The following is a 71,203-nucleotide window of genomic DNA, read 5'->3' as shown; positions in this document are numbered from 1 at the left end:
CAAGGTGCTCACAGAAATCACCACACCAAACACCCCATCCTTCGTGCTCCGCATCACTGACCTGTTCCCAGGACGGCCAAAGGTAGACCCCAATTCCCCACACTCCACACACATGTCCTTTCGGGTAGACCATTTAGCCGAGTCAGATTTAGATCCAATCCTTCGTGTGTTAGAAGCTACCTTCCTATCCCTGAACGAATCTAACCCTAACCTAACCGAATCCTGCTGGCTCTGTTACAATGTCGAATCTCCCTTTTACAAAGGAGTCGCTTTAAACACTCCCTTCAGTTACCCCACAGCCGATGCACCCAACCAATGTAGAGGGGACACCCCCCGCAAAGGAATCACCCTGAGTCAAGTCACGGGCCGAGGCAGATGCTTTGGCAATGCAACCCTAGCTAGGCGGAAAGGCAACGTCTGCACCAAAGTTGTCAAACCCAACGGGAAAAACAGTAAGTGGGTAGTCCCATCCACATCTGGGATGTGGGTTTGCCAGCGATCTGGAGTGAGTCCCTGTGTGTTCCTTGCCAAACTCAATGACTCTAACGACTGTTGTGTCCAAGTTCTGATTGTTCCTAGGGCCCTGTGCCGCGCAGATGAAGAAGTGTATTGCCATTTCGAGGAGCCCAGCCGGCTCCACAAAAGAGAAATAGCAACAGGTGTAGCTGTCGCAATGCTGCTGGGCCCAGGAGCAGCAGGAACAGCCACGGGTGTCTCAGCCGTAGCGACAAAGCACCAAGGACTGTCACAGCTGCAGACAACAATTGACGAGGACCCACAGAGGATCGAGAAATCCATCTCCTTTTTAGAGAAGTCAGTCTCCTCACTCTCAGAAGTGGTCTTGCAGAACAGGCGAGGACTAGACCTCCTGTTCATGCAACAAGGGGGCCTGTGTGCCGCCTTGAAGGAGGAGTGCTGCTTCTATGCAGACCACATGGGAGTCGTGAGAGACTCCATGGCAGAACTCCGAAACAGACCGGCTCAGAGACAGAGAGACAGGGAAGCCCAACAGGGTTGGTTCGAGTCCTGGTTCAATTGATCAACATGGCTAACCACCCTACTTTCTACCCTAACAGGTCCATTGGCAATGCTACTTTTAGCTGTCACCTTCGGACCATGCCTGCTGAACAAGCTGATCTCATTCATTCAGACCCGCCTAGAACGGGCCAACATCCTGTTCACAGGCCGGCAATTCACTGCTGTGAATTCGACCAGAGAACACTGCCAGTCACAAGATTTTCTACCCAGGTTCACCGAACCCCTTTCTCTGTCAACAACCCTATGCCTCAGCTCAGTACCTATGTATATGACTACTTCGTTCATTTGTGAAAAAGGGGGGGGAGATGTAGTAGAATAGGGTCAGGTGTTCGGAAAGTCTCGCGATGTTACGGAAAGCAGTAGAGCTCCTCTCCCTCTAACTTCTAGTGATAAGGGATCACCCAAGAATGTAGTCCCCCCTAACATTAGTAACTTTCTACTCCTTACTAACCAATTACAGTAAAGTAAAGCCCCCTGACGTAGGGAAAAAACTTTCCCGGTATAAAACCTGACGAAACGGGACAATAAAGGTCTTGAACCATCCACCATACTGGTGTCTGTGTGTGTTCTTGGCCCGAGTGACCCTGGAGAGTTTGGGTCGCCGTGCCGTTTCCTCAGAACCAGGTCACCTCGCCTTGCATCAGAAGGCGACAGAGCCCCAGTGTTTAGGCAGATGAGAAGTGACCCTCAACATGCCAAGATCAGGTAGACAAGTCAGGCAGTCCATGGGAGGTTAAACCAGCCAGACCTGTTCTGTGTCCCCTTGGTTTTATGATCCCCCATAGTCACAATGGTGCCTTGGATTCATACCCTGCAGTGTCATAATGGTGCACTCAATTACAAGAAGACCTGCATTGTCACACTTGTCCCTAGGTTCGATGGGGTCCCACAATGTCACAATGGCCCCTAGGTTTCATAAAGCCCTTCAGTGTCACAATGGACCATTGATGACTGGAGACCCCTCTGTGTCACCCTGGAGCTTTGGTCCACAATAGTCTCCTTTGGCTCCACAGTGTCACAATGGACCCCTGATGACACAAGGCCCTGCAATGTCACAATGGGCCTTTGGTTCCATGCAGCCCTGCAGTGTCACAAAGGCCTCTTGGTTTCACGAGGCCCCACAGTATCACAATGGTCCTCTTGGTTCTGTGGGGTTCCCCAGGGTCACAATGGTCTGACTTGTTCCATGAGGCCTCACAGTGTCACAATGCTTTACTTATTCTATGGGGCCTCACAGTATCACAATGGTCCCTTAGTGTCACAGGGCCCAACAGTGTCACAATGGTCCCTTGGTTCCATGAGGCCCAGTGTTATGAACAAAAATTCTGCTAAATTTTTGTGAGTAAAGGTTACAAAAATCAGCCAGATCACTGTTGCTGCTGAAGTTCGGCTTGTTTTGTTATTGTAATCACGGGTCGTTGTGGCTAATTGCTCCTTTTGTATTAGCAGAACCTTGCCCGAGGCTAAGCTGTACTTTTCCCCAAAATAGTGAAGAGACCTGGGGGGGGGGGGGGGGGGGGGGGGGCAATGCAAAGTGACTCCAGGACCAGCATGCTGTGGGGGACTGCTGCTCCAAATGTACGGAGAAAACCCCAAAACAATGAGCCAATGCAGAGTTGAGAAGTTAGAGTGATGTCTGGACATGAGGAGTGGAGCGCTGGGCCTGCAGAGACGCTGAAAACCTTCGTTGTTCCTCACCCTGTGTTTGAGAGGCCCTGGGCCGGGTCTTGGAGGGGGCGAGACTGGGACCAATTCAACATCGGAATGGGTCACCACCCCTTAAAGGCTCCCATGAGGACCGAACCTCCAGCTCTGCCCCTAGTGGACAAAGCTGCAAATATCCTCCTCCTCCTAGTCGCCCTGGGAGAGATGACGGGAAGCTGCAGACCCCTCCGAGCTGCCCAATCCTGAGCTGATCACTTTTAATAAAGGCATTAAAAGGAGAAAAAGTCTCCTTGCCCTGTTTATTTCAGCTGGGGTGCTTGTTTGGGATAGCCACGCCAGAAGAGGACACCAGGACTGGCCATCTTGGACCTCCAGGACATCTGGCTATCAGGACCAGAGAGATTGGCTCAGGACCAGTGACGCAGAGGAGCACCGGAGCACCGGACTGGTGAGAAATCTGGTGGCGGGAGTGGGAGACGTGCGCATGTGTGTGTGAGTGAGACGAAGGTCTGTAGCCGGACCTTCGGAGTGAGAGTGGCCCCTCAGTACCACGTTTCCGTACCCCTGCGAAGGGGCCGGCTAGGAAGGGGGGGAAGTGTGTGGAATTAGCGTGAGTGAGTCGTCTCCTAAGGGGGAAAGAGGGCCCCCCCTCCGGGCGTGCGGAGGGAATAGTTGTATGAGTGGCATGCACCCAAAGTAAGTCCTGACAGAGGGAAGTCAGGCAGATTGTAAGTCCCGAGAAAGATTCGGGTAAGATTGTAAATCCCGAGAAGGATTCGGGTAAGCTCACAAGCCCTGCAGGCAAAGTAAGTCCTGACAAAGGGGTCAGGCACAAATCTAAGCAAAGGAGGCTGCGGTTTGTTTTTAACTCCTGATACGAGGAAGCCTAAAATTGGCAGGTTAGGCAAACTAAAAATCAGGCAGTTGTTTTTCCTGACTGAGGGAGTCAGGCACGACCTGGATTCTTAGGCCGAGGTCTTGTGTGTTCAAGTCCTGATAGATGTAAGTTCTGACGTTGGGAAAGTTGGGCAATCAAAAGATCGGGCAGTTGTTTCAGTATAAAGTCCTGAGCATCAGGCAAAAATCTGAAGTTCGGTGGAGGAGGCTAAAGCTCCTCAAACAAGAGGTTTTTTTTGAAATTACCTGTCAGTAGAGGCACCTTTGGGATTTTTTACTGTTGACATCTGAAAAATGGGAGGGTGTAATAGTAAAAAGACCGGCAAGAGACTGAGGAATATACCTCCCAATAGTCCCTTAGGAGAACTGTTAGAGAAATGGGATTCTATAGAGGCCACAGAGCGATTAGATAAAGTGAAAATGATTCACTATTGTGTAGAAGTCTGGCCAGAATTAGAGGTGCAAGGAGGATGGCCTTGGTGTGGGACAAAGGATAAGTGAATGTGCCAACAACAAAATCATTATCTGACAGCTTGAGGAGATACTGATCCTGAGTAATTACTGTATGTATCTTGCTGGTTAAAGAACGCTAGTGGGGATGAAGGGGTGCGAATTTGTAAGGTACAAAAGAAGAAGGAGGGGAATGAAGGAGGGGATGATAGGACTAGTAAAAGATGGGACCCCCTGGATTATTTGCTTCCTTCTGCCCCTCCACCTTATAGTCCTCTTCTTCAAGCACCTCAGATGGCAGGTCCGGTTCTTCCCCCGACTGCCATCTCATTACCACCTGCTCAAATTCCTCCTTCTACCTCTTCAGCTTCCCCTGTGATAAACCCAGTATCTCCTCCAGTAACGACTCCCTCACCACCTTCAGCTCCTCCGGTTCCTTCTGCATCACCACAAGTACCTACTCCACCTGCTGCATTCTCCACCCCTTCTCCAGCTCCACTTAATATCCACTCAGGCTCTTCTCCCCTCCTACTGCTGTCCCTTTACCTCCTCCTAGTTGGGACACAAACATCTCCTTGCCCAGTAAACAGCTATCAGCAAATACACCTGCTGATGTGCAGAAAGTTCAGGGTAACCCAGATATCCCTCAAACTAGTTTGGCATCTGAAGATGGGCTGTACTGTAGCACCAGATCCAAGACCTCCAAGGCAGAGAGACTCTTTCCCCTCAGAGAGGTTCCTATGGGAGGAGTAGCGGGAGGGGTTGGCTTTGTGAATGCTCCCCTAACTGCTTCTGAGGTGAGAGGATTCAAGAAAGAGTTGGGGCATCTAGTTGAGGACCCAATGGGCATAGCCAATCAAGTGGATCAAGTTTTAGGTCCAAATATCTACACTTGAGGGGAGATGATTTCCATCCTGAGTATATTATTTTCCCCAGAAGAGGTCCAGATGATTAGGGCGGCTGGCATAAGAATTTAGGAGGAAGAGAACCATCCAGGACCCCAGGTGCCATCAGGTGAACAGAAATTGCCACTAACGGTTCCCAGCTGGAACCCTAACCAGGAAGAGGGGAGGAAGGCCATGATGGTATACAGGTCTTTGATAACACGGGGGATCAAAGAGTCAGTTCCCAAAGGCACTAACACTCAATTGTCATTTGAGAGTGCGCAAGAGAAGGATGAAGCTCCTGCGGCCTGTCTTAATCGCCTAAAGCAGAACTTCGAGTTGTACTCTAGAATAGACCCAAACACCCCAGAAGGACATGCGCTACTAAAAGTCCAATTTGTTACCCAATCTTGGCCAGATGTACAGAGAAAACTGGAAAAGATTGAAGATTGGCAAGAGAAGGATATCAATGAGTTATTGAGAGAAGCATTGAAGGTGCATTTAAGGAGGGACGAAAAAAAAGCAAAGGTCAAGGCTAAGATCATGGTTGCTGTAGCTAGAGAAAGTGTGGGGTGGGCAGGTCCACCACCAGGAGGAGACAAGGATAGGCCAGTACTGTCAGGTACAAGAGGGGTGGAGAGACCTCAAGTCCCTTTGAGAGAACAACATTGCTATTACTGTGGAGAGGCAGGACACGTCAGGAGGTTTTATAGAAAGCTCAGTCTCAATGCGGCAGTAGCGAGGGAACAAGATAATTTAGGGAAGATCCTTAAAGATGACGATTAGAGGGTCAGGGGCTTTACCCTTTAGGGGACCCGATGCAACATCTAGAAGAGCCCTTGGTAAACTTTGAGGTGGGACCCCTAAATGAAGAATTAGAATTTTTGAGTAGATACAGGAGCAGGTAAGTCCTGTCTCAACAAAGTACTAAAAAGTACAGTATAGTGAAAAAACATCTGAAGTTAGACAAAAACAGCTAGGTAGAAAGGATATCCAATAGCACCAAAACTGGCCAGTAACACTAAATGTGTAATAAGTAATGTGAAAATAAAAGGTACCTTATTGTTGTCTTGTTGTGTGTGTGAGAGTGAGTCACAAAGTCAGCCTCAACTTCCCGGGCAGGTGGGATGGGAGGCAGTAGAAGTGTGTGTGTGACCTGCAAATCAGGCTTGTGTCCCCCGAGCAGGTGGGGGCTGTGGCTGAAGTGTGTGTGTGTGACCTGCAAACCAGACTAGTGCTCCCCAGATGTGTGAGGGGGCCGTAGCTGTAAGAGTGTGAGTGATACGCAGACAGCCTCACAGGTGAATGTGCACCAGAGGCAACCAGAGTCAGGGCCCTTCCAAGAGGCCGAGAGATACTGAAACCTGTGGGCCAATCCCAAGGTGAGGGGGGGCTACAGGGACCCGTGATTTTCTAGCAATAATGATCCAGTTTGTGTCTTGAGGGTGTGAAGGAATGGGTGATAGTGAATGAGAAATAAAAGACAGTGAATATAGACAAATTAGAATAGAGGTAATGTAGATTGTGCATTACAAGTTTTACCACATTTCCTTAGAGGGGAGAGTATTGTGTAGAAGAATGGTGTAAGAAAAAAAAATAAAAAATTTATGTGTAAGGAGTTGAAAGAAAAGTAGTATTTAAGCTGTAAGTGAAAGTAAGAAACAGAAGAAAGAGATAAATAAATAAGATCTTGAAAACAGAACAGAAAACCAGTGAATTAAATACACAGAAAAATAAGAGAATAAAAGCACTCTGGGAGTTAAGTTAGCTAACCAAAATACAACTCCCTGTGTTGTGTTGTGTTATTTAATTTCCCCAGTTACTCCCCCATTTTATGTATTTCCCCCCCTGCATATGTACAAATGGTTCCTCCCTTTCCTGATTTTCCCGCCACTGCCTCTCCTGACAGTTGGTTTCCCTGGTTACCCCCTTCTCCCTCAACTGCCAATCTCCCTTTGTTATATAATTACCCCTCCCCTGCACAACTTATATGTAAGTTTTTCCTCCTCCCTGGGCCCAGTCAATCACCCCCCACTCCTCCCAGCTTTCTGGAAGCTTCGTCTCTCTGGGGGCTGTGGTTGGCTGTGGTCCCGGGGCCCCTCCTTTATGTTGTATTAATTGGTTAGTTCTTTATGTCAGTTATGTGTGTACCTCTCCCTGGTTGGCTAGTTGGGCTTCCCTCCTCTCTCCACCCCCTACCCTTTAAAAACTTGCTTCCCCCCCCTGTTCGAGGCCATTTGCTGGTTGGCACTCTCGTCCCGTGTCTGTGTCATCCGACCCTTCAATAAATCGGAGTTAGCCCCCAGCTAGTGGACGCCTCTTTCCTTCGTCCTTCAGCGCTTTCCATCCACACCGTGCATCCAGCCCAGCCCAAGGCCGAGACGCCGAGGGGGGCTGGCAATACATGTGCCGGGGGTGTCGGCCACCTCCCTCCCGCATTGCTAGCCGGACATTAGGGCCAAATACGCCCCAGCGCATCCCTGCAAAATTCAGAGTGTGCAGAAGTTGATAAGAGAAACATTCAAGTTCTGGAGAAGTTAACCAATAACATTAAACAGAGAAACTGAGTTTTGACAGAATCATAAAATAGCAGACCATTAATGCTTATGTTTGAAAGACTGTTTCAGGTACTCTTCATTACTAATTCGACTGTGCAGACCAAAAGAAAAAGGTTGGACTCACATCACTCTCACCCCCTGGCATTGGAGCAGGATTCAACATCAGTTTTTTTCCCTCTGGCATTCTGGCATTGGACTGGACTCCACCCCATTCTCCTTCTGGCATTGGACCGGACTCCACCCCATTCTCCCTCTGGCCTTGGACCGGACTCCACCCCATTCTCCCTTTGGCATTGGGCCAGACTCCCAATTTTTCCTTCTGGCATTGGGCCAGAGTCCACACCACTCTCACCCCCGGGCACTGGATAAGGATTCATCCACATCACAAGTTAATTCATCTGAATATACTGTGATTTAAAGTTGACTCTAAGAAGGAAGAGTCAAAAAGACTGAACTGTATGGGAAAATAATTGGTATCAGAGCTCTAACATTGCTTAAAATGTTTCAAGATGATTCTGTGTAAACTATGTTGGTAAAAAGTTTAAGACTGTGAATAAGTAATTATGGTTAAGTTCCTCAAGTTAATTCTAAAGACTCCAGGTTAATCCTCTGCAGAGCACTCCCCTAGGAGAAACCAAAATTGGTAGGGAATAGACCAAGAGAGGTTTAACCAGAGAAGCGGGTAGAAGGGACTCTATGAGCCGCCTAAGAGTTGAGAGATTGGAGCGATGTCTGGACGAGAGGAGCGGAGTGCTGGGCCTGCAGAGATGCTGAACACCTTCGGAGTCCCTCTCGCCCTGAGCACGGGAGTCGTCCCTGGCGCCGAGGGCTGGCTAAGACAGCCAGCAAAAGTAACATCGAAAGGGATCACCACGCCCTAAAAGGCTCCCACGAGGACCTGATTCCCCAGCTCTGCCCCTAATGGACAAAGCTGCGCATATCCTCCTCCTTGGAGTCGCCCTGGGAGAGACGACGGGAAGCTGCAGCCCCGTCCGAGCTGCCCAATCCTGAGCTGATCACTTATATAAAGGCATTAAAAAGGAGAAGAAGTCTCCTGGCCCTGTTTATTTCATTTAAGGTGTAAATTCAGTTCACAGCATGACAGCATATGAATTACCAAGTGCCATGGCCAGCCCATACAAGAGCACAGCTAACAGTGTTATAAATAAGAAGCTTGACTAGGCCAATATTCAAGCAGCAATCAATTTATTATTTAATATGGTAAAGTATGAGCAATACAGCACTGGGTACAATGGGGGAAGTTTTCCCTCCAACTGCACACTGATAGTTGAGGCTTACAGGTATTTATAGGGGTACTCATCAGGTTTTTCAGCAGTTTCTATTTCCAATTTTTTTTACTCATCAGCAATTTTTATTCCAAATTATTATATCAAAATTGTGACTTTAATTTCTCAGGATGTATTCTCAAAGGAGTATCCCCAGATGGTGGTGGTCCAGTTTCCAAAAGAAGAAAGACGAATCCCATCTGCTGGGGTCCAGCTCCCCAGATGTGTGTCCACCTTTTAATTGCTGAGACTATAAATTTAATAACAGTGATGTCTTGCTTACCTTTGGTCTAAGCCATAAATTCTTGAGGTGATGTTCATCTTCCTTTCTCAAGCTGTTTTTCTCTGCTTCAATAAGCCGTGAGATAAGCATATTTCCTTTATATGTATTCCAAAGCTATAGTTTCAAGGATACAAGTAATATTCTAAAATTACACTTCAAAAGTTTATTATTGCAAAGCTTTTTATGGATTAAATGCAGGCAAAAAACAACATCCTTAACACCTTAATTCCAATGCTCCTAAATCAACCAGGGTTAATTGAAAACAAAAGATAGGTTCAAAGGCTTTTTCCATGCTCTATTTTCCTCAGTTATTATTAGAATTCACAGCTCTCCCATTGTCGGGGTCCACACATTTTGCATTCGCAAATGCACATATTGCCTGTTTGTACCTGACACGAAATACAGTTTGCGTCTCACAGAGGCCACTTTGGGGTCCCTTAAAACATTTCTGGGGCACATTTGGGGCAGTTTTGGGTCTGGGGAGAGAATTCAGAGAGAACTTGAGGGTCTGGAGGACACTTGGGGGAGCCAGGTGGGAACTTGGAGGGGCACTCAGGGATTCTGAGGGACAGTCGGGGTCCGGGGCAAAATTTGGGGGTCCAGGGGAGCCCTTGGACATCAGGGAGGGGAATTTGGGGCCCTTCAGGGTCCGAGTGGGCCCTTGGGGGACTCGAACGGGGCTCTCTAGGGTGCAGGAGGTGACGGGAGTTTTAGGCGCGGCTATCAAACGGTTTAAAGAGGCTGCGGAGCATCATGGGAATTCTGGGCGCAGCTGCTCTGGCTCTCGGTGGGGCGCAGAGCATGATGGGAACTGTAGTCCCGGAAGTGGCTCGAACACGATGTTTGGGGTCCAGGAAGGCTCTTGGGGGACACTTTTGACTCCGAGCCGTGACTTGAGGTCTTTGGGGAAACTTAAACTGTTTGGGAGCGCTTGCCGGGAGCTCGGGGAGCTCTAACCGGGCTCTTTAGGGTGCGGGACATGGCAGCAGTTTTAGGCGCGGGACTGTGTTCTGAGGGGCCATGGAGCTGCGGGGATGACAGGAAATGAATTCCCAGAAGTGGCTGTACTGGGCATCTGCGGGGTTCGGAGCACACAGGGGGTCCGGGGACACTTTGCGGGGTCCCGAATGGGCGCTGAGGGAGCACGGAGGGATCCTGGAGGGTCTGGGGGAAAATTATGGGAAAGATGTGGGCGGATCCCGGGAATTCTGTGGAGCACGGGGCATGACGGGCGTTGTAGTCCCAGCTCCAATGGGGCTCAATTGGGCTGCGGGGCATGACGGGGAGTTGTAGGCGAAAAAAGGTGGTGCCAATATCACGTCCTATACCAAGCGCTGATTGGCTTTGGGTGGTGATGGGCAGAAGCCTCAGCAAATGGGGTGCAGCAGAGGCGGGAAAAGCCCATTCAACTTATCCAGTCCTTCCCAGTACAGCCCAGTTCATCCCCAGTACAGACCAGTACAACCCCAGTACAGACCAATTGATCCCAAGTAGAACCCAGTACAACCCCAATGCCCCTCCTATCCCTCCCAGTACAGCCCAGTCCCTCCCAATACACCTGACTCCATTCCCAGTCCCTCCCAGTTCATCCCAATGTCATCCACAGGATGCCCCATTGTGCCCAGTCTTCTCCACAATGGCTCCAGTGTCCCCAGACTGCACCTGTATCCCCCAGTATCACTCGGAGCTTGTCGCAGTCCTCCCCAGTGTCATTCCCAGTATGTCCCAGTGTCTCTCACAGCGTTCCCAGTGTTCCCCAGTATGTCCCAGTCCTCCCCAGTGTTTCCAAGGACAGTTTCATTTCTCTCGATGGCCGTGGCAGCCAAACCCAGCAGTGGAGTCAGTGCAGTGCCCATGGCCACAGCCCCTTGCAGGGCCCAGTGCAGCTTGGGCTGATGATCCACCCTCACAGCTGGCCCAGGGCAGCTCTGCAGTGCCTTTGGTGGCACCTGGGGCTGGCACACACCTGAGCAGTGTGTCTGTTTGCACTGGGGAAACTCAGCAGTTTGAGATTGCTGCAAAAAACCCCAAATAGGGAAAACCCCTCTTAGGCTGGGTGCAGCCAGCTCTGCAAGCACAGCAGGGCCCAGGGCAGTGAGAACAGACAGGATGGGGCTGGGCAATGTGAAGCAAAGTTGTCCACACTGGGTCAGAGCTCCAGGCACAGCTTCTGGTTCAAAAGAACCATCTGTCTCCTCAGGCCAGAGCTGCTGAGGAGAGACCCTGGGTCAATATCAATCACAGAATGCTGCAATCACCTCTGCTCTAAAGCGAAATAAAATAAAATACTTCTTTTAAAATAAGAATGTGTATTTTTTTACAAGGTCCTTGAAATCTTTTTCCATAACAGGACTTGGAAAACTTTAATGACTCTCTCAGAGTTTTTGTGTTGTTTACATCAGACTAAGTCCCTGAGAGTGTCTTCAAAAAACTTCTCAACAACTCAAAAATAAATTGAAACTCTGAAGTTTCTTGAAATTTTAATGGCTCCCACTGAGGAACACGACTGGGAAAGTGTCCCCAGGTTCCAGTTAGTGCAGAACACTGGAGGCAGTGGTGACAACTGGGGACAAACAAGGCAAAGGTATCTCTGGTGCTTAGAAAAGCTGGATGTGTTTCAGGAATGCAAAGGGCCAAGGCCTGAGCCCCAGCCCCTGGCCAGGCACATCCTGTCCCTCCCTCCTTGCTCAGGGCTCTTCCCGGGATGGGCGCTGGCATGTGGGGATGTGCAATGGCAAGGGCAGGAGCATGGGGCGGCCCCTGCCAGGCTGCTGAGCAGGGACAAGGAGGCAATGAGGCCCCAGCCCTGCAAGGGTCACTTGTCTCCTGCTCCTGCCTCAGGCCCAGGGCCAGCAGCCATGGCCAAAGTGCTGCCCAAGTTGGCTCTGGCAGGGCTGTCTTGCAGCTGCTGCCCATCCCTGTGCCCTGTGCAGCCCAGGCTGTCCCACGGTGTCCCTGCCCTGCGCCTCTGTCCCTGCAGGCTGTCGGCATCCCCCGGCTGCCCCACCTGGCTGGGCCCTTCCTTTGCTGACAGCTCTGCCTCCTGCCTGCCTCTGCCTGCCCACACAAAACCCGGGGCTGATACCAAAAAGGTTCATTCCATTTTTACCCTGCCTGTGAAGTTTCAGCACAGGAACAAGGCATGCAGGGGCTGCTTTCACAGCAAGGATGATTGGAAGAGAAGAGGACATCTGGCTGAAGTGCGCAGGGATAGAGAAAACAAGGAGTGAATCTGGGAACTTGGGGCAGGTTTTATGGAAATGGGTAAATTGTAATTGACATTTAAGGACTGTATATAAGTAACACACTGCTAGAATTCCATAGAAGTCCACATAAGGCTAGGAGTTATTCCTCACTAGAGCTCAGACCTTAATAAATGACACCCTCTGAATGAGCAAATTAGTGTGGAGGCGCCTTATTCTGATATTTCAGATTTGGTCACCGAGGTTCCTCACAGAACCAAGGAGTCAACTGTGACACTGTGCAAACTCATGGAACAAAGGGTCCATTGAGACACAGCAGAACTCCATTGAACCAAAATCCATTTTGGCACCTGGGGGCCACATTGAACCAATGGTCCATTGTGATAGTGTGGATCCAAGGAGACCATTGTGACCCTGAGAAACCTCTTGGAACCAAGGGGCCATTGTGACACAGCAAGGCCTGATGGAGCCAAGGGTCCCTTGTTAAACTGTGTGGCCTCATGGAACCATGAGCCATAGTGACACAGCGTGGCCACACAGAGCCAAGGGGCCACTGTGACACTGCAGATCCAAGGAGACCATTGGGACTGAGGAGCCTCATGGAACCAAGAGTCCATTGTTCTACTGTGGGGCCCTGTGGAACCAAGGGGAGCACAGTGACATTTTGGGGCCTCGTGGAACAATGGAGACTGTTCTAACACTTTGGGACCCACTGGAACCAAGGGGCCATTAGAGCATGGCAGGGCCAGGTGGAATCAAGGGGACTGCAGTGAACACTATGGGTGTCCATGGGATGAAGGGTCCATGCTGACACTCTGGGACCAAGGATACCATTGTGACGCTCTGGGGCATCATGGAACCGAAGGTCCATTGTGACACAGCAGGGCCTCATGAAACCATGGAGGCCATTTTTACACTTGGAGGCCTTGTGGAACCAAAGGGCCATTGTGGCACTTCAGAGCCTTGGGGAGCCAAGGGGACCACAGTGACACTGTGGGGCTCCATGAAACCAATGGTCTGTTGTGACACTGCAAGGCCTTATGAGATCATGGAGACCATTGTGACACTGCAAGGCCTCAAGGAAGCAAGGAACCATTGTGACACTCTGGAGGCTTAGCAGGCCAAGGGCAGTTGTCACACTGTGTGGCACCATGGAACCAAGGAGGCCATTGTGACACTACAGGGCCCCATGGAACTAAGGATTCATGGAACAGTGCAGGACCCCATGGAACCAAAGGTCCATTGGGACATTGTGGGGCCTCGTGGAATCGTGGAGGCCACGATGATACTTGGAGGCCTCGTTGGATCAAGGGGCTCTGCAGGGCCTCGTGGAACCAAGGAGACCCTTCTGACATTGTGAGTCCCCATGGAACCAAGGCTCCATTGTGACACTGCAGCACCAAGGAGACCCCTGTGACGCTGCCAGGCCTCATGGAAGCAAGGGATCATTGTGACACTGTGGAGCCCCAAGGAAACCAGAGGCCAGTGTGACACATCTGAGCCTCATGGAACCAAGGATCCAATATGATACCACCACTGTGACACTGCAGGACCCCATGAATCCAAAGGAGCAGGGAACAGGTCTGGTTGGCTTGGCCTGACTGCTCCAATTGCCCTTGGCATGTCGAGGGTCTCTTCTCATGTACCCCTGAAACCCTGGGGTCTGAGCTGACTTTCAAATGGAAAAGAACTGCCCTTCTCATTCAAGCATCTACAGCCAAAACAGGATTCCCTCTCCAAAATTCCCAATATCCGGGGATTGCTGCCAGAGAAAAGCTGCCGTTACCAATGAGTCTGGCAGCCCTTGTCCTCCTGAGGGCCAGCTCTCACCTGCCTTCCAACACAAGGGCTCTGTGCATTCCTTTCTGTGGAAAAGAACTTCTCCTCCAGGGAAAAATGACTGAAATTGGGATTCCACATATAAAATTTCAAATATCCAAGAGTTGCTCCCAGATAAACCTGCCAGGAGAGACAGGTCTGCCTGTCATAGGCCTCTGGTGACTGCAGTTGAACAGACCTTGAAATACTGGGGCTCTGTGGTTTCCTTCCTGTGGTGACACTGTAGGGAACCTGTGGAACCATGGAGACCATTGTGACACTGTGGGGCCTGGTGAATTCAAGAGGCTACTGTGACACTGTGGGGTCTCGTGGCACCAAGGCCATCACTGTTGCTCTGTTTGGCCCCATGGTCCCAAGGGCCCAGTGCGAAGCAGCAGAGCTTTGTGGAACCAAGAGGCCATTGCTGCATTTCAGGGCCTCGTGGAAGCAAAGGGCTGTTGTGATCCTGCAGGGCACCATGGATCCATGGAGAGCACTGTGGCATTGCAAGGCCCCATGGAATCAGGGAGACCCTTGTGACACTGTGGGGCCCCATGGAACCAAAGGGCCACTGTGACCCTGCAGGGACTCGTGGAAGCACGGGGCCATTGTGACACTGCAGAAGCAAGGAGAACATTGTGACACTGCAGGGCCTCCTGGAACCAAGGGGAGATGGAACAGGTCTGGCTGGTTTGGCCTCCCAGGGGCCACTGGACAGGTCCAGCTTACCTTGGAATGTTGAGGGCTGCCTCTCATCAGCCCCTGGAGAACTGGGGCTCTGTGCTTTCCTTCCTATGGAAAAGAACCATCCCTCTGTCCAGGTGCCCATGGCAAAAATTGATACTCCTCCTGAAAATACCCAATATGGAAGGGTTCTCCCTGACAAAAGCTGCTAGGACAGAGAGCTCTGGCTGGCCTTGGCCTCTGGTGGTCACCTCTAAACTCAAGGATGCCCTGAGGAAAGTATTTGAACAGGTTTGACCACTGGAACATCAATGATCCTCTCCTCCTCTGAAAACCTCAGATGCTTTTCTAATAATATATGTTTTTTTCCCTCATTGTGTATTATGCATGAAATATTATTTTTAGCTACATAATATTATTCTTATCCCTCTACCAGTGTTATCTAACACAAAACACCTTGTCTAGATATGGATCCAGGTCACCTGCACAAGCAAACACAAGAAAGAATGCAGCAGGAATGATTTGTCTCTGCTCCCATCTGTCCCATCTCCTCTGGAGCTGGAGGTGCAGTCCCAGCACTTGGGAGGGCTCAGGGGTTCACAAGCTCAGCTCCCACCCAGAGAACTTGCAGACCCTGAGCTGCTCTTGTTGGCCCCTGTACGCTCAGCCAGGCTGAGATGGACACTGATGTTTTCTGGGCCAGGCTCTCTGAGCCCAGCCCAGCTCCCTGCAAGCTCTGCCAGCTGCCCTGAGCTCTGGCCAGCACCAAGGGCCTCTCTCCAGCCCAGCCCAGCCGGCTCTGGCCCCACAGCTCTGCTCAGGCCAGGCTGCTCTGGGCACTGCCCCACGGCCTCAGCCCCTGGCAAGGGCACAGCAGCAGCTGCAGCTGCCACAGGACTGAGCCCCAGCCGTGGGGGAAGGTGCTTGGCCAAGGCCAAAGGAGGCTCCCTGGCTGCCCTGCTCCCCTCGGGCTGAGGTGCTGAGAGCTCTGCAGCCCCTGCTGCCATCCGATCTGCCCAGGGCAGCACAAGAGCCCCAGCCTTGGGGCCCTCAAGAGCTGCTCGTGCTCCAGGCCCAGGGCCCATCCCAAAGCTGAGGCAGCCACAAAGCTGTGCCCATTGCTGTTCATTCCTGCTCTGATCAGGATGGATCCTCAGCACTTTGGAGGTTGCTGATGAATTTTACTTTTCCAGAGGTCTATTCTTTCTTGATCTCTTCAGTTCAAGAATTCAGTGAGAAAAGCTCATAAATATTTGTTCAAAACACCCAAACAAGACAAGCCCATGGGAATAATTCAAATCTTCAGTTCTTCTGTGGTTAATTAGAGAGAATTCAGAAGTGTACTCAAACTGAATCTACTACATTGAAAACAATAAAAAGAGAAGTGTTTTGTCCTGTTTAGTTTTCTTTTCCTGTTTATAGATTGCTATCAGCAATCCCCAGTTGATATTGATTCCCAGCCCCTCCTCATGCAGTCTGAACAGATATGAAAATCAAGACCCTTCATGGCTGACAATGAAGCACACTTTGTCCCTACCCCCTCCCCACCATTTCCCTCATCCAAGCCCTGGCACTCAGAGCAGCTGAGGAATGGAGTCACATCCAGGGGTGTCCCCAGGGCTCAGGACTGGGGCCAGGTCAGTGAAATCTCTTTATTGCTGATCTGGACGAGGCCACCGAGGGCACCCTCAGTCAGTTCCCAGGGGAGCCCAAGCTGGGTGGGAGTGTGGCTGTGCTGGAGGGCAAGAAACTCTGCAGATAGATCTGGACAGCCTGGAGCCATGGGCCCAGGACAATGGGATGAGGTTCACCAAGGCCAAGGGTCACGTCCTGCCCTGGGCTCAAAACCACCCCAAATCCCTGGCTGTGCCCTGCCCCTGATCCCCCAGCCTGTCCTGTTTCCTTCATCCCTTCATTGCCAGGGACTTTCTGGGACAAGGGAGCTCTGCTCTGGCTATGGAGGGAGATACAAGTGCCACCACTGGGGTTGGAGCCACAGCTCATCAGGTTTGTGTCCTTTGGGGGTCAGGAACTGGTGGGACTCAGAGACACAGAAAGTTTCTCTTCATGGCCAACAGACCATAGTTGAACAGGACACAATTTAATAACAATCACACTCTTCCCTGAGCTATTTGCAACATCCCAGTAGCACCTGATGTGTCCACCATCCACAAGTGATTTCCATACTAAAAGTAATTTCAGACAAATGTGGTTCTGTGATAGATATAAACACAATTAAGTTCTTGTATCAAGATGATAATTTTGGAGTGGGGCAAAACAGCTTCAACAATTCCTGATTTGCAAAGCTGTCAGTGGTGGATGGAGAAGGGAGGTCAGGCTGCTCTTGGTGTTGACGAAATGCTGAAACCAGCCTGACTCATTTCATCTCCTCCTGTCCTGGCTGATCTCCCCTCTTTCCCCTTCCACCCATTGGCTTTTGTCTCCCACCAGGCCCCCCGGTGAAGAGCCTGGCTCTGTGTTCTCCATCCCCTCCTTGCTGGCACTGCCAGGCTGGCATGAGGAGCCCCTCAGCCTTCCCTGCTCCAGGCTGGACCAGTCCAGCTCCCTCAGCCTCTGCTCACAGCCCAAGGGCTCCAGCCCCACCTTGAAGGCCCTTCCCAGACCCTGCTCCAGCTGCCAGACATCATTCCTGCCACGGGCAACCCAAACCAGGCCACAGTGACCTGGATAATCCATGTCCTTGATGTCCCGGTCACACAGCCCTGGCCTCTTGTCCCCATGTCAGGCTCTGGGGTGGATCCTGTGGAACATCCTTTGGTGGAGGCTGTGGCCCCAGGTGGGTCGGGGGGATCCTGGGGGACAGGGACCCTGCTGGGCATGAACAGCATTGGACTTGTTGGGAGAAACTGTGAGGGGGGAGCTGGGGCAGAGTGACCAACCCCGTGACCTGACACAGCCCTGCTGGGATGTCACAGCCCCTCTGTGATGTCACAGCCTGCTCTATGATGGCACAGCCCATTGTCTAATGTCACACAACTGGTCTCTGATGTTACAGCCAACTCTGTGATGTCATCATCTGCTCTGTGATGTCAGACTGCTGCCCTGTGCTGTCACAGCTTTCTCTGTGATGTCATAAATGCAATCTATGATGCTGTAGCTTCTCCATGACCTCCTATGCTCCACTCTCTGATGTCAGAGCCCACTCTGTGACCTCATGTTTCCAGATGATCAATTATCTACACCAGGTGAACTCACAACTGGAGCTTGTTCTCCAATACCCCAGGCCTATGGAAACCACACAATGCCCATTGTGGGAGAAGAGGAACTGGAAGTTCAGCAACCTCAGTGTCCTGCCAGCTCAGCCAGGCCCACTGGAATATTGGGGTCCACAACCTTCAGGGACCACCAGAGAGACCCCAGGACAGAAGAACACATGGGTAAAGGGGAGGGGAAATATTGCTGAAGGTGAAGGAAGCCAACCCACCTTGTCGTTGATCAGCATTGACTTTGATTTATTGATTAAATCAGCCACTTTATATAACAGTGTTAATTAACTTCATGCATATTGCAAAATCCAAGCTCACAATAGGTTAACAGAGAAAACTCTAACCCCTCCTGTTGTTTTACAATACCTATGATTTGTTTATTGAGAACGGGACAGCGTTCTCACTGTGATATGAAAAGTTCCCAAAACCTTCACAGCTGTTCCCAGAGCAGCCAAGGACTGTTATGAGAAGACTGTCTGAGAATCCTATTGTTTATAAAGTGGTGCTTGAGAGAGCCTTATTATTTATAGAATCAAGCCTGGGAAATGCTTTACAAATACCTTTTACTTTTCCCTCAACTGTATGCCTTCATGGCCTCTTTCTTTAAGCCATGCTTGAACCAGGCTCTCCACAAAATATGTTAATGATTCTGGGGAAATGATTATCATATTTATGTTTAGTCTGGGAAAATCAATGAATATGTGTGCAATATACAGAATGTAAACAGAAAGTTTCCTGCACTCAGCCTTCAGGGCTTTGGGAGGAGCTCTCCCCCGTGCATCCAGCTGAATAAAGAATGCTGTTTCTTAATGCTGCATCGGGGTTAAGGAGTTTTCTGTTTTACTGAATTTTTGGTAACATTCCCACTGCCAAGGAAAGCTCTATCTCCTGCTTTTCACAAACAGAGAAGGGCTGGTGGCAGATGTGGGGCTCAGAGGCTACCTGGAACAGAGTCACCATGAAAAAATCAAGTTTTCAATATTCTGTGAAAGAAGGAAGGGCAGCAACAAAACTTCTACCCTGGAATTAGGAAGGGCAGACTTTGGCCTATTTAGGATGCTGATTTGGGGAGTACCAAATCAGGTACTGATTTTTTGAAGGGAAACAGCCCTTAAAAACCAAGGGGTCCAGGAAGGATGGAGACATTTCAAGAAAGTAATCTTAAGGGGGAAGGAGCAGCCTGTCCCAGTGTGGCAAAAGATGAGCTAAAAAGGAAAATGACTGGCCTGGCTGCCCATGGAGCTTTTGTGGGAAGTCAAGGGAAAAAAGATGGAGCATCACCTTTAGACAGAAGGTCAGGACACTTAGGAAGTGTTTAAGGATGTTATTAGGTCATGCTGAAAGAAAAGCTGAGATGTGAAAGCTGTATTAGAGATTACCCAGGACGCTTCCGTTAAAAATAATAGAAAATATTTCTATAAATAATATAATAGCAAACAATGGGATAAGGAGAACCTCTACTCTTTATTGGATGCACTGGAGAATATAGAAACTAAAGATAAGGAAAAGGCTGAACTACTTAACACCTTATTTGCCTCACTTTTCAATATTAGGACAGGCTGTCCTCAGGACAAGTGTTCCTCTGAGCTGGCAGATGGGCACAGGGAGCAGAACAGCCCCTGGAATCTAGGAGGGAGCAGTTGGTGACCTGCTGAGATACTCAGATGCTCACAGGTGTATGGGATCAGATGGGATCCATCCCAGGGGGATGAGGGAGCTGGTGGATGAGCTCCCCAAGCTGCTCTCCATCATTTACCATCAGTCCTGGCTCAGTGGGGAGGGCCCAGAGGACTGGAGGTGCCAGTGTGAGCGCATTCCAAAGAAGGGCTGGAAGGAGGAGCTGAGGAACTCCAGGCCTGTCAGCCTGACCTGGGTGCCCAGCAAGGTTACGGAATAGATCACCTTGAGTGCCATCCCAGGGCACCCACAGGATGGCCCAGGGATCAGAGCCAGCCAGCATGGATTTAGGGGTGGCAGGTCCTGCTTGACCAACCTGGTCTCCTTTTATGACAAGGTAACCCATCTGTGGATGCAGGAAATGCTGTGGATGTTGTGTGCCTAAAATTCAGCAAAGCCTTTGACACTGTCTCTGACAGCATTCCCTGGAAAAGCTGCAGCCCATGGCTTGGGCAGGTTCCCTCCTCGCTGGGAGATTTAAGAGCTGGCTGGAGGCTGGGCTCAGAGAGTGGTGGGGATGGTGCTGCACCCAGCTGGTGTCCAGGCACTGGTGGTGTCCCCCAGGGATCTGTGTTGGGCCCAGTCCTGTTTAATATCTTCACTGATGATCTGGGTGAGGGGATCGAGTCCAGCATTCACAACTTGCAGATGGCACCAAGCTGGGTGTGAGTGTGGATCTGCAGGAGGGCAGGACAAGAAGACACAGCCTTAAGCTGCACCAGGGGAGGTTCAGGCTGGACAATAAGAAGAAGTTTTTCATAGAAAGGGTGACTGGGCATTGGAATGGGCTGGCCATGGGGGAGGTGGCAGAGTCACTGTCCCTCTCCATTGGCACTTAGTGGCATAGTCTGGGTGACAAGGCAGTATTAGGGCATTGGTTGGATTGAATGATCCCAAAGGTCTTTTCCAGCCTATTTGATTCTGTCATTCTGTGATGATTGGGACACTCTGGGGCCATTGTGACACTGCAGGGCCTTGTGGAACTAAGAGGACCATGGTGACACTGTGCAGCCCCATAGAACCAGGGATCCACTGTTGTGCTCTGGGGCCAAATGGACCCAGGGAGTGTGCCGTGACACTCTGGGTCCTCATGGAACCACAGAGACCATTGTGACACTGCATAGCCTTGTCTAACCAAGTGGTTTCACCATTTTGACACTGGAAAACCAAGGGGATCATTGGGGGACTCCGGGCCCAGTTGAACCAAGGGGCTGTTCTGACACTGCGGGGCCTCATGGAACCAAGGGGACATTGTGACATCGCAGGATCCTGTGTAACCAAGGGCCCACTGTGACACGATGGGGCCTCCAGGAATCTGCAAGAACGTTGTGACACTGTGGGGCCTTGTGGAAACAAGGAGTCCATTGTGACACTGAGGAGACTTGTGGAACCACAGGCACCATGGTGACAGTGTGGGACCTCATGTGACGATGGGGCCATTGTGACACCCTGGGGCCCCATGAAACCAAGGGGCCACTGTGAAACTGCAGCACCAACAAGAACATTGACATTGTGAAGACCCATGGAACCAAGGAATCCATTGTCACATTTGGGGGCCCCATGGAACCAAGGAGACCATTGTGACAGTGCCGGGCCTGGTGTAACCAAGAGGCCATTGTGACAGTGAGGGGCCCCTTGGAACCAAGGACATCTTGGCAGATGACACCAAGCTGGATGTGAGTGTGGATCTGCTGGAGGGTAAGAGGGCCCTGCACAGGGCCCTGGACAGGCTGGATCCAGGGCCCAAATCCAGCAAGGTGAGGTTGAACAAGTCCAAGTGCCTGGTCCTGCCCTTTGGTCAACAACAACCCCTGCAGTGCTACAGGCTGGGGACAGAGTGGCTGGAGAGCACCCAGGCGGAAAGGGACCTGCAGGAACTGATGGACAACAGGCTGGACATGAGCCAGCAGTGTGCCCAGGTGGCCAAGAAGGCCAATGGCTCCTGGCCTGGATCAGGAATGGTGTGGCCAGCAGGAGCAGGGCTGATGTGCCAGCGCTGATCTGCCCCCAGCTCTGCACACAGACATTGCGGCTGCAGCTCCAGAGAAGGCAACAAAAGGGCATCTCTGCAGAAAAAATTGCTGTGGGAGATCCTTTATTTCTTTTAAAGGCACCAAGAGTGCAGCTCCTCATTGACAAAGTCTGTGGCCACAGGGAAGGTGGAAAGAAAAAAAATGAGAAATGGTATAAAGCGTGATAGTCCTTTGTGGACAGTGTGAAAAAACGAATACAAAAGGAAAAAAGAACAAAGCACAACGAAAGAAACCAGAAGTGTGAAAGATGTCTTTTATTATAAGTGAGTTGCAGAAATTGGCCAGCAGTTTAATGGTCCTGAAACTAGCCAGTCATAAGTCTCCACACTGCAGCCTTGAGCTCCTGGTTCCTCAGGCTGTAGATGAGGGGGTTCAGGGCTGGAGGCATCACTGAGTACAGAACTGACAGGGCCAGATCCAGGGATGGGGACGAGATGGATAGGGGCTTCAGGTGAGCAAATGTGGAAGTGCTGAGGAACAGAGAGAGCACGCCTAGGTGAGGGAGGCAGGTGGAAAAGGCTTTGTGCCGTCCCTGCTCAGAGGGGATCCTCAGCACGGCCCTGAAGATCTGCACATAGGAGAAAACAATGAACACGAAACAACATAATGCTAAAGAGATGGAAAACACCATCGACCCGAATTCCCTGAGGTTTGAGTATGAGCAGGAGAGCTTGAGGATCTGGGGGATTTCACAGAAGAACTGGCCCAGGGCATTGCCATGGCACAAGGGCAGGGAAAATGTATTGGCTGTGTGCATGAGAGCATTGAGAAAGCCACTGGCCCAGGCAGCTGCTGCCATGTGGGCACAAGCTCTGCTGCCCAGGAGGGTCCCGTAGTGCAGGGGTTTGCAGATGGACATGTAGCGGTCGTAGCACATGATGGTCAGGAGGGAAAGCTCTGCTGAGATGAAGAACACAAAGAAAAAGAGCTGAGCAGCACATCCAGTGTAGGAGATGTCCCTGGTGTCCCAGAGGGAATTGTGCATGGCTTTGGGGACAGTGGTGCAGATGGAGCCCAGGTCGCTGAGGGCCAGGTTGAGCAGGAAGAAGAACATGGGTGTGTGCAGGTGGTGGCTGCAGGCTATGGCGCTGATGATGAGGCCGTTGCCCAGGAGGGCAGCCAGGGAGATGCCCAGCAAGAGGCAGAAGTGCAGGAGCTGCAGCTGCCGCGTGTCTGCCAATGCCAGTAGGAGGAAGTGCCTGATGGAGCTGCTGTTGGACATTTGCTGGAGCTGCACATGGGGACCTGTTCATGGACTAAGGACAGTGCAGATTTAGAGGAGATATCTGCAACCAAAATCACAGCCATTTCCCATACACCCTCCTCTGTAACACACAGACATTCTTTTGTCTTCATGAGTTCTTTATAAGCTCTCCCAGAACTGTCCTGGTGTTCTTGTTTATAAATCCTCAGCGTTTCTGCTGCCCTCACGGAGAACAGAGCAAGTTCTTTGAGGTAAAGTGATGAGTGGAGAATGAGGGGAGATGGTCTGTCATTTTGAGCTCTTCAGAATTTTTCTGGGTTTTAATCTTTCTCCTGGGGAGGATGATCACCTTCCCATGCTTCCCCTAAAAAAGGCCAATGCACTAGTGAGAGGAGATGTTTCCACAACAGCCTAGTTCCACAATTGTAGCCAAGGACACACAGGGCTCATTTCACCAACCCAGCAGCATTTTCATTCTCAGAACACCTCTGCATTTTCCCATCAATCCTATAACTCAGAGATGCTCTAGGACAGGTTTGCACCCTGGATTGGAGCTCCCAGCCTGGACTGAAATCTCAGGGAGACTTCCAAGTGTCCTTATGTTGGCATTGGATGAAGGGAGATGCAACTTCTTCCCTGGCTGCACTGACAGCATTGCCCAGAGCCGGGCACTGGGGACAGCATCACCCTGAGCCAGCTGTGCCCCCTGCCAGAGCCCCCAGTGCCGGGCAGCTGCTCCCAGCCCTGTGCTCTGCAGAGGGAACTGGGCCCAGGGCTGCAGAGCTGCCCCACGGCTCTGCTGCAGCTCTGCCTGCACAGGAGGGGTTGCACGCCTTGGAGCCCCGGCCCTGAGGGCAGAGGCTGGGCTGGGGGCACAGGAGGGAGGGGGCTTGTTCAGAGGGAGGGGCTGCACTGGAGGGGATCCTGTGGACATCTCTAAACTTTCCCTGCCACAGCATTTCTGGGTTTTGTTTTCTCTCATTGCCTGATCTTCTCTCTGCTTCCTGGAGATTTTCCCTCCCGCAGGTGTTTCCCTGTGCCTGATCTCTCCCTGCTAGCATTCACAGACCCCAAATCTCTGTGCACTCTCCTTGGACTCACAGAACTCTGGCTGTTTGCAGGCACTTTCTGGGGGCAAGTTCTGTTTGCAGCTTGGAGAAAGGACAGCTCAGACTGAGCCTGATGGTTAAGAGCAAAGGTGATGCTGGTGCTGTCCATGGGCAGAGTGCCTGAAAGCACATTAGGGATCTCCTGTGAACCCATGGATCAATAAAAGTAACAGTTCAGATGTCTCAGGCACTTGTCCAAATTCATAACTTATAATACATTCTATCTTTAATATTTAACCCTCCCTTCCTGTTAGTCTCCAATAGTGGGAAACTGAATACAAAGTCTTAGGACATTTCCACATTTTTGTCAAAAAACCCTTCTTGGAAATATTCTATGACTTAGCAGAACCCCTCTGCATGTCAGAGCTTCATGAGCATTTCACCTCCCCTGCACCAGAAATACCCAGAGTTGTACTCACAGGGTCTATAGGCATTGGGATGTTCCAGTTTTTGGAGATCATTCCAGGAGCTGCAGCTGCATTGTCCTGCAGCCAGAGATTCCTTTGCCAAGGGCTGGCAGTGATTCTGCCCCAGGCACTTCTCAGCACCTTCCCAGCCCTGACTGATTGAAGCTCTCTGTGCCTCTGTGTTGTGCCCGGGGTGGCTGCAGGCAGTGCCCCAGCCCTGCTGGGCTGGCAGAAGAGCTGCTCATCAAGAGAAATGTGCTTTTGAAGCTCTTCTTGGTTACCAGGAGCTGCCTCTGGGCCAGGAGCCCGGCCCAGCTCAGCAGCACAGGCACAGCACAAGGACTTTAATGAGTCTCTGGGGCTTTGTGCTCAGACTCTGAACATCAGTCCCTGAGAGGGAGCTGAAGAAACCTCTCCAGAACTCCAAGCCAGAATCCAACTCCAAAGTTTCTTGGACTTTTAATGCATCCCACTGCGGGACAGGACAGAGAAAGTGTCCCCAGGCCCCAGGCAGAGCAGAGAACTGATGGTAGTGATGACAGGTGAGGACAAAGAGAAGCCAGTTCTTGGTGCCCTGGGGCACAGCAGCAGGGTCTGTGCCACCAAGGTCTGGGAGGAGACACCTTGTCCTGAGGCCCTGGGGCCTCCTGGCACAGCCCCAGCCAGGCTGGGCACTGTCAGCCCCTTGTCCTGCCCTCAGCATCCCCCCCTCGCCCACATCCCAGTGGCCTCAAGGATCTGCTGGAAGGAGTCCTGGGGGAGCCTTGCTCAGGAATGGCCCTGGGGCCTCCTCAATGCTCACAGAGTATTTCAAAGGACTTTGGGTTTTGCTTTTGCCTTGGAGTCTCTAGGAGGTTTATTGCAATCATGGCCTCCAGTTATCTGCTGTAATTAGTCCCTGGAGAGTCTTTGTCAGTAACAACAGTCAGTGGGCTCATTAATGCTTTAAGGTACTTCAGTTATTTTAAAGTATTTGGTGTTTCACTTTTCATACAAACTCTATGACAAGTTTGTGCAATCATGGCCCCAATTTTCTGCTTTAATGAGTCCCTTGAGAGCTCTGTACTGACACTCAGTGGGGCTCATCAATGATTTGAGATACCCAAGGTTTTTAAGGTACTTTGAATTTTCCTTTCCACATTGAGTCTCTGAGAGCATTTAGTGCCATCCTGGCCTCCAACTCTGTCCTCCAAGGAGTCCATGAGGAGCCTGTGTTGGGGATGGACCTCAGTGGGACCCATTCATGCTTTGAGACACTTTGGGTGTTTCCTCTGACTTTGACTCCTGGAAAGGTTTGTGCAATCTCTTCTCAGGCCCTGAACTTCCAGGGCTCAGCTACAAATGCACCACGGGGCTCATTAGGATCAAGCAAGTCCTGACAAACCATGGCTCTGCCTTGATTTCCCTCTGCTCTCATGCAGTTCATCAGGAAGTTCTCTGCAGTGGTTTTGGATCACCAATATGAGATTTCTTAGCCAATGCATTAGTGTGGTGGGGTAAGTGTGGGCTAATTACCTGTGCACTCACTAGAATATTCTTACTGATTTTCTGCTGTGAGATCAAATTAGGAGGAAGGCAAAGTGGGCTCAAAACTTTAAAAGGGTATAAAGAAAAGATTATTAATAGTATCTCAAAGAAAGAGAAATAAGAATCAGAACAAAACTCTTAGAATACTTCTCCTCTTCCTTCAAACTTTTCTTTGTTGCTGACAATGTAATGAGACAAAACCTAAAAGTTTAAGTCAGTTTACCACTTCTATAAGAGCCTTTCTTCAGTTCTTCTTGGGAGAGGAGTCTCTCTTTCATTCTATGGAGACTTCTTCATAAGAAAATAATTCTCTCATTGCTCTCAATTTCAGTGAATGGCAGTTGCCCAGCAAATCTGCAGTTGTGAACTCCCTCTCATTTTTTCCACAACTTTTCCCACAGCAGTGTTCATGGGACATGTCTGCTTATGGGGTATTAGTTTAAAAATGAGCTGTTGAAGAGCAAAGGTCCTCTTCATGTATTTCTGAAATTATCTTCATCTCTGAATACAGAGATGATCTCTTCATGAGGGCACAGGGTCTCAACACTCTTCTCTCTTTCTCTGTTCAAACTTCTCATGCGATCACAGCTACTTCAACATGTGCTTACTTTAGCATGGAGGCCTGTCACGTTAAGGGCTCCCAGCTGGGTAATAATAGACATTGACTCAATGATTCACAGAAGGCTGATCAATAATCTTTATTAAGAAACCCATACTTTTATACCCTAGTTTGCTACAAGTTGACCTAATTGATCCTCCAATCCAAATACCATCACAATTGGCTAATTAAGAACCCACCCTTTGGTAAACAAATCTCTGCAACACATTCAACTTGTTTAAATACCAGGTGCAGCAAGTCAAGCTGAGAATTTTTTCTTTTTTCTGATCTTCTCCAAAGGCTTTTCCAAAACAATGCTTGGGAAAGTTTTGTTTCTCTCTGTGGCCAGAGAGCTGCTGCCATAGAAGCTGAACAAGTCATTTCCTCATACTTTTCAATGCCTTTTATAGAAAAAGAGAGTCTGATGTATCAATTACATCCTTCTCCATAGATTTACAAGAGGATTTCAGCCCCAAGATCAGGACATCACCTCATCCCTTCCATCAGGGACTCGACTTCCTCTTCACTGACCTTGGTGTGTTCATGTTGCTCCTCTATGTGTCTGCACTTTGTCCTTTTCTCTCCCTCGAGGGAGGATAGAAGCACTGAAAGAGTTCATATCTCACCCGGGGCCTGCAGATGGTTCCGTGACCCCGGCCGGACTCGGTGCTTGCGGCCGGAGCTGTTTTACGATGGAGGTTTCTGCAGTGGCTGCGCTGGGGCTGTGTCAGGATGGGCCGCGCTGGGGGGAGGGCCAGGATCTCAGGAGCCAGGCCAGAACACAGCAGCAGCACGGCCGGGGGCCGATGGCTTCTCTTCCCTCTGCCCGGGGCTTGCAGGCAAGCCCCAGCGGTGTTTTCATCTTTAAAATGTGTTTCCACAGAGGCATGTACAGTTTCCTTAGTAGCTTAGCAGATTGTCAATTCTCCAAGCTAATTACTGATTGGTTTTTTGTCAGACACGGAGGACATTCCTAGCATCTTCTCTTAGAACATCACTTCTGTGATGCAAAACCGCCACAAGAGCACAGAGCTCCTTTGTCCATATGTAGTGCTTATGTGCCTGAGGCCTCCAAACCCCTCCTTAGGAGGTCTCTGGGCCCTCTCCAAGGTGTTTTTAAATGAAAACATTTAGCTTTTAAGAAAAGAAAATCACCAGAGGACAGGGCTAGCCCGACCTCTCTGTCCTGGCTACTTTTGTCTGGGAGCAATCCTTGGATATACAGAATTTGGGAGGCCAAATTCTAATTTTGGCCATGGTCCCTGGACAAGAAGCCTGGTTCTTTTCCATAGGAATGAAGGAACAGAGCCCCAGTGTTTCAGGGGCAGATGAGAGGTGACCACCAGAGGCCAAGGCCAGCCAGAGCAGGCAGATTTTGTTCTGAGAGATACCGTTGCATATAGGAAATTTTTAGGAAGAGTACCAATTTTGGCAATGCATATCTGAAAAGAGGAATGGTTCTTTTCCATAGCAAGGAAAGCACAGAGCCCCAGTGTTCCAGGAGCTGATGAGAGGCAGCCCTTGACATCCCAACATCAGCCAGACCTGTCAGGCGGCCCCTGGGAGGCCAAGCCAGCCAGACCTGGTCCGTGTTCCCTCGGTTCCATGGGGCCCCACAGTGTCCCAATGGTCCCTTGCTTCCATGAGGCCCTGAGGTGTCATAATGCCCCCTTGGTGACACCAGGCCCTGAAGGGTAACAATGGTCTCCATGGTTCCATCAGGCCCCACAGAGCCAAAATGGTCTCTGGGTTCCATGAAGCTCCCTGTGTCACCATGGCCCCTTGGTTCCATGGGCTCCATTGGTGCCACAATGATCCCCTTGGTCCCATGGGCTCCAGTGGTGCCACAATGATCCCCTCGGTTCCATGAGGTCCCCACAGTGTCCAGTGATCTCCATGGGAAGGAAAGAACCCAGTCCCAGTGTTGCAGGGGCCGCCACCAGAGGCCAAGGCCAGCCAGACTTGACAGTACTGGCAGATTTTGCCTGGGAGCAACCCTTGGATATACAGAATTTTAGAGGTCCAGTTTCAGACATGGACACCGATAGAAGAAGGATCATTCTTTTGATAGGAAGGAAAGCACAGAACACCAGTGTTTGAGGGGCAGATGAAAGGCGGCCATCAGAGGCCTAGGCCAACCAGAGCTCTCTGTCCTGGTAGCTTTTGTCTGAAAACAACCCTTGGATATAGGGAGTTTGGGAGGTGGAATCCCATTTTGGGTCATTTCTGCACAGATAAGGAGGACTGTTCATTGCCATAGGAAGCAAAACACTATGCCCCAGTGTTTGGAAAGCAGGTGAGAGGCAGCTCCCAAGAGGCCAGGGGCAGCCAGACCTTTTTAACTTGGGAGCAATTCTTAGATGTACAGAGTTTTGGAGGTAGAATGGCAGATTTGGCCATGGGCACCTGGTCAAGATGGATGGTTTTTTCCTACAGGAAAGAAAAGTGAAAAGTTCAAGTGTTTTGGAAGAAGATGAGGGCTGGCCAACCTTAGGCCAAGGGCAGCCAGACCTGTCTCTCTTGGCACCTTTCATCTAGGGGCTATCCTTGGACATTGGGCATTTTGGAGGTGGAACATAAATTTTGGCCATGAGCACCTGGAAAGGAAGAAGAGTTCTTTTTATTGGGAAGGAAAGCACAGAGCCCCAGTGTTTCAGAAGCAGATGAGGGCCAGCCCTCAGGAAGCCAAGGCCAGCCAGACTTGTCAGTCCTGGCAGCTTTTGTCTGGGAGCTATCCTTGGATATAGGGAATTCCAGAGGCAGTTTCCCAATTTTGGCCATGGGCATCTGGTCGAGATGGATGTTTTTTTCCCCTAAGCAAGAAAAGCACATGGTCACTGGATTTCAAAGGCAGATGAAAGGTGGCCCCTGGGTGGCCAAGGAAGGCAGACCTGTCTCCTCTGGCAGATTTCATCTGAGAACAATCTGTGCATATAAGGAAATTTAGAGGAGGAATACCAATTTTGGCCATAGTCCCCTGGAGGAGAAGGACAGTCCTCTCCCATAGGAAGGAAAGCCAAGAGCCCGAGTGCTTCAGGGTCTGATGAGAAGCAGCCCTCCACATGCCAAGGTGAGCCAGACCTATCAGGTGATCGCCAGGAGGCCCAGCCAGCCAGACCTGTTCCATGTTCCCTTGGTTTCATGGGACCCCACAGTGTCACAAAGGTCTTAGGGCCTGCAGTGTCACAATGTTCCCCTTGCTTCTGCAGTGTCACAATGGCCCCGTGCTTCCATGGGGCCTTGCAATGTCACAATGGCTTCGCGGTTCCACAAAGCCCTGATGTGTCACCATGGCCCCTCAGCTCCATGCACCCTTGCTGTGTCACACTGGCCCCTTGGTTCCATGGGCCCCAACAATACCACAATGATCCCCTTGGTTCCACAACTTCCCACAGTGTCCCACTGGCCCCTTGGTTCCATGAGGATCTGCACTGTCACACAGGTTTGTGACATTTGTCCTCGCTGCCCCTCACGTCCCACTGCCCCACAAACAGCCCCGAGGCAGCTGTGAGGGACAGGCCCTGCTGTCCCAGGCTGGGCTCAGGGCTTGGCCTTTCTGCTTCCCCCAGCCAGCCCAGGCCTTGCTCAGCATTGCAGTTCCCTGCTCAGAGCCTTTGGCTCCCTGCAATCCTGGCTGCAAGGATCTGCTCTCACCAGGCAGCCTTTGGCACTCCCTGCCCTCAGTGGGGTCCAGTGATGATCCAAGAGAATTGGAGTTTTGCTTCTGACTCCTTGAGCAGCTTTTTCAGCTTTCTCTCAGTGCCTGACTGTCCTGGATTGAGCGCCAAATCCACTGTGGGGATCATCAAAATACAGAAAGCCCTCAGGAGCTCTTTTCCTTCCTTCCTTCCTTCCTTCCTTCCTTCCTTCCTTCCTTCCTTCCTTCCTTCCTTCCTTCCTTCCTTCCTTCCTTCCTTCCTTCCTTCCTTCCTTCCTTCCTTCCTTCCTTCCTTCCTTCCTTCCTTCCTTCCTTCCTGCCTTCCTGCCTTCCTGCCTTCCTGCCTTCCTGCCTTCCTGCCTTCCTTAGGCATTACGGACAGGAGATGGTGAAGATGTTGCTCAATCATCAACAAGTTAAAAAGCTTTTGGAACAATCTCTTTCCCCCCGTGACCTGGAAGATATTCTGACAAGAATTAAGAAGAAAGTAAGTGCAGGAGAAACGTCTCCTTTGTGCAAGTATTGCGACTGCTAATATGAAATCAAACATACCCAATCTGTCTTCAGCTCATTCCTCTTCTGCTGAATCATTTTGCTCCTGGGAATGAGCTGTTAATTCTCAGCCTGTTCATCTGCAGACCACAAAGGAACTGATATTATTAGGGAAAAAGTGGGGTTTTGAATAATTTTAATGTCAATCAAAAAGAGGAAAGGGAAAGAGGAGAAAATGGGTTTACATTTAAGCATAAGCCCCCATCATGCTCTCCCTACTCTGCCCCCTGTAAAGCAAGTAAGTGAGAATTGTGCTTCTGAAGATAACAGAGTCTTTGCAAAGGACACTGGAAGTAGTAGTACCAAGAAAATTCCCAAAATTCCAAAAGATGTCCAAGTGAATTCTAGTTACTACAATTACCGTCTGTCTTTTGGGAATACTGCCCTGCTGTCCAGCCCTGTGGAGCTGGAAGAAGCTTGGTGAATTCAGCAGCACCCAGTGGAAAATCCCTTGTTTGTTTGAGGGGGGGATTTTATTTTTTTTATTGACATTACAGAAAGGGTCTGCCTTTGTGCAGGCACAGGGAGAGTGAGTGTTGAACCAAATCAACTTCCAACACAATGGGCCAACCCCCAAAGAGTCCAGTTTGTTCTGCTGCTTCCTTCACGAACACTTGTTGCCTGCCAGTTTGCATTATTCCCATTTATGCTCAAGACTAAGGAATTTGGGATTTTAGACTGCTGCTCAGTCTGGTAGCACCCACAACCTGCCTTGGGCTATTGAAAACAAAGAGTTGGCATCACTGAATCTCTGGTCTGTTTCCATCTGTAAGTTAAGAAATTTTTCCCTAAGCCTTGGTAGCAGTGATCCTGGTTCTAACTTGGGTTTTCAGCAGGGAATTTCCTGTTTCATACTCTAAAGATTGATGGGGTTTCTCTGTGTCTTTGTAGGGGATGGAAAACCAGAAGGCTCAATGCCCATCTGTCAAGGAGCTGGTGAAGGAGAGGAACGATGGCTCAAAGGAGCCCCAGGCCACATTGTCTGCTGGCAAACAGTACTGAGCACTTTTGTCAGATGTGACAAAGCACATGACAAGCTTTACACGTCTCTTCCTCAGGAAAAAACTTTCTGGCAGAGATGACCAATGCCACAGATTGTTTCCTTTCCCTACAAATGTTCTAGGATAAAAAATGTCTACTTCTGCATTGTGCCGAACACAACTTCTCTGGAGGGGTTTCCACAACAATGGAGAGACAAACAGACACCCATTGGGTGCAGTTCAGATGATCCCAGTGCAGTGGCAAGGGCAGTGTTGTGGAGGCTGGGAGGGGGCCAAGTTTCTGCTGCCTGATTTGGTACAAGTAAATTCAAACAGGGCTTTTCTTTCATCTGAGTGGAGACTTTCAGACGGGTGTTTTGATGAGAAATCTCAGTCTGGAAGCAAGATGCCATTCCACAAAGATGCAGTTCTCATCCATGTGCTTTGGTCTGGCTGAATCATGGTTTTCTTACCCTCAGACAGTATTAAGTTTGAGTAGTAAGAAGCAAGGCAATTCCTGAACATCTTCAGTCAACAGGTGTCTGAATGTGAATTTTTGTCTTGATATTCCTGTCCTTCATGTAATTTGCTTGATGGACAGCATGTTTGGTTTATTTCCCCCTGTGCTGCAATCAGCATTTAAGACAGGAATTGCTTCTTGCTGTCTCTTCATGGCAGTTGCAGAGCTGCTTGTACCTGTTCTCCTCTGATAGCAGAGGGGATTTATTTAGCTCTGTCCTGCTCAGCAGTGGCAGGAAAGTGACCACATGCCTCAGTAGCACAGCTGGCATCTTCCCGTGCTCATGGAAGAGACAGGTTGATCAGGAGAATTGTTCCCAGTGTGGTTGTGAAGCTGTGCATCTAGTCTCCAGGGAAGCAAATGAATTGTGAGCGTAGTTCTGGAATGTCTGGCTTCTGTTTTTATCTCTGTTACTGATTTTCTGAATCCTTCAAATTTGGCCCTGTTTATCTGTTCAGATGCATCTGAGCTGCTTTTCCGGATTGTCATGCCTGGTTGCAGAGACACTTCTCCAGAGCGATGAGTTCCCTTATTCTAAGACACCCACACGTCCCATATGAGGAGGCATTTAAACTTGGCAGTAGTGTCTCTCTTTCTCCACAAAGCAATGTGACCTGTGCGCCTTGGCAGCCATCTGAAGATAGATCAGATGCATCTCATCCTTGGTTTTCTTGAGTGAGCAATGGTGAGAATGTCACTTGCAGATTGTCTCCTGTAATGATTGTCATGAGGTGCACGTTGTTCTTCAGAGCCTCATGACTTTCCAGCTTGAAATCACATAATTAGGAAAGCTGCTCAAGATGTTTTGCTCACAATTATTTGAAGGTATTGTCTGTGGCTACAGCTCTCTCCATAGAGAGCAGCTGGCACAACTTTCCCAGGCATTGTCCTGGAGAAGGCTGTGAGAAGATCAGAGAAAAGAATGAGAAACAATTCTTATCTTCACTTGCTACACCTGTTGTTGTGAACATGTGGAATGTGTTATGGAGATTTGTTTACCAAAGGGTGATTTCTTAACTGGGCACTAGTGATGGTCTTTTGGATTCAATTGGCCAATCTGGTCTGTCTGTATCAGACTGTCTGTAAGGACGATGAGTTTCAGTATAGTATAGTATAGCATAGCATAGCATAGCATAGCATAGCATAGTATAGTATAGTATAATAAAGTGATTGATCAGCCTTCTGGAATCATGGAGTCAATGCTAATTATTTCCACTATGGGGATGCCATGCTATGATAATTATCACCACCAGGTCCTCATTTGGTTTTATTTTCCAGGGTGAAATCTCCCTCTGATGGACACCTCCTACTCCATGCACAAGCCCAGGTCACGTCACCTCCAGCTGTGGAAGAAACAGAGCTGCTCCAGAAGCTTTACCATCTCCTGGAAGCCAAGGGGTTTCAGACAAGGATGGAAGGAGTGGAACTCCTCCAAGACCTGTGCAGAACCAGCCCCCAGCTCATCTCCACTAACATTGCCCAAGTATGTAGGGTATCTTCACTGCTCCTTTCCTTTAGCTCCTTTCCTAAGCCTGTAGCAGCAAAGTTAATTCAGTGTGTCTTGGCACTCCATCCTGGCTGTTTGGGATGCTCTGGTCCCTCTTACCCAGACAAATGTAATTCAGGTCCAGGCTTCAGGACAAGTTGTTTCAGTCCAGCTGTATTTGTCTGGCAGGTGCCTATTGATGCTGTTCATCAGATGATGGCAGAATTTTCTGCTGGTGTAACTGCTGCTCTCTCCTACTCCCAGTTGGGTGAAGTGAAGGGAATCCAGCCCCTGAAAGCATGGCTATTGTTTTGTAGACCAAAAATGGGTTTGCATAGGGAAGAGAAGTATCAGGCTGGGTTGATTTACATGCAGTTGTTTTTTTTAAAGAATACTTCTATATACTCCATCTTGTCTTACACAGGCTCAGCTCTGGCTACTCATTTCCATCCTTGTTCCTATTCCTCTTGGTAAAGACAGTGCTCACCCTTCTTGGGGGGTCTTTTTTTCTCTTTGGAAAAATAGGAAAACAGCTAAGGACCCATCTCTGCCTTCTCTTCCCAGTAGCTGCTTTTTCCCTTTTTCCAGCAAAAGGGGCCTGATAATGAGGCTGTCAAGGGACTGAACCTGCTCTAATGAGAGCTGTACAGCACATTACATTTCAGAAGTCCACCTGTTACTTAGAGAAATGGTCTGGATCCTGGAAGAGTTGATCAGAGCCCTGCACTTCTCCAGACACTGGCTCTGAGACAAACAAAAGAAAACTTAGATCTCCTCCAGCCATAGTTTTGGCAAAATCATAATTGCCCTCAGTACTTGAGGCAACTGTGTATAGAAAACCAGGCATTGTAAACATCTGCTTCCATTCAAAGCAACGGTACTCTTTAGCATTAATAAATGGAATTGATTTAATGATTTATAGATGGAGAGAAATACCATAGGAACCATTCTGTCCCCAGCCAAACCTCCTAAAAACAGAAGAAAATCTTTCAACCAGCATGAGGTTGTGCCACCATTCCAGTGAGTGGCCCACAGGAAAACAGTGAAATTGTGCAAGCGAGTGCTGACCTGACAGAAAGGATCACTTTCATCTTTGACATTGCTGACTGCTACATCCACTCTTCAAACAAGGACATTTGAATCCAGCCTTCACGTTGCTTGTTCTCTTCACAGATTTTTAATTATTTTGTCCTGAGAATATCTGACAGCCACAAGAAAGTGAAGTAGAGGGCACTGGATGTGCTGGCTGAAATCACAGGAGCCCTGAAAGATGCCTTGAACCTGGTGATCATTGGTTTGGTGGAGGGAATAACAAAGAACCTGAACTCAAAGGATCCCAGGGTTGGTGGGGCAGCTGTGAAAGCACTGGGAGAATCCATTGCTCATTTGGGTAAGGCTGAGCCCTGGCAGGGACTCTCCTCAGCTTTGTCTCTGTCTCTCCTGCACAAGAGAGCGCTGAGTGCCTTGACAGCTGCTCTTGTCTGTGGAACCCTCCAGCTGACACCCACCAGAGGCTGTGCAGGTGCAGTCCTTATGCACCATCCCCAACAGGCTGGAATGGGATCAGCATTTCCCAACAGTCCCAGGAGCCCTTGGCTCTGTGCTGCTTGTCTGAAGAGCAAGTCCTGGGCTGCAGCTCTGCTACAGCTCAGAGGCAAAGGGGGTTTGGAGTTTGCTTGGGCCCCGTCTGTCTTCCCAAGTGAACAGCTTTGCTGTTGGCATGAAGGGACACTGACCCATCAGAGCTCCTGCAGAGCAGCCACCTGGGAGGCTCTACATTAGAGGCATTAGCTGCCTATTTTCCACTTTTCTTCTTTGTCTTCTATGTTCAAAGGGGAACTTGTGATTCACCAAGTTCATTTCTTTAGAACAAACAGGTATAAACCCAGCTGTCAGTGATGCCCTGTTCCACATGTTTTGCATGGGGCAAAATGGCCACAGCAATTAACTACATAGGCAAGGGCTGCTCTAAATTCCTTTGCCACACACATTTATGTCAGCCCTGAGAATGCTGCACTGGGGGAATATGCCTGAATAAAAGGAGTGTTGAAGAGGCAGGTCTTCAAGGGGAGTTTCCACTTTCTCCTCCCCAGCTGCTCTGTGATCTCAGGAACTGTCTGACTCAGTGCCTTTCTGTGTCCCGAGTATGTGGCTCTTCCTTTATGCTCTGGGTTGCAAAACCTTTCCACTGATTCCATGTGACTGAACTCTCAAGGTCCCTGATGTGAAATGTTTTAACACAGCTCCTGCTACAGCAGACAAGTTTGGATTTACAAATGTGAAAGGAGAGCTTTTCTTTTGGAATTTAAAACCCTGCCACGTATGCTGGAAGGAAAGAAGAATAGGATTCAAACATCTGCAGAAATGTGCTTGATTTTATAAAATGGGGTTGGCCCTGCCCTTTGTCCTATGACCTGAGAAAAGTGAGCAGAAACGTGTGTTTCCCTTGTAGATAAAGTGTCACTGCTGAAAGAGTTCAGCTACCAATGGAATCACCTGAGTGGCCAAGCCCTGCTGGATGTCACCGAGTGTATCACAGGTTTGGCCTCCCCTTCTGAGCCCAGAGCTCTTCCCAGGGAGCATTTACAGGGAATGCCTGTGAGCAGACAGCAGAGCAGCTCCTCCAAACCAGGAGGTGCTGAGCGTGTCCCTGCTGCCCCATAGCCAAGGCAGGTGGGTTTGGCAGGTTTTCCCTGGCTGCTGCAGAGCTGGGCAGCACCTGAGATGGGGGCGGCGCTCGGCCTGGGGCTGAGCTCTCACTGGGGCATCTCAGAACCACCTCCAGCAAAGGGAGGGCTAAAAATGCCCCAGCTGGCTCCTCTCTGGGAAGCTCAGGGACATCTGTGATCTTTGAGGGGAAATGGTGGCAAATGCTGTTTCAGGGCATCAGTTTGTTTTGTCCTCACAGAATTCTTGTTTTTCTCTTGGGAAGTTTTGAGGCTGAACCGTGCAGAGCCTGGGGGTCACAGCTTAGGTCAGAACTCAACAGAGGTATCAGAGGCACAGGTTTAGTGCAAGGCAGCCTCTGGGGCACAGGGACAGAAGCAGAGTGCTGAGGCTCCCTGCCTGTGCTGTCACAGTGGCCTTGGACTGAGCCTTTCAGGGGGTGCAAACAGTGTCTGCCTGTGTCAGCGCTGCCCAAAATGCTACAAATGCAGCTGCTAATTGATTCCTCAGAGGAGCTTGCTGTGTCAGCAATAGCCAAGGAATGGAAAAAGGATAATCTCAATATATAGCAGAGAAGATGATTGATAGCCTTGCTTTAACTGGGGCTAAATCCACTCCTAATTATGCCAACATCTTTGAATGCAAGGTTTAATACACTTTGTGTCTTCATTAGGAATCTCAAAAGGGCATGCTCAGCGATTGGGAATGTCAAAGGCCCTTTAAAGAGCATTTGACTAAAGTAGATCTCCAGCAATAGGGCATTTAGTTTAGCAGTTATTGTGATCTCTTTTTCAAATAAAGGAATTAACCATAAATTAGGACTACTTTAGAAAAAGCAGAAGTTCTCTCTGAGATTTAATAGGAACAGACAGCTGTTCCTCACATTCAGTAGTCACCGATGTCTTTAATTGCATTTAAATTCAAATGAATTCCCATTTTAAAATGGGCACCATATCCCTTTCCTGCTTAGCAGAATTGGTTTTGGGTACTTGCAGGAGCTCTTCCAATGTTGATGTCTGCTGGTGGATTAACAGCATAGAGAACATCAAGTCTCTTCCGCCACAGAATATTAAATTGCTGCTGAATAACATTTTGTCTGATCAGAAAATAAGAATGGTCTCCAGAGCATTTCAGGTTTTCATCTCTTAGCCAAATCTGCCTGTTGGAAGGAGCCTGTTGCTAGTAAACATTTGTCCGTGTTTGATACAGTTCAGTTCAGAAAATGGGCAGAGAGATTTCAGAGACAATATGAGAAAACACTCATGTTTTGGTTACATTTCAGTCCCCTGTGTAGCATTTTTCTTTCTCTATGCCCCTATTTCAGTGGACATATAAGAAAAAGTGCCATTACCATTGGGAGGGGAAGTGGCATTAAAATGTGGAGATGCCCAAATGCCAAGGCAATGGGGTCTGGGTAATTCTCTAGAGATGCCCTGAGGTTTGAAACAGCTCTTTGTTGGAAGCCCCAAAAGCATTCTGCCAAAGACCCCAGCTGGTCACTGATGTTTCTCATCCAGCTGTCAGGCAGCAGCCATCTCTGGTGGGCTGGAGTTTTGAGGTGTGTTCTAATCCTGCCCTTTGCTGTGTGCCACTGAGCAAAGGGAAGAGCCAGATTAAGCATCTGGCACTTGACATCAAAGTTACAAAAATTGAATCATCCCTTTTATTAGAAATCTCTCCATTTCCTCTCTATGGTACATATCCAAATCTTCAGTGCGGGTTTAGACAACTTCTTAATGGAAATCAAAGGCAATTGGACATTTCATTCATTGTTCATGCAGAGATTGTGAAATAATTTAGTAAAGGTAGGAAGTCTGCCACAGGGACAGGGCTCTGGTTGGAGCAATTAGTGCTGAGGGGTGGGTGGTTCTGTTTCCAGGATGCTCAGCTGCTTTGCCCGTTTCTGGACCAAGGGGCTCTGGGTGCTGTTTTGCTGCTCTTGGCCAGAGAGGCTGGCAAGAAGCAGAAGCAGAGGCAGATCCTTGTTTGCAGTGAGGCTGGTGGGTAAGGAGCTGTGTCTCTGTCCCGGCAGTGCTTGTGCAGGGGGTTCATGCCAGGAGCCCTGGAGTCGCCCAGCGCGACGCCCTGCCCGTGCTCTGGCCCTGCCTGGGGAACAAGGCGCTGCCTGTGCGGAGCGCCAACGTCCGCACCGTGGCCACCAAGCTGGCCTCTGCCCTCTGCAAGGTGATGGGCACCCAGCTGAAGGAATGTGCTGCCAGCAAGCCTCCACATGTGCGGGAAAACCTCTCCAGAATGCTGGGCTGGTGAAGGCGAGATGTTCTCCAGAAAGCTGAGGAAGCGCTGAGTTGGACACCTCTGGATTTGCCTTTTGAGCTGTGCCAAAAATGACAGAATCCTAAGGAAGGTTGTGCATCTGCCCCCACTCTCTCCACCACATTTCCTAGTCATGGCATGGGGGGCCTGAAGCAGCTCCAGATGGAGGACAAGATGAAGGGCAGTCATGGCTCAGCCTCACACAGAGGTGAGGGGGGAGCTGGGCCAATCTCTGCTGGCAGGAAGGGCCTTGTGGCAGCCCAGAGAGGCTGTGCACATTGCCAGGGAACAGCTGTGCCCTGCACGTGCCCCTGCAATGAGCTGTGCTGCTGCCAGTGCCCCTGGAGCTGTGGGGCTGCTGAGCTGTGGGGCAGGCAGAGGAGCAGGAGGGTGCATGTGCAGCTGAGCCATTCCTGGGGAGCACAGGGCTCTGGGCTCCCTGCTGTCCCAGGGCAGCCCAGAGGACAGGCTGGGCCTGTGCCAGCTCTGGGCAAGTGGCTCAGGGTTTGCCCTGGCCTGCCTCAGTGTCTGCCAGCAGGAGCATGTTTCCCTGTGCAGCTGTTTGGACATTTCCAGGAAATGTGTCCCAGGAATTATGGAGCTTCAGATGCTTTAGGTTGGCATGGTGGCCTCTGTTAAACTTTGCCTCTCTGTTAAACTTTGTGTCTCCATTTTGCAGATCTGGCTGGTTACAGTCCTACCGAGAAGTTTTCTCTGGACACTTCCCATGTTCCCTCACCCACAAAGTCCTCTCCTCCCGTCCAGAAGAGCTCTCTTTCCTCCAAGCTCAGGAAGAAGCTGCCGCCTGTGTGAAGAGTGTTTGAAGAATAGGATTGATGTGTTAGGCTTGATAGTTACAGCTGTACATATGTTCTGATCTTTGGATGTAATTTTGAATTAATGTCTTTTGATTCTGTCTTTAAGTTTTGATGACATACTTTTAATGGTATATATTTTATTTTGATGATGAAAAACAAAAAAACAATAAATAACATTTAAATAAACCAGGAGAAGAATGTGAGACCATGACCTGCTAGCCTAGAGATTATGGGAGTGCAGCTCATTCAGTGTGCCAGTGTCTCACCACATCCTTTCCTCATTGGGCCTCTCCTCTTCCTCTTTGGCCATGGTTTCTTTGTGTCATTTGTGCTGCTGTTCTCAACTTGTCATTGTAACAGGGCCACACATTGACATGTTTGGGGGACAATGGATCCAAAAGATCCTGTCTAGTCAAAGGTTTTCTACCTAGGTGTGTTCTGTGCTCACCAAAGACCTGAGCAAAGAAACCAAGAGAAGTGTGCCCAGATCCCAAAGCTTTGCTCCTTTGCAATCTCCCACAGATCTGGCTCACAGGTGTCTTCAATCACAATTCCATAGGTAAGAAGAGGTCATGGATTTCTGTGGATCCAGTGGGAAATGATGCACTGCTTTGGCAATCACCTGTATGTATATTTACCCAGGACAGCAGTGCAGCTGTGTTGTTTGCACCTTGTTTGCAGAAGGATGAGTGCACTGCGAGGCCAATAACAAGTGACAAGGGCTCCTCAGATCTGCACTGCAGCCTGGGTGCCATTCAGCCCAGAGCTAGGGGATCATGTGTTCCAAAGGACCAGTGCTTGCCAGTGGAATGAATTGCTGCACAGCTGGAAGAAGCAATTCTGGATTCAGCTCCAGCTGTTGGTGGGCTGCATGATCATTGACAATGATGCCCTTCCAGAAATTATTCTGCAGTTTCCTTTCATAGTCATTTGAAGCTTCTAAACTTCACATTTCAATTTGCTTTGCCTTAGGGAAAAACACTTCTGGGCCCAGTACAAACTGTCACCTTTTGGCAGCAAAGTCCTCATGGTTGCCAGCTTCTGATGTTACAGAATGTCACCTGGCTGAATGAGTTTGCTTAGCTCTGGGTCTAGTCCTGGCCTAGTAAAACAGTTGGTAGCTCTATACCTTCCTTTCTCTTCCTCCCTCTTTTTCCTTATTTTTCCCTTTTCCCCCAGTTCCTCCTCAATGCATTTTGCTGTGGCTATTCAATAAAGGTACATTTGTTTTGGTTATAGCAGCAACTCCCTGCACCGTGTCGGTGTTTTTTGCATTCTGAGATCAACCCACAAACTACCACAAAACCCGTTCGTAAGGACGGATTGTGACACTTGTAAACATACTATAGAAACCTTCTATCAAACCTTAAAAATTCTCTACAACATCATTTCCAACATTACTGGGCCTGGCACCGCCCAGCTCTGGTGTTTGCTGCCACCACCAGTGCCCAGATCTGGAAATTCCCTTGTTCTGGCAGAGCCAAGTCCAGCAATTTTCTGGTAAAGAAAGCCAAAATCTGGCAATTTCTGCTGCCGGCACCGGCAATGCCAAGATCTGGTGTGTGCTGCGACTGCCCGTACCCCTGTCTGGACATTTCTTATTCCAACACAGCCCAAGTGCAGCAATTTTTTGGAAAAAGAAGACAAAAGGCAGCAATTTCCAGGTGCCAAGACTGTCACCACCCAGACCTGGTGTTTGATGGCACCGCCCATGCCCAGATCTGGACATTTCCCTGTGCCACCACAGCCCAAGTGCAGCAATTTGCTGGCAAAGAAAGCAAAACCAGGCAAATACCTGGTGCCTACACTACTCCGATCTTGTGTTTGCTGACACCGTCAGTGCCCAGATCCGGAATTCTTCAGATGCCTGCACAGCACAATTCCAGCAATTTCCTGGCACAGAAAGTTAATATTTGGCAATTTCTCAGTGCCAGCAACACCCAAATGCAGCAATTTTCTGGCAAAGAAAGCCAGAACCTAGCAGCTTCCCAGTGCTGGCACCAGCACCACCCAGATCTGGTGTTTGCTGCGCAAGTGCCCAGATCTGGAAATTTCCCAGTGCTGGGAAATTGCCCAAGTGCAGCAATTTGCTGGCACAGAAAGCCAAAACCCGGCAACTTTCTGCTACTGGGTCTGGCATTGACCACATCTTGTGTTTGCTGTCCCAGTACCCAGATTTGGAAAATACCTGGTGCCAGCACAGCCCAAGTGCAGTGATTTGCTGGCACAGAAAGCCATTATTTTGAAATTTGCAGGTTCTGGCTCCAGCACCATCCAGCTCTGGTGTTTGCTGGGACAGCCAGAGCCCAGATTTGGAAATTTCCCGATGCCTTCACAGCCCAGGTCTAGCAATTTGGTTTTAGCTAGCTTAGGCAGAGAAGTTCCTTTGGACTGTGACTTTCCTTTCTCTTGGAATTGTTTAAACCTGCTCTGGACTGAAAACCCAGACAAACACCGGCAGCAGCTCACACCTGTGGCCCCCCGAGCTCTGGGACGCTGCATTACAGCACCAGAGGGACTCAGGAGAGACCGAGTGAGCCAACTACAACCCACAAAAAGGACTTTCTGAATTTGCCATCTCTTAAGCACTGTCAGAGGTTTTATTTAATATTATTCATTTTTCATGCTTGTGAATACTTTACTTGTGAAATAAATTGGGGTTTTTTCACTTTTCTCCAGGGAAGTCTTTTCCTGAACTAGTAGGGGGAGAGGCCGCTTGAACTTGCTTTCTAGACGGACCCCTTTTGGAGGTTTCCTCCCAAAATTTGCCCTAAACCAGCACAAACAGTCACAATGAAAATTTCACCAGTGGCATAATTTCCTGGTGGAAAGTCCGGTGACCGAAGCTCGACCTTGCTCTCCATGAGAGATTCTTGGGAAGAGCAGACAGGAGAAGATTCCTGGAAAACTGAAACAGCTTTCCAGAAGGGAAATGAAAATGAAACAAACAATCCAAGATGTTTTCCTCTATTAAATTCTATGCTCCCCTTTTCCATGTTGCACTACTTCTCCATCCCAGTAATTCGAGATGCACTGCACCTCTAAGAACTGTGACTTAGTGATTTTTAGATGGTCTAAAATACCATGAGCCACACACAGTTTTCCTTCCCCTGTTTTTACTGGAAAGCAACACTGGAGGTGTAAGTGCCGTGCTTGGGTCAGGTAGGAATCCTTCCCCAAGGGAAGGTGCCCCGACAGTGTTTGACCCTCAGCAAGGACAATGCCCAGCAGCAAGCGAGGGGATCGCTGTGCCAGTGCGCAGGAGTCAGGGCTCTGCATCCGGGCTCAAGGCTGCAAAGTTCCCGTGTTTGGGCAGACGGAGGGGCTGTCCCCGGGGCGCGCGGGGCTCGAACGTGGGGCTCGTGGGGCGAGCGGGGAACGGACACGGGGACGAAGGGCCCCGGTGCCTCAGTTGCAGCAGCGGCAGCAGCAGCGGCGGCGGCAGCAGCGGAAGAAGCAGCAAAAACAGATTCGTTTTCTCTCTTTCTTTCTCTTATTCTCTTTCTTTCTCTCTCTCCCTTTCCCTCTGTCGGGCACCCTTCTCTCGGGGTCCCTTGCCCGGCGTCCCTCCCCTCTCCCCGCCTCCCTCTCCCCGTGATGGGCCGGGCCATGCCCCCGGCCCGCCCCCGGCCCCGGGCGGGGCTGCCCCGTGCCCGGCCCCGGCCGTCCCGCCGCGGTCTCGCCTCCTCCCGGCTCTGTCCGTGCTGGCGGTGGCGCTGCCGGGCGGGCATCGGTGCCGGGGGCCGGGGCGGCACCGCCGCCCTTCGGCTCCGCCTGGCCCGAGCCCGGCCCCGGCCCCGAGGCAGGCTCCAGTCCCGACCCCGGTCCCGGCCCCGGCTCCTCCCGGGGCCCGCGGAGGACACAGGCGGCGCGGCCGCTCCCGCCGCCTCCGCTGCGGCTTCCCCGGCCCGAGCTCCGCCGCTCGGCAGCGCGGCCGCCGGCCCCGAGCCTCCCGTGCCGCGTTCCGAAGATGGAACGCCGGGGCATGGCCGGCCCGGGGCGGGTGAGGGGCGCTCGGGGGCCGTTGCTGGCCCCGGGCCGAGCGCTGACCGCCGCGTCCCGCCCGCAGGTGAGGCGCAGGAGGCCCTGCAGGAGCGGCACCGGCTGGGCTCGCTGCTGGGGCCCGCTCCAGGCACAGCCATGGAGCAGAGAGCCCCGAGAGCGCCCAAGCTGGCCTGGGTGGAGAAGGAGGAGGAAGAAGGCCCTGGAGCTACCCCAGCGCAGGAGATTGAAGAGGTGGTGCCGTTCATTCCACCGCAGGAGGGTGAGTGGCAGAGCTGGGCTGCAGGGCTGGAGCCTGCAGCCAACTTGGCCCCATCCCACCCCATCCCATCCGATCCCATCCCCTGGGGAAATGCCCACGGACAGGACGGAAGAGGGGCCGGGGGTATACCCTGCAGGGGCCGTGCTCCATCACCCTGGAGCATCCCGGGGCTCTCCCTGCCGGGGTAGCGCAGGGCTGGGCTGTGTTCTCCAGCCTCTCCTGCAGCCCCTCAGCTCTGGCTGCGCTCGCTCTTTGCCAGATGCAGCCCTGGAGCGCACACAGGAGCAGGAACGCACCCGTGGCCTCTTCCGCAGCACAGCGCAGGTACCTGCAGCCACCCCCACCTGGGCTGGGCTTGTTGTCCCTGCTCAGCCCAGCACCGTGTGTGCAGCACTCCATGCAACATCCCCGGCTTCTTGCCCTTCTGCTACAGATGGTTGGCAAATTCATGAAGAGGATTCGGGAGGAAGAGACCAGCGTCATGGGCACTGTGCTCAGAGCATACCCTCCCATCTTCAAAACCAACACCAGTGCTGCCCTGCTGGATATGCTTGTGGAGGAGGGTCCTTCCCGTGCAAAGCAAGTAAGCAGCCTGTGGCCTGACTTCCATCCTCCCAACAATTGCTTGGCCTCCCAAGCCACGCCTGCTGCTTACTGTAAGCCTTGAGGCCATGGCAGTGTGGAGGCAAGGGAAGTACTTTTCTGCGGCAGCTGGGCACATAACTCCCTCTGGCAGCTTTCCAAGTCTCCCCTGCCTTCTCCAGGTGCCTGCCATGGTGAGGTACATCCACCAGTGGCTTGTGGCCAATGATTCTGCCGAGCAGAGGCTGGACAAGGCCCTGCTGAATCTCACCAGAGCACACCCAGATGACGCAGTGGTGACGCTCCTGCGTGTGGCCCCGTCCTGTGACAGGTATGGGCCCCACCTGCCCAGAGGGCTCAGGCCTCCCCAGCCCATCACCCTGTACCGCCTGGCCCAGGTGTGTGACCAACTGAGAGTTCCAGGGCCCTCTGGCTGCTGCCTTTCCTAGCCCTGGTACATCAGCCCCCAAGCCTGCTGCCATGCTCCCTTGCCACCCCTCAGGGCTCTGTCCCCACAGGTCTGGGCTGCCTGGCTGCTGCTGGCAAGGGCCAGTGGGCAGAGGCAGAGCCGGTGGTCAGCCCGGGCCCCTAGGGATGCCCAGGCCACGGTGCTGTGTCTGAGACCCGCCCTGAGACAGAGCTCTAACCCTGCAGAGCTGCCATCTCCATGTGGAAGACCATCATGTGCTCGCCCAGGACTGCAGAGCCAGTGCAGCTGATACTGCTGGATGTGCTGGGGAGCTGGCCAGAGTGCAGCTCGTGCACCTCCGATAGGGACAAAACGGGTGTCTTTGGCCTGGCTGTGAGTTTCTGACACTGGCCTTTGCTGGCCCCAAGGCTGCCTCTCTAGCAGCTGTCCATCCTCCTTCTCCCACTGCATCTCCCTGCCTCAGGCGCTGGCCTGAAACCTGCCCCAGTGGCAGCTTCAGGCCCACCAGGCCCCGTGCTCCCCCTGCATCTCTCTGAGCCTCTCCCTGCCCTGCTCAGGCTCTGCCACACAGACACCTGGGCACTGAGCGCTGTCTCGTGGGGCTTTGTCCCTTGCAGGCAACCGTGGTGATGTGGAAGATCCTCCAGGAGCCCCGTGTCCCACGTGTAGTGACGCTCTATTTCCCCCACCTGTTTGTGCATCTGCTCTTCCAAGTGTTCTTCAGCACAGAAGAGATGCCAGAGGAGGTGGATACCTTCTGGAAGAAATGCCAGGAAGAGCACGGCCTTGCCACCAGCCCCAACAGGTGCTCCATGCCACTCCTCCTGTCCCTGCCACGTGGCCTGTGAAGGAGCCAGTGCTGCCAGTGTGACCTGGGCTTTGCTCTCTGCCCACAGGTTTGCAGTGCAGACCCTGCAGTCTCTGCTCTGCCTTCTCCAGTGTGAGCAGGTGGTGGTGTCAATGGAAGGCAAGCATGGCTGGGACACGCTGCTCTGCCTTGATACCCACCATTCTGCCGTGGCTCTGCTGGCCCGGTGAGACCCCCCTTCTCCCCATTGCTCCTGGCATTTGTGCCCCGTGCCTGGGCTGTCCCACACAGTCCCCGTGGCTGGGGCCAAAGGGACGAGGGACAGCCAAACAGACTGGTAAAGGCTGGGAAAAGAGGCTGCCTAGGAGCAGCCACATCTCAAAGGGCCCAGGTCCCCTGGCAGTGGGTGGTGGGGAAAGACAAGAACCGTGTGAGTCAGTGCTGGGAGAGGCTTCCCCCCACCGCCCCCCGGCTCAGGATCTTAATGCCATTTTCTGCCTTGCAGGGAGATGCGCCATGCATCCAGGCCCTTGTGTAAAAGCATCTTATGCTGCCTCCTTGACATGCTCAGTGAAGAGATGCCATACTGGGATTTCCCTGCCCTGGCATTCCTTGCGGAGGTGAGCCTGAAGGCCAGCATGATCTGGCTGAGCTGCCTCCCAGCTCTCTGCCCTCTCGTCGCCGCAGTCGCCTGGGACGGTGCCCGTGCCCTGTGCTGCTGCCTGGGCCCAGCCCCGTGCGGCTCCGGGCTCCTGCCGGCCGGCTCCCCCGTCACTGCCCTGTGCCTTGCAGGTCCTCGAGTGCCTGGACTTGAGGGACTGCAGGGACAGCATCATGGATGTCTTGTCATGGGAGCTGCGGAGGGAGCGTGCAGACATTGGCAGCCAGCTGCTCAGGGTCCTCCTCCCGCGCAGGGACCATTCCCCGCTGGTGAGAAGGGGGCAGTGGCTGAAGCCGTGCAGGCAGCGTGGGGCTGGGCAACGCAGTCGCTTGGCCCTGCCTGGGCTTTGGGCGCTGGGGCAGCTGCTCCCAGCTCTCCTGCCTCCCGCTTCAGCTGCCCAAGTGCTTCAGGACAGGCCTTTGGCCTCTGGGCCCTGCGGCAGCAGGGTGGCCTTTCACAAACTTGCCTTCCACGCAGGCCGAAAGAATGCAGGGCCTGACTGAAGGGCTCGTGGAGCTCCCGCAGGTCAGGGTGACCACCATGCTACTGGACTATCTGTTCCTGGATAACGGTGCCCCAATACCCAGCCCCATGGCCCTGCAGCTGGCTAAGGTGTTCCTGCCACTCTTTGACCACGTAAGGCTCTGTAAGGCCCCCAGCCACGGACACTGGCTGCTGCCTGCACACTTGGGTGCCCCGTGGAGATGCAGGCCTGTGCCAATGTGGACCAGAATCAGCTGCTGCTGAGCTCTTGCTGCCTTCCTGTTCTACAGGGTGACAGCCAGGTGCAGCAGCTCTCCATGACTGTCTTTCAAAACTTGATGTCTGCTGTAGAAGAAGAAGGAAAAACGCCCCTGATGACACAAGTGTGTGAGAGCCTGCTCCCACTGCTCTTCCACTGCCATAATGAGAATCTGCGTGTGGCAGAGGTGAGGACTCGTGGGCTGCTGCTGTCCCCCTGGCAGGGGGCTCGGCTGCCTCCTGCCCTGCGCCTGTTGGACTGCAGCCTCCTCCAGGCTGCAGCTCTTGTGCCTTGGGCTCTGGGGCCATGTCCACATCTCTGCTGCTCTCCAGACTTCTCGGGAAATGCTGCTTTGTGCGGTCAAGTTCCTGAAAAGGAAAGCTCTTGAAAAAACTGTGAAGAAAGAGAAACTCTCAAAGTTCACTGAGCTCCTGGTAAGGAGGGCCTGCAAGCCCCAGCCTAACTCTGGAGAAGGCCCCTGAGGGCGGTGCTCAGTGTGCGGGGCTGGCAGCTGTGCCCCTGCCCGGTGCTGCACGCAGAGGCCCCGCGGGCTCTTCTCCAGGCTCCCGTGGGCCCGAGCCGGGTGCCCATGGAGCCCTGGCCCGGCGGGGCTGCGGGGCAGCACCGTGGCTCCCCAGGCAGCAGCCGGCCCTCTGCCCCCTCCCCTCGGGAGCCCTTGGCCAGCGGCTGCTGGCCGCGCCTCAGGGCTGCGCGGGCAGGGGAGGCCGGGGCTGGGCGCAGGCAGCGCCCGGCCCAGGGGCTGAGCCCGCGCCAACCCTTCCCTCCTGCCGCTCTCTGCAGCTGGCAGAGGACAGGAGCCGAGCGGCCGAGCACCTGCGCCGGGCCCTGCCCTACCTGCAGAGTCCACAGGAGTCCCTGCGAGAGGCGGCCATCAGGTTCATGGGTGAGTCCCGAGCCCGGGCTGCCCCTCCCCTCCCCGGCCCGCCACAGCTTGGCCCCAGCTCCGCCTGCTGCCCCGGCAGCGCCAGCCATGCCCTCGGGCGCCGTGGAGCCCCGCCTGGCCCGGGCATTGCTGCTGCCGCCCTCTGGCAGCCGTGCCCTGGGCCGGCAGCATGCGGCAAGGGCCGGGCTGAGCCCTGCCGGGCCAGCAGCCCGTGTGGCCACAGCGCCGGCAGCGCCGCTGGCAGGGAGCTGTGCCGCTGGGGCCGTGACAGGCTCTGTGTTCACAGGCATGGCCGGGCGGCACCTGAGGGGGCAGCAGCAAGAGCTGCAGCTGATCTGCACTGGTGAGTGAGGGCAGCGGGCTGACAGCGGGGGCTGCCGAGGGGAGCTGCAAGCCCTGTCCCAGCTGCAGAGGGCTCTGCTCCCGTGGGCAGAGTACACGGAGCTTTCAGGGCCATGTGGGCCATTGGTGGCCAGCAGCTTCGGGCTGATCCCCTTGCTCCCTGCTCCCTCCTGGCCATGGCAAGACCCGGCTGGGATGGCCCTGGCAAAGGGCTCTCCTGGGCTCCCCGCAGATCCGGCTCTGACCGTGCCTCTGTCTCCCTTTCTTGCAGCCCTGGACCCCCTGACAGAGGACACGAGCAGTGCCGTGTCGCAGCTGGCACTTGAAACACTGCATGTCCTCCGGGCAATACAGCGTGGGCGATATTCCACCATCTGGAGGCTGCACAATCAGCTGCGCAGGGCATGGCGGACTCAGCCTCGCCTGCCGGGGCTTGGCTGCTGCACTGCCGGATGACTGAGGAGGGGAGCTGATCTGGGAGGCTGTCTTTGCTGGGGCAACCTGAGCCAGGGGTAATTTTCCTTTTCTTGAAGATTTTTCTTTTCTTCTTTTCCATTTTTTATCTAGATTGTAAATAAATAATATAGAGTATATTTCATTATATATATATTTGTATATATTATAGATTATTGTAAATAACTCAATTCTAGAATGTGTTATGATACACAGACTGCCAGGAGCTTTTCTTTGATGCCCAGGGTCTGCAGGGCAAGAGGCAGGAAAGGGTGAAAAGGGAGCTTGTGCTCAGCAGCAAAGCAGGCTGAGGGGTAGTGAGGCCCTGAAGGGGGAAAAGGGTGCTTGCGCTCAGCCAGCTGCCCAGGCGTGCAGTGGGTAAAGGGAAATGGCCAGAAGGCCCTTGTCCTGTGATGGTTCTGCTGAAGCCTTTGTGCTGCCCACAGAGCGGCTGGGCAGGGCCCGGGGCTGCGGGGATCCCTGGCAGAGCGGTGCCAGGAGATGGCCACAAGCCCTGTGCCAGGCAGGAACCACCCTCTGTATCCTCCTGCCCGTGTGCTGCTGGCTGCCTTGCTGAGGGCTCCCAGGTGCCTCTGGATGGGGCTGCTCTGGAGCTTCTGTGGGGCTGCGGCGCTGCTGCCGGGCAGCTTGGCTGGGCTGGGGCAGCCCCTGAGGGGCTGGGGCGCTGGCAAGCCCTGAGCAATGGGCTGTTAGAGGCCATAAGCAGCCCTTGTTTGCTTTGGGATCACCGTGATTTTGGGGGGCAGTGCAGGGGGGAAGAGAGAAAATGTGGGCTTTCCTCAGCCATGGCTGGGTTTTTCCCTACCATGTAGGAGTTGGGCCTTCCTCAAGGCTCTGACAGAGATAAGAGTTTTTCCATTTTTCCTTGTTTTCCCTTTTTGCATCTAATCTCTTTTCAATAATGTGTTGTTTGTTTTTCCAGAGGAAGCGTTCCAGGTGGTCCAGTGTGGATGGGGAAGTGCTGGGGAGCAGCTGTGGCGTGGATGGGCCATGCCCTTGGAGAAGGCTGGGGCCATGGTTTGGGAGCAGCTTTTCTTGCAGATGTGGCTGGCGTGAGGTGGGTCCCTGTGTGCTTGGCATGGTGGGATCAGAGCTTTTGGGAGCTGGCAGCGAGCACAGGAGCATCCTGCTCTGGGCAGCTGCTGAGGGCTGGATGTGCCGTGGCTGGCTGCAGGCTGGGCACATGTGCTGCCCTCCTGCTCTGTGCCAAAGGCAGCAGGGATGGGCAGCTCTGGGCACAGCTCTGGGCACAATCAGCATGGCCTGGGCACCGCGGGCCTTGGCACAAGGGCACGGGAGCCCTCAGCTGACGGGCGCTTTCTGCTTTCTCTCCTTGCAGCCGGGCTCTGCGGGTGCTGAGGCTGCTCTGGGCTCTGCCAGGGCTCTGCTGGGCTCAGCCCTGGGCCCAGCTGGGCTGGCTCTGCCCTCACATTGCTCTGACAGCTCTGCATCAGACGAGCCCCTTGCGAGCACAGCGCCTGAGCTTTCTGCTTTGGCAGGTGAGTTGAGACTGCTGCAGGCCCAGAGATTGCAGCTGGGGACACACATCCAACTGGCAAGGACCCAAACTCTCCACAGTCCCGGCTGAATGCCTGGATCTCCCCAGGATGTTTTGTCTGTCCCATTCTTCCTTCTTGATTAGCTGGAATTGTGCAACTGCACTTTGTTCCTCCTCTAGAAGTGCCACGAGTGGGCCAAAGCTGGCGAGTGGGCCGTGCTCCTGAGGCAGTGCAGTCTGGAGCTGGTGGATGGAGAATTGCCCTTCTGCACTGCCATACCAGAGCAAAAAGCCGTAAGTGGGACTTAGTTTCTCTTTGAAATCCCTGACAGTTTCAAAGGGAATGTGCAGCTCATTTCCAGGCTGAGAAGGAAGGTCATCTTCTAAGGGATTTGGGCTTTGACAGAGTTTCCATTCCCAGTCCTGCTTGGAGCTGGAAGGGCACAAAGCAATTTCCTCTTGCTTCGACCACAGTTTCAAATACCAATGTTGGAAACAAAGCCCAAAATCTTTTAAGAGGTTGCTGAGGTCAGTAAGATGGATCCATGCCATCAGCACATTTTCAATGGAAATAACTGAGTTCTCTTTTTCAAAAGATCATTTACTTCTTAATGCAAAGAATGTAACTTTGCATTTATGTTTTGGTTTTTTCACTAATATTATGTTATGTTTTTTCACTAAAACTTGGATTTTATTCTTATCTTTTACAATTAACCTAATTTTTTCTTTTTTCCTATTTTTTCCTTTCAATAGAAAACATGTCCTGTCAAAGCAATATGCTTTGCCCCTGGTTCCCGTGTGGAGCAGCTCCCTTCCTGCTGGCTGAGCTGCTCAGGCAGAGCCTGGCAGCTCCTGGCCCTGCAGGGCTGAGGCTTTTCCCCGTTGCTGGGCACAGACTGATGGAGCAGCACTGCTGAACACGGGCACACAGAGGCACCAGCAGCAGCTGCCTTTGGCCACCTGAGGCTCCAAGGCCCAAACTCTGAGCAGCCAGGGCTGGAAGAGACTGGCAGGATCTGATCCCTGACTCTGGGCCGACAGGGCTGCACAAATGACCCCACAGCAGCAGCAGATGGAGCTGACTTTGAGCACAGCCCCTGCCCCTCTTGCCTCCCGTGTGCAGCGGTGTCACAGCAGCCTGAGGCACCTGTGAGCCCCCAGTGCCAGCAGGGACTGGAGATGGCAGCCCTGGGCTCCTGGAGGCTGTGCAAGGAACGGAGCTGGGCACGCCCTGTGCATGGGGAGCTTCCAGATGGAAAAGGCTGCTGTGCCCAGGCAGCTGCAAGGGCACAGAAAGGAGGCTCTGGAGCACTGGATCTGTGCCAGTGCCACAGTCCTGGGCAGCAGCCAGTGAGCCCTGGGGGAACAGAGGGCACAGCACGAGGGACAGAACCAGGCAAGGGCAGAGACTGGAGAGAGCCAGGCCTGGGAGCAGGAACAGCTGCTCCATTGCACTCTTGGAGAAAGCTCTTGGCTGGTTCAAAGCACTGAAAGGCGTGAAGGGCAGAGAGGAGCCAAAGCAAAGAATGCTCCTGCTTGCACAGCCTCCCCTCTCCGTGTCCCAGAAGGAATTGCATGGACTGTGTTCTTCTCTCCGAGCCGTCTCGTTCAGCATGAGCAGCTCAGCACCAGGAGCTGAAGGAGCTGAAGCCTCAGGCCACAGGAGCTGGGCAAGAGGGAGCTTTTGGAGCAAAGGAATGCTGTTAAAATAGCCCCAGCTGAATGCAGTGGATATAATCATGGAATCACAGAATCCTTTCTCTTGGAAAAGCCCTCTGAGCTCACCCAGTGCAGCCGCTCACCCAGCAGTGCCAAGCCCAGCACTAAACCACGTCCCTGAAGTGCCAAGGCCTGGACACCAGCCCTGAGTGAGGCCTGGACAGCAGGCCCTGAGCCAAAGGTGGCCTCTGGATGAACCTTCCAGGCAAAGGTTATCTTTGTATCTGCTCCCTGATGAAATATGCATGGTCATTAGGCCCTGTAATAGATGTAGCCACTCATTAGTGAGACATGTATTGACCTTTGTGTATTTAGAAGCCAGACAAGGCCATGAAATCTGACATCTGGCCTTATTTGAGGCTGTATGGTCAAAGTCAGCTCCCTTGGTTCCTCCTTGAGCCCTGGCCAGGCTTTGGGAGGCACCCAAGAGGAGGATGAAAGCAGATGCTGCCACACTAGCAGGGCTGTCAGTTTGTTCATTCAGCACTGTCAGAGCTGGGCCCTCTCCCAGCAGGGTTGGAGCCTCTCCTGGGGCTGGAGGCACCTGCAGGAATTCCCAGTGCCCAGGAGTGGCTCTGCAGCCCTTGGCTGTGACAGCTTCCCCAGCTGCTGTGTCGGTCTGGGGGATGGTAAAGGCTGAGGGTAAATGCTACTGAATCTTTCTTAATCACTGCTGCAATCTTTGGTGGGGATGGTTGGGTGCATTGCTGAGCTGCTCCTTTTGTGATTCTTTGCTGCTTGGAGCTGCAGGAAATGACACTGATTCCTTCAGTTGGAGTCTGTGTCTTTGGTGCTGACCCTGCCCACTGGTAAAACAAAACTGGCACAGTCTGGCCAGATCCCAGCAAAATGTCACTTGTTCAATGTAAATGTGAGGAATCAGTCCCATCAGAAATTCCCAGCTGGGAAGCCCTTCCCTGGAGTTCCCTGGCTCTGGAGTAGGCTGAGGTCAGAGCCCCGTGTGAGCAGTGGGGCAGTCGGGTAAAAGAAGCTGAACCCCTGGATGGCTTCAAATGCATCCGAAAATTGCAAATGGAAAAGGAAAAGACCTTGTGGGTTTGGGCAGACAAAGATGAATTTGTTAAGAGTCCATTGGAAACAGCACCTTCAGAAGGAACAATTATTGTTGGAATGCTCCCACATGGAGCAACAGAAGAAGGTTCTAATCTGGAGCTCAGATGCATTTGTGCAAGTGAAATATTAATATAATAAATAACTATATATATATATTTATAGGATAATAATACCTTAATATATATATTTATCTTTTATATATGTCCATATCAATCTATATCTATATTTCTCTATCACTGTCTACATGTAAAATTATCATAATGTGAAGTAGTGCTGACAATGCTAATTTGGTAGCTTTGGGTGCTGAGGGATGTAACACTAAATACCCTACAGAACAGGATTGGCCAGGACCCTAATGTCAGTGGCCAACTTTGTGAGATTGTATACAATGAAAAAGGAGGAAGGGAGGAAATTGGCTATTTTTACAGGGTTTGCTGATTCTGTGATGCAGAGTGCTTTGTTTGTTCCTATGAAAAATACAGTGATTAAGCCTGCAGGGTTTTTCATGTACCAGACTATGCACAAGCTGCAGGACTGGTTGAACAGGTTGCGAAAAGAGCAGTTGAAAAAATGAGGAGATGGGAACCTTTGCCCATGGAGAACCCATCTCCCAGATGTGCTCCATGCCCTTCACAATGGCCCACGGGGGAAATGGAACCCCCTGGCTGTGCACGGCTGCCCCCAGTTTGCAAATCCAACCCTGGGCAGTGAGACTTGGGCTGCCTGGGAAATTGTTCTGGCTGTGATGGCCCCTGGCAGGGCCAGCCCAGAGGCTGCAGGGCTGGGCCTTCATGCATTGGAATTAATGAGGAGAAATTCAAAGCAAATGAGAGCTATCAATCCTGAAACAGGAATTCAGATTCCTCCAGGACACTTTGCTTTGGTAACTGCTCCCTTGGAGCTTGGCCTTGCAAAGTGTTCCTGTCATGGCAGGAGGAATTGATGCAGAATATCAAGGAGAAATTACAGTAACTCTGTTAAACTATAGTGACCAGGATTGGATTATTCAACCCCATGACAGGGTAGCACAATTACTGATCTTGCAATTTTAAGAACTATTTTGCAAAAAGGAGATCCAGCTCCAATCACCACCATTTGTGGAGATAAAGGGTTTGGATGCAGCAGCCCTGATAATGGAGCCAGAGTGTGGGTCCAGAGGCCAAAAGGCCCTTCCGAGGCAGCTGAAGGAGCAGCTCCTAGGAGAGACAACTCTGAGTCCTGAACCCTGGGCAGGAACAATGGGAATGTGTCCCTGCAGCCAGGGATTCTGTGTGAGAACAAGTAGATCTGACAGGAGATTGTTTTTCACATCCTGCCAGACCAGATCTCCCTGTTTGTCCCAAGGGCCCCTGTGGAAAATGCTCTGATCCACGGGGCTCCATGTGAAGGCTGCTGTGACACTGAGGGACTTGCACAGGAATTCCATCCAGGAGCCTGGGTGCCCCTCAGGGACTGGGACCCGGCCCCTTCCAGCCAGAGGGGAAAGGGCCCCCCAAGCCTTGTCAGCCACAGACAGCATGGGAAAGCTGAACAGCAAAGGGCCTGGGGACATTATTCTGGAATTAAAAAGGTGCCAGCTCCAGGCACAACAGAATTCTTGTTCCTAACTCCAATGGGATTGAGAAAAAAGAATGAAGAACGTTGTCACTAAAGTACTCCTGATGTCTGTAAGGTGTACCTTGAAAGTCAGCCAGAATCTTTGTCTGTCACAAACCCCTCCAGTGTTTCACCAAGGGATTGGTCATCAAAATGTAATGATGAGTTATGATGGATTGCTGAGCTTATCCTTTTGTAATTCTTTGCAACTGTGCATGATATAAATGATACAATTCCTTCAGTTGGTGTCTGTGTCTTTGGTAGTGACCCTGCCCACTGGGGACACAGGGCCCCCTCTTGCCTAAGTGTTCCCTGGCAAGGCAAAAGCCCTCCCTCCAAAATTCCCCCCTTCACACCCTGAGCATGATGTGCTCTGGTCTGGGGTGTGCCCGGGCTCAGTTGGGGTCCCCTGTCCTGGCTGTGTCCCTGCCCAGCTCCCCCGCAGCCCCAGCCCCTCCCCAGCGTGGCTGACGAGGGGCAGGACAGGCCTTGGCTGTGCTGCAGCTCAGCAAGAACAAAACCATCTCTGCGTGCCCAGCCCTGTGCTCAGCACCCGGCCCAGCAGTGTCTCAGTGCCAGGGGCTGTGCCCTCAGTCCCTGCCAGGGGTTTCCATGGCAACTGCCAGGCCAGGTGACCCAGGTGTCCCCCCAGTGCCGGTTGCCATGGAAACAGTGCCCAGCCCTGCCCCTTTCTGTCTGGCTGACCTGGCCTTTGGCCCTGGCAGTGCCGGTGGCTGCTGGTTCCTGGTGCCTGAGCGGCCAGCGCGGCACAGGGCAGGTGGCCATGGCACAGCCCCGAGCAAGGGATCCCCTCTGGCTCTGGGCACTGACACCAGCCCTGAGCACGGGCCCAGGGCAGTTTTCCATGGCCACCAACCATCACAACGGCTCCGGGCATTGGTTGCCATGGCACCAAACCAAGGAACGGGTCCCCGTGGCCATTGCCATGGCACCTGGTGGCACCACCACCGAGTGTCACTGCAATTGTACCTGGAGCAGCCCTGGCATCGCTGTGTCCCAGGGTTGCCATGGAGCTGAGGACAGCATGGCTGGGGCTCTGCAAGGGCCATGGGGCAGATGGGAAGGAGCAGCAGAGCAGGGGCTGATCCATCCCCAGTGCGCTGCACAGCCCAGGGCAGCGTCCCAGAGCGTCCTGATGGAGCTGCCAACAACATCCCCCCTCTGCAGCCCTGGCCTCTCCCCCAGCTCACACAGGGGCCCCATCCTTGCAGGCACTGACACGGCAGCACTGGCTCAGCAGCCCCTGTTTGCATTGCACAGAGCAGGGGGAGCACCCCCATGCTGTTGGTGTGGGGACATGAACCTGAGGGAGCACAAATGCCATCAGCCCTGGGGCCAGCAAGGGCTGGGGGATGGCAAGGAAACCACCCGGGTTTGTCCTGGCCTCTGCACTCAGCCAGAAAGTTTGTTCCCATCAGCTGGGAGTGCCATCCTGTGGGAGTGCCTGTGAGTGCCATCCTGTGGGTGCCCTGTGATGGCACTCAGGGTGATCTGTTCCATAACCTTGCTGGGCACCCAGGTCAGGCTGACAGGCCTGGAGGTCCCCAGATCCTCCTTCCAGCCCTTCTTGGGGATGGGCTCACACTGGCACCTCCAGTCCTCTGGGAGCTCCCTGCTGAGCCAGCACTGATGGTAAATGACGGAGAGCAGCCTGGGGAGCTCATCCACAGCTCCCTCATTGCCCTAGGATGGATCCTGTCTGCTCCCATTCACCTGTGAGCATCTGAGTGGCTCAGCAGGTCACCCACTGCTTCCTCCTGGATTCCAGGGGCTGTTCTGCTCCCTGTGCCCATCTACCAGCTCAGGAGAACACTTGTCCTGAGGATATCCTCCCCTAATATCGAAAATTGAAAAATACTAGGGGTAAAGTAGCTCATCCTTTTCCTTATCTTGTGTTAGTATATTCTCCTCTGCAACCAATAAGGAGTAGAGGTTCTCCTACTCCTCCTTTTTACTATTATTTTTTTATAAAAACATTTTTATTCTTTTTGCAGAACCCTTCAGGTTAAGTTTTAATAGAGTTTTCAACTCTCAGCTTTTCTTTCTGTATGACCCAGCAACATCCTTAAAGACTTCCTGAGTTGCTGGTCCTTTTTCCACCCCTGAGTCTCCAGAAAAGCTCCATGGGCAGCCAGGCCAGTCGTTTTCCTCACTAGCTCATCTTCTGCCGCACTGGCACAGGCTGCTTCTTCCCCCTTATGATTACTTTCTTGAAATGTGTCCATCCTTCCTGGATCCCTTTGTTGTTAAGGGCTGTTTCCCTTAAAGCAATCAGTACCTGGTTAGGTATTCCCCAAATCTGCAGCCTAAACAGGCCAAAGTCTGCCCTTCCTATTTCCAGTGCAGAAGTTTTGTTCCTGCCCCTCCCTCTTTCACAGAACATTGAACACTTCATTATTTCATGGTCACTTTGCCCCAGGCAGCCTCTGAGCCCCACATCTGCCACCAGCCCTTCTCTGTTTGTGAACAGCAGCAGACAGAGCTTTCCTTGGCAGTGGGAGTGCTACCAAAAATTTAGTAAAACAGAAAATTCCTTAACCCCAATGTAGCATTAAGAAGCAGCATTCTTTATTCAGCTGGATGCACGGGGGAGAGCTCCTCCAAAAGATGTGCATGCTGAGTACAGGAAAGTTTCTGTTTATATTCTGTATTTTGCATACATATTAATTGATTGTCCTGGACTAAAAATACATATGATAATCATTTCCCCAAAATCATTAATATATTTCCCCTCCCCTTTACCCATGCATTCTCCTGTCCTGGGATTCTACCTGGTGGTTCCTGGTGGTCGTGGACCCCAATGTTCCCGTGGGCCTGGCTGAGCTGGCAGGACACTGAGGCTGCTGAACTTCCAGTTCCCTTCTCACACAATGGGCACTGTGTGGTTTCCACAGGCCTGGGGTTGTGGAGAACAAGCTCCGGGTGTGAGCTCACCTGGTGAAGACAATTTATCATCTGGTACCATGTGGTCACAGAGTGGGCTATGACATCACAGAGTGGGTTAGGTGAGGTCATCGAGCAGCCATGGCATCATAGTCTGCCTTTGTGACATCAGAGATCCAGCTGTGACATCACAGGGCAGAGATGTGACATCACAGTGCAGACTATGGCATCACAGACTCTGGTGTGACATCAGAGACCAGCTGTGTGACATTGGAGAATGGGCTGTGACATCCCAGAGGGGCTGTGTGACATCCCAGAGGGGCTGTGTGACATCCCAGCAGGGCTGTGTCAGGTCACTGGGTTGGTCACTCTGCCCCAGCTCCCCCTCACAGTTTCTCCCAACAACTCCAATGCTGTCCATGCCCAGCAGGGTCCCGGGATCCCCCCGGCCCACCTGGAGCCACAGCCTCCACCAAAGGATGTTCCACAGGATCCATCCCAGAGCCTGACTGGGGACAAGGGACCAGGGCTGTGTGACCAGGACATCAAGGACAGGGATTATCCAGGTCACTGTGGCCTGGGTTGGGTTCCCCAGGGCAGGAAAGATGTCTGGCAGCTGGAGCAGGGTCTGGGAAGGGCCTCAAGGTGGGGCTGGAGCCCTTGGGCTGTGAGCAGAGGCTGAGGGAGCTGGGCTGGTCCGGCCTGGAGCAGGGAAGGCTGAGGGGCTCCTCACGCCAGCCTGGCAGTGCCAGCGAGGAGGGGATGGAGAACACAGAGCCAGGCTCTTCACTGGGGGCTGGGGGGAGACAAAAGCCGATGGGTGGAAGGGGAAAGAGGGGAGATCAGCCAGGGCATGAGCAGATGAAATAAGTCAGGCTGATTTCAGCATTTCCTCAACACCAAGAGCAGCCTGACCTCCCTTCTCCATCCACCACTGATAGATTTGCAAATCAGGAATTGTTTGAGCTGTTCTGTCCTCAGTCCAGGACAAGAATCCTGATACAAGAAGTTAATTGTGTTTATATCTATCACAGAACCACACTAGTCAAAAATTAATTTTAGTATGCATATCAGTTGTTAACAGTGGACTCATTAGACATACTGGGACATTGCACATAGCTCAGGGAAGAGTTTGTATGTGTGTAATTGTTATTTTAATGGTGTAATTTTTATTAAGTTATATCCTGTTCAGCTGTGGTCTGTTGGCTAGGTCCAGTGTGGGCTGGAGGGAGCTCAGATTTGCACAAGGCTGCTCTGAGTGCCAGCCTTGGATGGGGAAAATGGTGGGGTGGGGGTAGGGACAGAGTCTGATTGATTGTCAGCCATGAAAGGTCCTGATTTTCATACCCAGTCAAACTGCATGAGGAGGTACTTGGATTCAATGTCAATTGGAGATTGCACATTTCAATGAATTACTAGTAAAAAAAAAATTACAGGACCTAAAAAATATTTTCTTGCTGTTTTTTTAAATTCAGGGTATTCACATTGAATTGGCTTCTGAAATCTGACTAATTAACCACACATTTGATTTGAACAAATTATTAATGAAATCAAATTATTCCGAGAAGCTTAGCTTGTTTAGCTGTTCTGAATGTTAATGAGCCCTGGGACACTGAATTCCTGCACTGAAGAGCTGAAGGCTGAACAAGCCTCTGCAGCAGGAAAATTCAGCAGCAGCCTTCAAGTTGCTGAGGATGTCAGCAGCCCCCACTGAGGCCATCCCTGCCCAGAGACTGTGGGGGAATGGGCAGACAAGGAGAGCGTCCCTGGGCCTGGGGCAGCACAACTCAGAGGCACCAGCGGCTCCAGCTGGGAAATGGAGTGTGGAATGGGGCTGGGAAAGCATTGCCTGGGTTGGGCCAAGCAGGGCACAAAAGCCTTGAATTCCATCCAGTAGAAAACTCTGTCAAGGAGATATTTAAAAGGAATTACAATTGTTTCTGTATTCTGAATTGGACTTCCTGGAGAAATACCAACAAGAGATCCTCAAGAGCTCAAAAGAACAAAACAGTCTTTACTGGTAACTTTAGAAAATCAGAGAATTTTTGGCAAAATATTTAATATGACATTCAATCAACACAGAACACTTCTTAAAGCAATGACTTGGCCCTTTCAACTTCACAAACTCTGAGCTATTTGAATTTTACAATTCTCAAATTTGCAAAAGGAACAAAATAGAAGAAAAGCACAGAAAGAGAGAGAGGCAAAAAGGATACAGAGGAGCATACACAGACGTACCAACTCCTGGATTCCAGTAGCGTTCAGATGGAAATTCCAAGAGGAGGTAGGGTCAAGATGTGTGCTTGCCTTGTGGTCAGCCTTCAATACCCCTTGGTTTCCCTGGGCCCTTCCCCCAGGTGGGCCTTGGGCTCATTTGGTCCCTCAGGAGCTGGGCTGGGGGCTGCAGAGGTGGCTGTGGAGCATTGCCTGTGCTGTGCCAGGGACTGGCAGACACTGCTGGGCTGGGATAGAGGCTCTGGGGGGATTGGGGTTCCAGGGCAGGGCAGGGCTGGGGTTCCAGGGCAGGGGAGGGCTGGACCTGCCCCTTCCTCCCCTATTGGAATAAGATCCAATATTACCAGGTAGATTGTGCCTGGGCTCCTCTGACCCCTGCTCCTGGGCCAAAGGCGGCAACTGTGGTGTTTCAACTCAGAGACACTTTTGGCTGGCTGGATGGTGCAGCTGAGCACCGAAACAAGTCCTGGCTTGTAGAAACTCAGTTTGCCTCAGGTGAGAAGGCTTCAGGCTAAGGTGAGGAGGAAAAGGAGACAGATTCTGCCGGAGGGTTAATATCAAGAGTTTATTCCATGGTCACAGACGTCTGAATCTTAGGTAACATCTCCAACAGAATCCTCACCGCATGGCCTGAGTGACTTTTTAGGCTCCGGGGGAAGGGGGAGGGAAGGGACAGGTGAGCCACCAACCAGGGGGGAGGGGCAGGGTCTCAGGCAACGATGACACCCAGACAGACCAATGACCTCTGGGCACAGGGGCATCTTTTGAACCTGACCAACCACACGATGGCCTTGCTGGAATGTTAAGACTGATTGACAGCCCAGCAGGGGGCGAGGGGGAAGGGGAAAGGGAAGAGAGATATCGCCACACCTGGGAAGGGGCTGGGAAGTTTAAAACAGGAAATTGCAACACACTGCAACACTCCCCACACAGGAAATGTCTTGAGCCAAGAAACTCCTCCACTCTGTCACAATAGGGAATACTGGAGGTGAAATCCCAATTCTGGCCATGGGCACCTAGATAAGAAGGACAGTTCTTTTCCTTAGGAATGAAAGCCCCAGTTCTCAGTAAATTTCTGGTTTGATTGTTTGGATTCTGTTTGGTTTTGTTGTTGCTTTGTTTCCTTGTTGTGCCTGAAGTGTCCAGTCACCAGCAGAGTGACTCTTGCCAAGGAACTTTGTGCTGCTGTCCCTTAATATTCAGTCTGGTTTTTGCTGCTCCCTTGCTGGGGATTTTTTCAGCGCTCTCAAGGCCTCGTTGGTAACAGGGTGAAGGAGCCCTGGCCCAGGCTCTGGCCCTGGGGGACACGGGGATGCTGCCGGGGGGTCCCTGTCCCTCTATTCCACCCCAGGGCCCCGTCCCCCCGTCCCCGTGTCAGGCTCTGGGGTCGATCTCGTGGAACATCCTCTGGGGGAGGCTGTGGGGCTGGGGGCGGGGGGACCCGGGGGGACAGGGGACCCTGCTGTGCACGAACAGGGTTGGACTGCTCTGGGGGGAACTGTGAGGGGGGCTGGGGCAGAGTGACCTCCCCAGGGACCTCACACAGCCCCCGTGATGTCACACTGCCCCTGTGATGTCACACTACCCCCGTGATGTCACACTACCCCCGTGATGTCACACTGCCCCTGTGATGTCACACTGCCCCCGTGATGTCACACTGCCCCTGTGATGTCACACATCCCCTGTGATGTCACACTGCCCCTGTGATGTTCCAGAGCCAACTCTGAGACGCCACGCTATGATGTGATACAGCTGCTCTGTGATGTCACAGAAGTCTCTGTGATGTCAGAAAGTCACTCTATGATTTCACAATCTCTACTGTGATGTCACAGCCTGCTCTGTGATGTTACACAGCCACCCAGTGTTGTCACAGCCCACTCCCTGATGTCACAGAGCCACCTTCTATGATGGCAGGATCTGCTCTATGGCCTCACACTCTAAGATGTCACAGCCAGCTCTGTGATGTAAGAGCCCCCCTGAGTGATGTCACAAAACCCTCTCTGTGATGTCATACTGACACTCTGTAAGGTCACAGCACATACTTTGACATCACTGCCAGCTCTATGATATCATGCAGCCATGCCATGATCTCACAGCCTGTTCTGTGATGTCACAAAGTCCCCTCTATGACGCTGTAGCTGCTCAGTGACCTCACACAACAAATTCTGTGATGTCACAGCCCAATCTGTGACCTCACACAGCCCACTCTGTGCTGTCACTCAGCCCCTTGCTGACATCGCAGCTGCTCTGTGCCTCTATGACACAGCCACAGAGGTGCTGCTGTGACACAGCCCCCTCTGGGCCATCCCACAGCCCCTGCCAGTGCTGAGCCCCTGTGAGCTCTGTCTGTGCCCTGCTGGTGTCCCTGAGGGGCCCTGGCAGTGCCCCAGCCCTGCTGGGCTGTGCACAGGAGCTGCTCCTGGGCAGAGCTGTCTCTCTGCAGCGCTGCCCTTGCCAGGAGATGCCTCTGGGCCAGGAGCCCGGCCCAGCTCAGCAGCACAGACACAGCACAGGGACTTTATTGAGCCTCTGGGGCTTTGGTGCTCTTTGCATCAGACTCAGTCCCTCAAAGTGTGCTCCAAAAACCTTCTCAGGGACTCAAAAAGAGGGTGAAACACTGAAGTTTCTCATACTTTAAATAGATCCATCTGAGAGACAGGACTGAGAAAATGTCCCCAGGTTCCAGGTAGAGAAGAACACTGGTGGCAGTGATGACAGCAGGGGACAAGCAAGGGAAAGGTGTCTCTGCTGCTGAGCAAACCTTCGCCTCTGTCCCTGCAGGCTGTCGGTATCCCCGGCTGCCCCACCTGGCTGGGCCCTTCCTTTGCTGACAGTTCTGCCTCCTGCCTGCCTCTGCCTGCCCACACAAAGCCTGGGGCTGCTCCAGGCTCCTGCTGGGGACATGCTGCACCACAGCCCTGCCCTGACAGGGAAATTCCTTTCTGCTGGTGTTCAGTCTGGACCTCCCAAGCTGCACTTGGTGCTATTAGGTCTTCTTCAGTCTTATTCCTACTATGAAGAAAAGCTCCAGCCTCTCTGAAACCACCCATCCATCCCTCCCAGGCTATTCCCTTTCAATCCTCAGTCTCTACACCACTGACCACAGAGGCCGCAGACTCTCCCTGCTGGATTTGTGATGAGGCCTCCAAACCCCATTCTGGGAGATTTTTGAGTCCTCTCCAAGGTCTGTGAAAAGGGAAAAATAGCATTTTTAGTTATTTTCTCCTAAATCCTACCGTGACAGAAAATGGGTCAGTATCTTTAAACTGAATGGGGACAAAATAACATTTGTACGAAGGAGGAAATATTTTACAGTTAAGAAAGTGGCAGGAAACTGCAGCTGTTTTTCCAGAGAAGTGGATTCCCCATCCCTGGAATTGTCCAAGAGCAGGAGCTTTGTGCAACCTCTCCCATTGAAACCCGCTCATCCCCAGTGACAGAATTCCTGCATTGTGGGTTCTCTGATGTGCTGGGTGCCCTCACAAGGCTTCTGGCCAGAATGTCTGCTGAGGGCAGCCAGGCTGCTGCTGGGGCAGTGACCTCACAGCTATCACCATGGTAGCCCTGTCCCCTGGGCCTGGCTCTGCCCTTTCCTCTGCCCCTGCCTTGGCTCTGCTGGCATGAAGAGTTTTGTCATTAATATCTTGTCCCCAAGGTGCTGGGGCCAATGGCTTCCCAGTCAGGCTCCTGGGGCAGAAGTGGCTTTTCAGAGCCCAGCCAGGAATGAGCCCTGAGGCAGCAGCTCTGCAGTGGTGGCCACCAGGCTGGGCTGCCAAGGGAGGCTTCTGGCCATGGCCTGCAAGCAGCTGCTGCTGCCAAGGTGCCTTTGGTGCCTCAGGCTCTCCCTGGCACAGCTCCCAGCACGGTACTCTGCCCTTGTGCCCGAGCCCTTCCCTGTGCTGGGGCTGGCCTGGGGCTTTTCCTGCAGTGGGACCTGCCCTGCTGATGGCACAGGAAAGGCAGTTCCTGCTGGAGCAGGAGGCTCTGCCTGCAATGGGCTCCAACAACTCCAGCAAGGTCCTGTTTGCAAAGCCCCCAGTAAGCAATGAAGGAGGGCAGTCACACTGCTTTGGGGGTGAATAATGCTGAAACCGGCCTGACTCCTCCATCTCAAAGTTCAACATCCTCAGAGGGAGCTGAAGCTGTGGAAGAGCTGGAAAAATCCCCAGAGAAAGGAACAACCAAGTGACACCACTGAGAGCTTGTGCAGCGCTGCTGAGCTGGCCCAGCCTGGGCACATCTGACTGACAGGGCAGCACTTCAGATGAGAAAAGCCCCATCCCAAATTTTAATGGCAGCATCTCCTGACATTTCCCTTCTTGAGGGGTGTGGGGATTCCTCCCAGTGGTGGGGACACCCTGAAGGTCACTGCTGCAGGCTGAGGCAAAGGGAATTGCCCATGGTCATTGGTCTGGGGGAGTGACATAAGTCTCTGCTTAATTACAGATTTTCCTTAATACAGTTGCTTTGAAATAATTTCCTAGTGCTCTGTATAATATATTTTACGTCTCTTGCATCCTGGCATGAATATTTCTGATTAAGGAAATTTTGTCTAATCATTACCATAATAGAGAAAATATATTTATATAAATATATCTGCCCATGACAGGAACCCCTGTGAGTGTCTGGGACATCCTGGCCCTTTGGCAGCCTGGGGACACCTGGGATGTCACCATGGAACCCCCATGAGTCCCTGTGACAGATCGGTGCCTTTGCAGCCCAAGGTCCCCTGGGATGTCACCATGGAATGGCTGTGACTGCCTCTGAGCACAGGGCTCTTTACCATCCCCAGAAAGCCCTGGGAAGTCTCCATGGAGCCCCTGTCTGTGCCTGTGACATTCCAGCTCTGGAATAGCCTGGAGACTCTTGGAAGGTCCCCAAGGAACCCCTCTGAGGGCCTGTGACAAATCTGATCCTAAGCAGGCAACCATCACCAGCCCCCTGTTGCTATGGTCAGTTTCCATGGCAACCATCACCAGCCCCCTGTTGCTATGGTCAGTTTCCATGGCAACCATCACCAGACCCCTGTTGCTATGGGATGTTTCCGTGGCAACCATCACCAGACCCCTGTTGCTATGGTCAGTTTCCATGGCAACCATTCCCAGCCCTCTGTTGCTATGGTCAGTTTCCATGGCAACCATCCCCAGCCCCCTGTTGCTATGATCAGTTTCCATGGCAACCATCACCAGACCCCTGTTGCTATGGGATGTTTCCGTGGCAACCATCACCAGACCCCTGTTGCTATGGTCAGTTTCCATGGCAACCATCACCAGACCCCTGTTGCTATGGGATGTTTCCGTGGCAACCATCACCAGACCCCTGTTGCTATGGTCAGTTTCCATGGCAACCATCACCAGCTCCCTGTTGCTATGGTCAGTTTCCATGGCAACCATTCCCAGCCCCCTGTTGCTATGGTCAGTCCCTTGGCAGCTCCATGGAGACCCCATGCCGGGGTGGTTGCCATGGACACCAGCTCAGGCCTGCAGCCACAGCCCGTTGCCATGGCAACCATTGGCAGCCCCATCCCCAGGCTCATGGGATCCCAGAACCACAGAACTGGCTGAGCTGGGAGGGACCCATCAGGATCCTCCAGTCCAACTGCTGGCCCTGCACAGGACACCCCAACAATGCCAGCCTGGGCCTGGCAGCGCTGTCCAAACGCTACTGGAGCTCAGAGAGCCCTGGAGCTGGGACCCTTCCCTGGGGAGCCTGGGCAGGGCCCCAGCAGCCTCTGGGCAAAAACCTTTTCCTGACATCCAACCGGAGCCTGCCCCGACTCAGCTGCAGCCGTTCCCTCCACTCCTGTCCCTGGGCACCAGAGGGAAGAGGTTCCCACAGCCCCAGCCAGGGACCCGCTCCCAAGGCTGTTTTCACGGCCACCAGGGCTGGCACCAGCTGGGATGCTCGGTTTCCAGGCGCCGGGGTTCAGGAATGGGATTCCCCAATTTCCTGCCCCCGCTAAAACCACGCTGCCCTCACTGCCCTCCTGTCTCCCATGGAAAGCACAAAAGGCAAAGATCCCGGGCTGGGATAAGAACAATTTAATAGGAACAGGAACAAGTTAAGGGACAAACAGAACTGAAACAATAAAGAGAAAAGTTGCAGAGGCTTGCTAAGCTAAGAATAGAAAGAAGAGAATGAATAACAAAGTTCTGTGTCCAGCAGAAAGCAAGGACCAACTCTCCCGTGAGTGGTCAGCAAATCCAAACACTCACAGAAGACCAATCACAGATGGTCCTGTTACATTCCACATCAGCAGATAATTATTGTTTGCATTTTTCTTCTGGGGCCCCAGCTTCACAGAAAGGACAAATCCTAAAAGAGAGGATTTTATGAAAAAATGTCTGTGACATCCTTCCTTGAAATGTTTTTTTAAAATCACAGGAGGAAAGGGAGCAAATGATACCAGCGAGACTGACAAGGTTCATTCACCCCATGGTGAGGAACACAAGGCTGCTAAAAGTCCTACAAGAAGCTCAGCTCAAGTAGCTAAATTCCCAAATAACTCCTGAATTCCCAGGCTTGAGTGCTTTGCGAAATGTGAGAATCATTTTTCTCTTCATCCCTGTTCACCTTTGTGACAGTTACAGAGTTTACTTTCCTTTTAATGATATCTGTATTGGGCTGAATTTACACTTTTATCAGAATGTGCTAGCAGCTGAGCTGGAGCTGTGCAGGAACCAGTGGAACTTGGAATTGCCACAAAATGGTTTGTACTGTCAGTTTATTAATGTTTGGGATTTGTTTGCATTTTCATCACATCTGACTTGTGGGAAAATCAAATATTCATCAAAGTGATTTATGCAGAGTCAAGTTTGATTTCTGCCAAATTATTTTGTCCAGTGCCCAGGGTATGCTCGAGGGGTCCCTGTGCCTCTCGCCATGGGGGATATTTGGCAGGGGTTTGGGGGGGTTGTCCCTGTCCCTGTCACCCCAGGCCATTCCCCAGGGGGTCTCCATCATTCTCACCCCAGAGAATGCCTGGAGGGTCTCCCTCCCTCTCACCCCTGTGCCAGGGGGTACTCAGGGCAGTCTCTGTCCCTCTCAGCCCAGGGGATGCTCGGGGGTCTCTGTCCCCTCACCCTGGGGGATGGTCAAGGGGTCTCCATCCCTCTGGCCTCAGGCAATGCCTGTGCAGGGCTGGGGACCAGGGGCTCTGTGTCCCTCTCACCGCTGAGGGTGCTCGGGGCTGGGGGGGCTCTCCGACCTTCTCACACCTGGGGAGGCCGGGGGGGTCTCTGTCCCTTTCAGCCCTGGTGTGATCCCACCCAAACATCATTGGGCTCTGGGTGAGCTCAATCCCAAACCCTGATCCTGGTCTCAGTCTCACTCCACATTTAGACACTCACAGTTCTGTATTTATTCTCATCCCAGTTTCAGACTCATCTATCCCAAGACCCAACCCCAACCCCAGCCCTAAAGCCAATCCCCTGTCTAGCCTTAACCCCAATCCCAGCACTAATCCAAATCTCAACCCCAACTCCAATCCCAGCCCCAATTCCAGCCCCTTCCTAAATCCTCAGCCCCAAACCAAATCCCAGGTTCAGCCCTTCTGGGGGTTTGGGGGTGTCTCTGTCCCTCTGAGCCTGATGATGTTTGGGTGGGGTCACAGCAGGGCTGAGAGGGACAGAGACTGCCCCGACCTCCGCAGGTGTGAGAAGGTCGGAGAGCCCCCCCAGGCCCGAGCACCCTCAGCGGAGAGAGGGACACAGAGCCCCTGGTCCCCAGCCCTGCACAGGCATTGCCTGAGGCCAGAGGGATGGAGACCCCCTGAGCATCCCCCAGGGTGAGGGGACAGAGACCCCCGAGCATCCTCTGGGCTGAGAGGGACAGAGACTGCCCTGAGTACCCCCTGGCACAGGGGTGAGAGGGAGGGAGACCCTCCAGGCATTCTCTGGGGATGAGAATGATGGAGACCCCCTGGGGAATGGCCTGGGGTGACAGGGACAGGGAAAAACCCCCCCAAGCATCTCCCAGGGCAAGAGGAACAGAGGCTTCACAAGCATCCCCTGGGCACCAGACAAAGTAATGTTTTTTCTTGTCAGAAATCAAAATTGACCGTAGATAAAATGCCTTGAATTTATTTTTCCCACAAGTCACTTGTGATGGAAAGGCAAATAAATCCCAAAATTTTATAAGCTTATAATAGAAGCTATTTTGTGGCAAATCCAAATTCCTTTGGTCTTGTACAGCTCCAGCTCAGCTGCTGGCACATTCTAAAAAAAGAAAAGTGGGAAATAGGCCCAATACGGATTATGAAAAGGAAGGGGAAGCTATGCGTAGCTGTCACAAAGGTGACAGGGACAAAGAGAAAAATTATTCTAACATTTGGCAAAGTCCCCCAGCCTGTGAAACAGACCTCCCCTGGAGGGGGCCAAGTGTGTCATTGTCCCCTGTGTGTGTGGCCTTTTTGGGGTGGGGGTTTTACAGCTGAGCCAGTTTGGGTAAGGGGGGTGGTGTTCACCCCCTGAGCAGGGATTACCCCACTGCTTCAGGTTGCCATGCAAGATGTAACCAAATGCATGTTTTCAATCCCCACCTTCAGCAACTGTTATAAACAGGTGGGGCAGTGTTCTTTATCTCTTCCATGACTCAGCCCTGATAATGCCCTCCAGGGGAGATATCTTCTGTGAATGGGCCATTGAGTGTCACTACAGGACTGATAAAATTCCATCCTCCCATTGTGGGATGCTCCACCCAGGGGGAGGATCCAAGCATTCCTACCTGGATATAAGCTGACGCTTTGCTACACCAGGAGCAGCTTGCTTACTGGATTGCCAGAGGACAAGAGCTCCAGAACCACCACTGGGCCTCCAGAGGAAGACCAGACCCTTCTACAGGATCACTGCTTCGACAGAATCACCTTCATCACTCCAACAGGACTGCAGCCACCATTTACTGTGACTGCTGCCACCACCCTGAACAACAGGGTGTCAGGTTATATCCTGACTCTGTCAGTTTAAGGCAGTGTTTCTGTATCATTGCCTTGATCCTTATTTTGTTACTGAATTTGAATTCTGGCTTAGACTCTTCCTCAGGTTTGCCTTTAAACCAGTACAAAGCTCATTGTGCTCATCCCTTGTTTTCCTCCCTTGTTTTAGGAATATCCCATTCCTAAAACTCGGCCAGATGGCGGAAGACACCTCAAGGAAGATGAGGATGCCCCAGGACACCCAGGCAGGTGAGGAGGAAGTCAGTGCCCCTTTCCCCCTCTCTCCTGCTCCATCTCCCAGCCCAGAAAATCCCCTCTATGCAGGACAACCCCGCTGCCAACGCCATCCTGCTGGGAATGCACTGTGGGGATCTCCTTCCCCATCCCTCTTCACGGAGGGAAATCCCATCCTGTGCTTGTCCTTACTCTACCAGAGAAGGAGCTGAGGATCAAGATCAGGGACGACAAAGCCCCACAGCAGAACTACATGGAAGAGACCGGTTGTGTGGCTCCATGGGAAAAGAATCCAATGGGGAGGAAAAGCCCTGGAGATCCCCCATGAGGAGGAGGTGCTCCAAACCCAACCCAGGGTTCTCTGAGGAGGAAAGACCCACCCTGAGCCAGGAAGGTGGACAGAGCTTCAGCCAGAACTTGGAGCTGGTAGTCCAGGGGCAGCTTCATGATGGGCACAAGCTCCACAAGTGCTTGGAGTGTGGGAAGAGCTTCAGGCAGAGCAGCACTCTGATCAGCCAGAGGATCCACGCTGGGGATTGGCCTTATGAGTGTGGGGAATGTGGGAAGGGCTTCAGCTCCAGCTCTGCCCTTGTCATACATCAACGCATCCACACTGGGAAGGGGCCCTACGAGTGTCCCCAGTGTCAGAAGAGGTTTCAGAGCAGCTCCAGTCTTCTCCGGCACAAGCGGATTCACACGGATGAGAGGCCCTTGCGCTGCCCTGAGTGCGGGAAGGGCTTCAAGCACAACTCCAACCTCATCAGGCACCGACACATCCACACTGGGGAGAGGGAGAGGCCCTACGAGTGTCCCCAGTGTGGGAAAAGCTTCACCCAGATCTCTGTCTTAACCAGACACCAACGGAGGCACCTGGAAGGGAAGCTCTGCCAATGCCCCAATGCAGGAGGACTTTTGTGCACTGCCCCAACTTCATCCATAGTTGGAGGATCCATGTTGGGAAGACCCCTGGTGATCCATTTTTCCTTCGGATCCATGCTAGGAAGACACCTGTCCCTTTTCCTGCCTCTGCCAATGACATGATGTGGGATGGAAGAACATGAGGGTCTTGCCATGACTGTGTCATTACATTCACTCCCACCTCAGAGAATTGCCAGGGACAGGAAAGGGACACACTCTCTCTCTCTCTCTCTCTGTCCCTGAGGAGAAGGGTGTGCTTTCCAGGCAGGAGGAAATACGTGGCAAGGCAGACCCAGTAAGTTGTGTTTTAGTTTTCCCTGTAAACAGTTTTATTTATACACTCTGTTATCAATATTGTTTCTGTTCCATTCGTTCCTTATATCATTGTTGTTCCCAAAAAATTGTTCTTATCCCAGACCGGGATCTTTGCCTTTGTGGTTTCCATGGGAGGTGGGAGGGCAGTGAGGGCAGCGCGGTTTTAGCAAGAGCAGGAAATTGGGGAATCCCATTCCTGAACCCTGGCCCCTGGAAACCGAGCATCCCAGCTGGTGCCAGCCCTGGTGGCCATGGCAAAAGCCTTGGGAGCGGGTCCCTGGCTGGGGCTGTGGGAACCTCTTCCCTCTGGTGCCCAGGGACAGGAGTGGAGGGAACGGCTGCAGCTGAGTCGGGGCAGGCTCCGGTTGGATGTCAGGAAAAGGTTTTTGCCCAGAGGCTGCTGGGGCCCTGCCCAGGCTCCCCAGGGAAGGGTCCCAGCTCCAGGGCTCTTTGAGCTGCAGCAGCGTTTGGACAGCACTGCCAGGCCCAGGCTGGCATTGTTGGGGTGTCCTGTGCAGGGCCAGCAGTTGGACTGGAGGATCCTGATGGGTCCCTCCCAGCTCAGCCAATTCTGTGGTTCTGGGATCCCATGAGCCTGGGGATGGGGCTGCCAATGGTTGCCATGGCAATGGGCTGTGGCTGCAGGCCTGAGCTGGTGTCCATGGCAACCTCCCCTGGCATGGGGTCTCCATGGAGCTGCCAAGGGACTGACCATAGCAACAGGGGGCTGGGGATGGTTGCCACGGAAACTGATCATAGCAACAGGGGGCTGAGGATGGTTGCCATGGAAACTGATCATAGCAACAGGGGGCTGGGGATGGTTGCCATGGAAACTGACCATAACAACAGGGTCCTGGTGATGGTTGCCTGCTAAGGATCACATTTGTCACAGGCACTCAGAGGGGTTCCGTGGGGACTTTCCAAGAGTCTCCAGGCTGTTACAGAGCTGGAATGTCACAGGCACAGACAGGGGCTCCATGGAGACCTCCCAGGGCTTTCTGGGGATGGTAAAGAGCCCTGTGGTCAGAGGCAGTCACAGCCATTCCATGGTGACATCCCAGGGGACCT

This window comes from Melospiza melodia, unplaced genomic scaffold (assembly GCF_035770615.1).
Source record: "Melospiza melodia melodia isolate bMelMel2 unplaced genomic scaffold, bMelMel2.pri scaffold_45, whole genome shotgun sequence".
Taxonomy (NCBI): Eukaryota; Metazoa; Chordata; class Aves; order Passeriformes; family Passerellidae; genus Melospiza; species Melospiza melodia.
This window is presented reverse-complemented; position numbering follows the sequence as displayed.